Raw genomic sequence first — 72,089 nt, forward strand, 5'->3', positions numbered from 1 at the left:
TCTCCTCTACCCTCCCGTTCCCCTACCTATCCTGCCCCACCCGGGGCCGCCAAACCGTTTTGCAAGGGGTGGGTGGCTGTATCATGTCTCCCCTACTGTCACCCGGGGAGAGGACAAACAAGATCCACTCGGATATTATTATTATAGACAGATAGATTGAAACGCCTGCTGAATATTTCATACCCTGAAATTTCGTGGCATTTACATTTGCAACTAGAATATCTGATAGCCTAACAAGTCTTTCCTGGCCACATGGTTAAAAATAATGACTTTCTCCGGCAGTGGACAGACAAATCCTATGGAAACTAAAGATACCCTCAGGCCGTAGTGAGAGAACTAACAGTGGAAAAGACGAAACAAAGTTAACGGTGAGAAGCGTTACCTTTGAATGTCTCCTGTCGGCAATGAGGAGGGAAGCTCCCTGTGCATGAAGACATTCAGTTTACGAATGCACAACGCCAATGTAAAGCTTCAATAACTTGGATACTGAAAAGACGATTGCCTGAGAGGTACAAGACCTAATATCTTACGAGTCGGTTCGTCAGGGAGGATGACGTGGCATATCGACGATAAATCTGACGAAGTTTTAATGTGGTTGTACGCGATCTGTTTATCCTTCTATTTGAATATGCAAGTGTTATTGCTCTGATGAAAGTCTGTAATACTAAGGCAATCTATTTGGACGCAATTAGGTCATTAACATACTTATCATACGCTTCCGATTAACCATCGAGAGCAATGTCTACTTGTCATTATAAGTCACTTGAGAACCACAAGGTTTCTCTCAGGTCTCACAACTCCCAAAGAGCGAGGCGGTAAATCACTATGTAAGAGCGGTTTGGGAATTCGCACTCATTCCGGAATTTAAACTCTCTGAACAAGTCTTTACCCATTTGACATAATTCCTCAGAAACATTTTTCTGAAACGCTCTTTTCTTTAGTTTACATTCTATATTATCCACCAAAGAAGGACTAATGAAGATTCTTTTAGTTTTTTGTCTGTCCGTCCTCCTCAGATCTTGAAAGCCACTGAGGCTAGAGGGCGTCTGGCACTGCTATAGGTGCCAACAACACAGGCCACCATCAGGCCGTGGCTGAAAGTTTCATGGGCCGCGGCTGAGAGTTTCAAAGGCCGCGGCTGAGAGTTTCATACAGCATTACACGCGGTACAGAAAACTCGATTATGCCGAAGAAACTTCGGCGAATTTTCTACTTGTTTTTATTTGTAACTTAGCGAACAAAAAACTTAATAAGTTTTCATACAGACTCATATTTAGGCAAAGGAGGAAAAAAAACTCCTAATTAAGAGAGCGAGAAAGACCTAGAAAGTCAGTGACATGGAGTGGCGATCTCCCTGGCGAGAGGCTGACCTCGCAGAGAGTCTGACCTCGCAATGAAACACCTGGCCTAGCACGCAGTTCTATACTATATTGACGAAACACTAAGGCAGCATATTACGTGTTCCTTCTCTCGTTTAATGAAAGCGCTCATATATATATATATATATATATATATATATATATATATATATATATATATATATATATATATATATATATATATATATATATATATGAGATGCTCTAGGCATCTCCAATATTTCAGTTTCCCTTCATATAACTTTATATATATATATATATATATATATATATATATATATATATATATATATATATATATATATATATATATACATATACAGTATATATATAATAATATATATTCGGTTTAAAATTTATTCTAAGTACAATTTAATTCTGGATACATCAAATATCTCTATGGTAAAAGTTATCAATTCATCACACCAAAGAGAAACATAGCCTTTAAGAACGATTATAACAAAGAAAAAATCTTGCCCAGGAAAAGCTAGACCTAGCTTGCCAGTTTCTCCATTGACAGGTCCTTCTTTTTAAAACTGTGTCTTCCAAATAAGTCAAAATTGCTTTCTTATAGTAGTCTTCATTTAACAGTTCTCCCAAAGTATTTTTCCATAGAACAGAGAGACAAGATTGCTAACTTACGACGTCGTCGATTTGTTTGCGAGACGCTTAGCATGGCGGGCAAAAATCACATGCTGCTTAAATGTATTTTCGCTAAACAATGCTTCCAGAAATATCGGAGTAGCTAAACATGCTAAACAAAATGCAGTTTCCTGAAGAAACGTGACACCACCTTCACACTGATGCTATTTCCTGACTGTCATTAAAAATGCTTGGCGGTAGGTGTGCCTAGAAGCTATGGTTCATGGTAACATGTTTTTAAAATATATATTTTATATATATATATATATATATATATATATATATATATATATATATACTATTACCCTCATGTATCACTTTTATAGGTTTAAAAACATGTTGACGCGAACTATTGCCTATAGGCCTACCCACCGTCATGCGTTTTTTCATGGCAATCAGAAAATAGCTTCAGTGTGAAGGCGTTATCACATTTCTTCAGCAAATTGCATTTTGTTTAGCATGTTTAGCTACTCGAGTATTTGCGGAAGCAGTGTTTGGCGAAAATACATTTAAGCAATATATGGTTTTTTCTCGCCATGCTAAGCGTCTTGCAAAAAAACCTACGACACCGTAAGTTAGTAGTCATGCCTCTCTATTCTAAGGCTTTGGGATAATTTGAGACAACTGTTAAATGAGGACTACCATAAGAAAGTAATATTGACTTATTAGGAATAAAAAATTGTAAAAAGTAGGACCTGCCAATTAAGATACCTGGCGAAGCCATAGGCATAGGCCTAGCGTTTGCCTGGCCACGCATTTTCCTCTTTGTTATTACCATTCTTAAAGGCTATCTGTTTCTTTGGCATTATGAGTTGATAACTTTTACCATAGAGTAAGTTGATATATCCGAAATTAAGCTGTATTTGGAATAAAGTTTAAGCGATATAGCATTTTACAAAAGGAGCAGCTTGAGGGCGTAGGTCTACCCTAGGATGCCAAACTTCAGTGTTTATTACCAATCTGTGAGACGTACCGTTTGATGAAACTTGAATTGAACCGAGATTCGTTACTCATAAAGAAATACATGACTATTTTGACTTGAAATCGAATGACAGAAGCAGTTTTCTGCCGTTTGTTTATGCGACTTTTCGGAATCTCGTTGAGAAACCACATTTGATAAAATGCATTTTATTAAACAAAATTCTGACGCTGCCTTTAAATGTCTAAAACACAAAAACTGACGGGCACAGACAGCATCCTACGGGCCTACATACTGCAAGGAATCCTTAATGACAGACAAAATACAGGAAAATTCTTGCGCCTCACAGAAACAGGTCTGGAAGACGAGGCTAGTTGAAACGACCAAGAGATTATATACACCTGTTTACTGCTTAAGCCTTTTTCATAACGAGCACGACAATTACTACTCTAAATTATGTGGTCTACATAAAAATAAACGATGTTCTGATTCCAGAACTGGAATCCCCACTGCACCCACGTGCCACAGCAATATGCTGCGGATATAGAACATGCTAACGGAGAAAACGGTATCCACACCAAGACATCAACTGCCTAGCACAAGATTTAGAGTAACTTTTAAGTAAAAATGCTTTGCTTACCAGTGAAATGTTACTTTAATTTTCTCTAGAAGGATTCCCACAGATGCTCCTGTCATTATGAACAGCGCAGTCCACCGTTATAGAAGATAATGAACGAAAACAAGGTGGCGACTTCCGCGGTTCCCAGGCGCTCTTTAAACGCCATAAGTCACGCCAAATTAGCAGTGCCGGATAGATCACATCTCCAGTTATCATTTATTCTCTATGGGGACGACTCGTCCGTCCAAATTCAGGTTGGGCACTTTAAGAAAGACTCGTATTAAGACATCAGTCCTCGTTAATGCCACTATTATGGCTCCAACGAGCATTAGGGGCGAGAGCTACTGACGCGGTACTGCACTTCACTCCAGTCAAGGGAAAACTGACATTTTCCCGCCAAGAACACTTAAATTATACGACTCTAGAAAGCAACTATGTTAGCAGAGGGTTACAGCGTCAAGTAAAAAATTGTTTTAAAGGAGAAACCTTCACAATTTGATGTAAAATCACGTTTCCAACACTTACGAAGTATATTATCCGTAGAATAAGAATAAATTAGCCTTTTGAGTAAATATATAAGTGAGTCTTTGGAAGGGAGCCTGCTTGAAAGGCTCCCTTCCAACGAAGAAATGTCAGTTATCACTTGACAGGAGTGGATTGTGGTAGTGTACGAAAAAGCACGCGCCCTATGGGCATTGATGCTCGTAGGAGTCATAGCAGTAGTGGCATTATTGAGAAATGACGTCTATAAATACGAGCCTTTCTTAAAAGAATCGGTAATGACTGGAGATGTGATCTGCGATCTAATCTGGTGTGACTCGGAAGTTGAGCCGTTGCTAAGCTTGTAAGGTACCTTTTTTTGTTCATTATCTTCTTGCCGTTGCATTGCTTAGCTTATAATGGCAGAAATAGCTATAGAAATCCTTCTAGACAAAATGGAGTAACATTTCATAGGTAAGCAAAGCATGGTTACTCTCAGTTCCTCAAAATTTTGTGCTAGGCAGTTGATGTCTCGGTGTGGATACGCTTTCTCTGTTAGCTATTTCTATATCCTCAGCATATTACTGTGGCACGCAAATGCAAAATCAGAACATTATTATTAATATTAATTTTATGTAGACCACATAATTTAAAGTAACAATGATCTTCCTCGTTACTGAAAAGGCTATGCAGTAGATAGGCCCATAGGCCTAAGGTCTCTTGGTTGCTTCAACTAGCTTCGTCTTCCAAACATGTTTCTGTGATGCACAAAAGACACCTGCTTTATTTTGTCTGTCATTAAGGATTCTTTGCATTGGGTAGCCCTGTAGGATACAGTCTGTGACAGTTTTTGTGTTTTAGACACGTAAAGGCAGCGTTAGAATTGTTTAATAAAATGCATTTTATCAAACGTGGTTTCTCAACGAAATACCGAAACGTCGCTTAAATAAACCGTAGGAAACAACTTCTGTCATTCGATTTCAAGTCAAAATAGTCATATTTCTCTATGAGTGACAAATCCTGGTTTAATTTAGGTCTCATCAAACGATACGTCTCATAGATCGGTAACGGCAAGTGAAGTTTGGCAGCCCAGGCTAGACCTATACGCCCTCAAGCTGCTCATTTTGTAAAATGCCATATCGTTTAAACTTCATTCTAAATACAGCTTAATTTCGGATATATCAGATTTCTCCATGGTAAAAGTTATCAAGTCACCATATCAAAGAAACAGATAGCCATTAAGAATGGTAATAACGAAGGAAAAAAACTTGGCCAGGCAAACGCTAGGCCTATGCCTATGCCTATAGCTTCGTCAGGTGTCTTAATTGACTGGCCCTACTTTTTACGACTTTTTATTCCAAATAAGTCAAAATTACTTTCTTATGGTAGTCCTCATTTTTAACAGTTCTCTCAAAATATATTCCAAAGCCTTAGAATAGAGAGACATGACTGCCAACCTATGATGTCGTCGGTTTTGTGCATATGTTTGTGTGTTGGTAGATATGATTTAAGCATTTTAAATTACTAAGCGAATTTGTTTATTGATTTCCATATTAATATTGATATACTACTCATATTTTTTCTTTATAAAGCAAATGCGTCATGAAATTATGTACTAAATTCATCGCAAAAGTACTAATATTTCTTATCATTTAAATCATTATTGACAGAAATTCTGTCACCATTTACTTCTTATCTATAAAAATAATATCCGAGTGGATCTGATTTTGTTTTTTCTCCCCCGGGTAACAGTAGGGGAGACATGACACAGCCACCCATCCCTTGCAAACCGTTTTGTCGGCCCCGGGTGGGGGCGGGGTAGGTAGGGGATCGGGAAGGTAGGGGAGATTTAGCGGCTCGTAATGAAGTATTCAGCAACAGTTGTAGTTTGCTGTAAACGAAAACTATTGTGCTGGCTTTGTCTATCCCTCCGCACTTTATTCTGTCCGCACTTTTTCTGTCCTCACTTTTTCTGTCCGCCTTCAGATCTTAAAAACTACTGAGGCTAAAAGGCTGCAAATTGTTATGTTGATCATCCACCCTCCAATCATCAAACATACCAAATTGCAGCCCTCTAGCCTCAGTAGTTTTTATTTTATTTAAGGTTAAAGTTAGCCAAGATCGTGCCCCTGGCAACGATATAGGACAGGCCACCACCGGGCCGTGGTTGAAGTTTCATGGACAGCGGCTCATAGAGCATTATACCGAGACCACCGAAAGATAGATCTATTTACAGTGGCCTTGATTATTCGCCGTAGTGGCTGTACAGAAAACTCGATTACACCGAAGAAACTTCGGCGCATTTTCTACTTTTTTGCGAACCTCACTGGAACCTTAAATAAGAGAAAGTCTTTAATACAAGGAAATATCTTATTTGATATAAATTCCTCTGTCAATGGAATTTTTCAATAGAAATGTGGCGTTTTTCTGGATATTATAAAATATCAAAGCTAACAACTGAGTCTTCATTCATTGTACTAGCACGTCAAGAGGTAACTTAAATAAATATTTTAAATTCTCGGGATTACCGATGTATTCAAATATGTATGAGTGATCCTTTATAAGATCATTTCTCTCGTGGTCCCAAAATACTTTGGAAGCCAGTTGCTTCTCATTGTTCCAGTGTCAACACTTGATCGTCCTTTACTCAGGAAATATTTCGCCTTTTTTATCTGGATCACTGTTTGCTGGTAGCCACGCATTTCCAGGACAGCCACCAACATCTACCTGGAAACAGCAGTACCATTCTAAACTAACGAGAAAGACCCTGGGGGTATTTCGAGTCAATATTTCTATAGACTAACGAAAAAGACCTCAGGTGTCGAGTCAATATTTCTATAGATTAACGAAAAAGACCTCATGCGTTTCGAGTTAATATTTCCATAGCCTAACGAAAAAGACCTGAGGTATCTCGTGGCAGTATTTCTATAGACTAACGAAAAAGACCTCAGGTATTTCGAGTCAGTATTTCTATAGATTAAGGAAAAACACCTCAGGTATTTCGAGTCAATATTTCCATAGGCTAACGAAAAAGACCTCAAGTATTTCGGGTCAGTATGTCTATAGACTAACGGAAAAGACCTCGGGCATTTCGAGTCAATATTTACTCCAGTCACAAAATGTGTCCCTTCTAAGCGAACGTCTGAACTTACCGAACGTTTCGTATTATGAAACCTCAGGGACCTAACAACAGACCGGTGATGACCACTGGTGCTGTGACGTTGAATTGAACTGAATATAGAATTTAGGCCAAAGGCCAAGCACTAGGACTTATGAGGTCATTCAGTGCTGAAATGAAAATTGACAGTAAAAGGTCTGAAAGGTGTAACAGGAGGAAAACCTCAAAGCAGGTGATTCATTTTGCAACAGAGAGGTTTTCCTCCTGTTGCACCTTTCAGACCTTTCACTGTTAATTTTTACATTTCAGCTCTGAATGACCTCATAAGCCCCAGTGCTTGGCCTTTGGCCTAAATTCTACATTCGGCTCAACTCAATAAGGAAAAGAGAAATGACGAGTGATGACGTCACGGTGTGAGACATTTTTCTTTCGCCCTCGGCGTCTTTTCTGGTCAGCAGTTCGATCTTATTTATTTGTGCGTTGGATTTTCAAGAGTTCATAAATATCGTTGGAAAGTGAATTATTATAATTTACACAGCTTGATTTTGGTTCTTTGCGATGTAATACAGTTTCTTCAGTGTTATGCTCATTCGTCACCTGAGGATGAACGAAATTATTTTTTAGGCACTTAAGAGTTGAAGCGTACAATTAGAGATCACCAGAGTTTATACAGAACACTCGAGTGTACTGTATGTCTTACGCAAAGCCGTAACATTTGGTGAATGCTCATCGCGCTGCAAAATATCAACAAGTAAAAAATGCTCCGAAGTTTCTTAAGCGCAATCGAGTTTTCTTTGCAGCCGCTACAGCGTATAATCAAGGCCACCGAAAACAGATCTATCTTTCGGTGGTCTCGGTATAATGCTGTATGAGCCTCGGTCCATGAAACTTTAACCACGGCCCGGTAGCGACCTGTCCTAATATTCCTGCCAGAAGCGCGATTATGGGTAACTTTAACCTTAGATCAAATAAAAACTACTGAGGCTAGAGGGCTGCAATCTGGTATGCTTGGTGATTGGAAGGTGGATGATCAGCATACCAATTTGCAGCCCTCTAGCCTCAGCAGTTTTTAAGATCTGAGGGCGGAAAAAAAAAAAGTGCGGACGGACAGACAAAGCCAGCACAACCGTTTTCTTTCACAGAAAACTAAAACGAAAAAACCTCACCTGAGACCTTATTTTGCTTGCTATCATTTAGAAATATGTGACAAAGTCATCCCCTGAATTTTAAAGCCTCGAGCGCGATCGTCATATAGTGCATACATGTATTTAATGTGTCGGTATTTCACTTACGACCAGGGAATAAATGAATAAAGTTCTTGAGTTGCACGAGAGACGCCAAGGAAGCTTCATATCCCGTCTCCACTCTCGCAAATGTAAAAATCCATTAAAAATTAGCCGTGTGGATTCTCACGGCTATAAAAATTAAATTGAAAATTAGCATTCATTAAAAGAATGGTTTCATTTGCATCCCAAATTCTAATGGGGCGAATTAGCATAGCACCTGCCATGTGCGCAAGTGTTTCGGTATTGATCGTCACCTCAAAGTTGACTGATAGCGGTAGATAACAAGACGTACCCCGACGTTCTTCGTGGCATTCGCAACTGCTAACCGTTATCGATACGGCTGATAATCCTTTTCAGTTTTCTGTGAAAGAAGACTACTGAGGTGGCGTTTTGTTTGTCCGTCCACACCTTGTCTGTCCGCACTCAGATCTTAAAAACTACTGAGGCTAGAGGACTGCAGATTGATCATCCACCCTCCAATCATCAAACATATCAAATAGCAGCTCTCTAGCCTCAGTAGTTTTTATTTTATTTAAGGTTAAAGTTAGCCATGGTCGTGCGTCGGGTGCCGCTTTAGGTGCCAACAACACATGCCACCACCGGGCCATGGCTGAAAGTTTCATGGGCCACGGCTGAGAGTTTCATGGGCCGTGGCTGAGAGTTTCATGCAGCATTAAACGCTGTACAGAAAATCGCTTGAGCCGAAGAAACTTCGGTGCATTTTTTACTTGTTTAATTTTTATTTTTATTTTTGTTTTTTTGGGGGCCGGGGCCCTCCTTTCTCGAGTCCTTACATCAAAGACCCATTACTTAAGGTACTTGAGTGGGAACAAATAACTACGCACTTTTCTCGAAACTGGAAAATCTGGGTGACAATAACGAATGATTTCTTTCGAATGATAATCTGAAAATCGACAGTTGTTAAATGTGCCTTTCTTATTTACTCATTATATACATATATATACATATATATATACATATGTGTATATATACACATATGTTTTATATGTATTATATATATATATATATATATATATATATATATATATATATATATATATATATATATATATATAAAATAAAGAAGACCTTAAAAACACCAAAGGGTAGAAAGTTATAGCTATATTTCAGGGACACTGTCTGTCTCCGAAATATAGCTATAACTTTCTCCCTTTTTGGGTTTTTTTGTGGGCTCCTTTTATTAGGTGGATTTCTGTTTTAACAGAAAATATTGTGCGTGTGTGTGTGTGTATACATATACATATATAATGTGTGTGTATATGTATATTCATAGAGAGAGAGCTGAGTAGACGGATAGATAGCTATGCTTATGTGATAAAAGAGTACTCCGACCCAGGAATCAAAGCCCTGTCTTAATTTTCCATTTCCCTCGCCCTGGTTCGTTCATCAGTTAACATAATAGAATGATCTAACTGAAACAAAATCCATGCGACTTATTCTGAACTGGTTAATCCAGAGTTTCTCTCGTTTAATGTTATGAAATCTAGGTTGTCAAGCCAAGCGCTGGGAGACTTTCGGCTATTCAGCCCCTCAAGACAAGGAAAAAATGGAGTTGGAGTGGCTGGACAGCAAGATCAAGAACCCCAGAGAGTGCGAGGATCTGAAGGCGGAACTGGGAGAAACCTTCAAGGTTGCACTAAGCAGTAATAGTAGTTGGAGAGGATGGACAGCAAGGGGGGATGCGGGATGAAGAGCACTGCACTTGTATACAAGGAATAATTTACATTCAGGCTACACATCACCTTTCAGTTCTTTCCCGAGATTAGTTATACACGTTCTTGTCATGTTTTTATCTAACCATGCGTCCATATGCAAAAAGAAACATACCTTGGTCTTAGGTAGCCTGCCTTGTGGCATTTCCTGGATAAAAAGATTGTAATACAAGAAGGTTGTAATACATTGGTGTTTGTTGTGTTGCACCAGAGGTTGCTTTAAATCCCACTCCAATGCCAAACGAGATATATTTTGACAGATGACCAGCTGTAACGGAATCAGCCATGTACAAAATCTTAAAAACAATAGATAAGAGTCTTCTCGCTGGTCTATAAGCTTCAGAAAAACGCTACGCCCTGGAAATTTCGACGTGTGAGCTGAGCACAAATTTAGTGAGAAAGAATAAAAGAATTAAAAGTTGCGCTGAAGTTTCTTCGGCGCAATCGAGTTTTCTGTACAGGCCACCGAAAATTATCTATCTTTCGGTGGTCTCGGTATAATGCTGTATGAGCCGTGGCCCGTGAAACTTTAACCACGCCCCTGTGGTGGCCTATCAGATATCGTTGCCAGAAGCACGATTAAGGCTAACTTTAACCTTAAATAAAATAAAAACTGCTGAGGCTTGAGGGCTGCAATTTTGTATGTTTGATGACTGGAGAGTGAATGATCAACATACCAGTTTGCAGACCTCTAGCCTCAGTAGTTTTTAAGTTCTGCAGGCGGACAGAAAAGTGCTGACGAACGGACAAAGCCGGCGCAATAGTTTCCTTTTACAGAAATCTAAAACAACTCAGATTAAACTTGTTCTCTGCTACTATCGTAACCTTGCGGACAGTTTTTCTGTAAGGCACTTAAAACCAAAAGAAAGGAGAAGAAGATATATCTTTGCATAATTTACCAAAACATATACAATGGAAAAACAAATAAATTTACAAGTACGCAACCATATACAATTGCGGCGAGAGAATCATTTTCCAAAGCTAGGGCGGAACGGCAAAGAGTAACTCAGATCTCTTGCCATAATTGGGTGGGCTCATTAGTACATGTTAACTAGCTGATTACCCCGATTGCGGATGGTGATCTATGCGTCGGGGGAAGGATAAGCACGGGAGATAAAGCATAATGAGAGAGAGAGAGAAGGAGAGAGAGAGAGATGGCATAATCCTCGGGTGCTCACCATTGATCCTCATTTATGGTAATACTTACTTTCTTATTTCTCAGCTCTCACTTTACCTGTATGTTCCGGGACTGCCCAGGTGAAATAAACCTTGATTATTGCTGTCAGGTGTGTACCCAGCTTTCGCAGCGGCGGACCGGCAGCGGTAAGCCGCTTTCTAAAAACATTGGTGTGAGGGAGGCAGGCCAGGCAGGGCCAGCCTGCTGCAGGCCAGCCAGCCAGCCCGTATACCTCCAACCCAGCCGATGGATGCTGGCACAAGAGCTTCATCGTACATCACCGCGGAGAAAATCATAAATAACATCTTGGGCGGTACTTCTCAGTCCTTTAAGTATGCAGTATCCGTGGAGCTGCGGGTTTAGTGAATTACTGCAAGTAAAAGTTGTACGGAACAATCAACCACCAACGTTGGCCGAGAGAGAGAGAGAGAGAGAGAGAGAGAGGAAGAGAATGAGTAACAGCCTGGGCGGTACAGTACAGCTATCGTGTGACAAGATCAGCCATTTTGACGGCTGAGTTGTGGAGCTCTCGAGGAATCTGGTTCTTTACCTGTGTACTGAGAAGCGGGAAATACATCTCTGTTTATATCTCTCTCTCTCTCTCTCTCTCTCTCTCTCTCTCTCTCTCTGTGAAATGCTCATAACTTCGTCGTTAAAATAACGGAACTTATGTGATAGCCAAAGTGAATTAGCCTCACTCACAAATCTTGCCTTTTGTCAGGAGATAACATCGCTGCGCGGAAAAATTACGAAATAAAAGAAAATCCTTCCAGATGCTGCCATAAAGTATGAAGGGTATCCATAATACGGAAATGGTATATTCTTATGATATGCAGTGATTCGTCCATGAAAGCATATACTCAGAATTCAGTTGCAACTTTTTGTGACTAAATCCTCTTTTATTTCAAATATAAGTTGAAACGAAAATAAACAAGTAAAAAATGCGCTGAAGTTTCCTCGGCTCAATCGAGTTTTCTGTACAACCGCCACAGCGTGTAATCAAGCCACCGAAAATAGGTCTATCTTTCGGTGGTCTCGGTATAATGCTGTATGAGCCTCTGCCCATGAATCTTGAACAACCACGTCCCGGTAGTGGCCTGTCCGATATCATTGCAAGATGCACGATTATGGCTATCTTTAACCTCAAATCAAATAAAAACTACTGAGGCTAGAGGGCTGGAATTTGGTATGTTTGATGACTGGAGGGTGGATGATCAACATACCAATTTGTAGACCTCTAGCCTCAGTAGTTTTTAAGATCTGAGGGGGGACGGACAGACAAAAAGCCAGCTCAATAGTTTTCTGTTACAGAAAACTAAAACTCATCTCTTATTCAATGGACACTGAAGTAGATGGAAGAGGAGGAAGAGAAACAGGTGATGAAGGAAAGAAGAGGCTTCTGGAAGAAGGTCGAGAAATTGGAGTTAAAGAAAGCAGTGCAGTCAGAGAGCAGTTAAGGCCTGCATGCACTTGGCGCACTGCAGGCATTACTTAAGGGTCTCTGCAGCATCCTTTCGGCCCCTAACTGCAGCCTCTTTCATTCCTTTTACTCCACCTCCATTCATAGTTCCTTTCTTCTATCTGCCTTTCCACCCTCCCCAACAGTTGTTTCAAAGTGCATCTGAGAGGTTTGCCTCCTGTTACACCTTTCGAACTTTCTTACTGTCAATTTCCCGTTCAGCGCTGAATGACCCCATTGGTCCGAGTGCTCGGCCCTTGGCCTAAATCCTATACTCCATTCTATTCTACTTCAATTGACAGCGAGGAACATGTAGGGTCATTCTAGGACAGCAGTGGCCTTGCTTCGCAAAAAAAAAAAAAAAAAAAAAAAACTGAACTAACCAGTTTAAGATTCAAGGAACAACTCCACATAGCTCCAATAATCCCCTTCGTGCCTGCAAATGCCCAGAGGTCTATCTTTCAAGAGAGAATTCCAACTGGATGATAACGAACAGAATACGATGGAGTTTTACCGGGCTTTGAAATGTCGCTCTTGTATTCAGCTATCATAAGATTTTAAAAAAAGATGAGAAACACCGAAAGCTAACACACTGTCGTAAAGCATGACTGAGATTGCTTACATAAAGGCACAGTCTTGCATTAACATGTTGCTGGGCGCTTTTCCAGACGTGCCGCATTTTCACGTTTTCAGTGACAGGCCCGTGTAATGAACCATCTGCTACTCAGTAGCCAAAGAATGCAAACAGTTCTCGTCGTTTGCCGTCTGGTGCCATCTGGCGCCACGGTGACTCGGAAAGGTTCAGTCAACTTCCACGAACTGATTGTGGAAAACTGCCGCAGGATATCAGGAGTTCGCTGGTTCCCCCGAACCTTTGGCCGCTGATTATTGCAAGTTTACGAAAAAGACCGAAAATTTACAAAAGAATTTCTGAGCGAATTTCTCCGCGATGCTAAATCCTTTTCTCGTATTGAAGGGAACTTTAATAGGCCTACTTGGATTTAATGATAAGGTGAGAAGCGAATTGATAAAATTGATGGGGGTTCCTGACAGTAAATCCAATGTATATATATACAGTATATATATACATATATGTACATATATATATATATATATATATATATATATATATATATATATATATATATATATATATATATATATATATATATATATACAGTATATATGCATGTATGTATGTATGTATGTATGTATGCGTGTATATCTGCTCTGTTAAGTTTATAAATAAATTCACCGAGCGTTATGTTTATAGCTCAGGAAATGCTTATCTTTTTGTGGTGGCATAATGAGATAGGCATTATCGCCATTGCTAACCAGCATGGATTCGAATCCCACCTGGAAAGTAGAGTGTTCTCATTTTTTTCCATTCAGAACCCAAGGCTTTCAGCTCTTAGTGTATCCGAAAATATTATGAAAAGTAAGCGGTTTATATATAATATATATATATATATATATATATATATATATATATATATATGTGTGTGTGTGTGTGTGTGTGTGTGTGTGTGTATGTGTATGTATGTATATGTATATTTATATGTAATAAACATTCAGCATTCGCCTATTTCTCAAGAAGAAAGCCTCAAAAGCTTTCAGCCTTCCGGTTTTATGGGTTTTATGGGATGGGGTTGCTAGGCCTTATGAATTTCTGAACCCTGGAAGTGACTCCACAAGGTTGTCTAACTATAGTGTGGCCCACTCGCTTATTAGGAGAAAAAAGAAGCAATTGGATTTGACTTCCATTTTGCTTGGAATTCGAACCAAAGATTCAATACTGGGAAGGCGAACGTCACAACCAATGGGCAGTTTATCAATTTATCAGTTTATCATGTCTGCATGTGTAACATGTCCGAATGTTTATCAGTATAAGAATGTGATCTAAGCTTGATGTTTTTTGGCAGCGCGTTTGTACTGCCCTAAAATGGAAGACTGTAGTATCTGCAAAAATACAAAACTGAGAAAAAATGGAAGATACTGCAATTTTCCCTTGCCTTACTACTGATTTTGTAGATACTGCAAATGGGACCCCCAAAATACTCGTTGAAAGCATTGAAGAATCATTCTGAAGCTGCAGTAACTTGTGTATTTTGTGTTTCACAAGCCCAGTAGGTGGCATATCTCAGCTACGGAAATTTTGCAGACACTGCAGTTTTCCATCTTAGGGCAGCGTACATCTACGAACGCACTCTTGGAAATATGCCTGTCTTGATAGTATTAGTGCACAGCTGCTTTCTTCAGATACTAACCTCAGATTTCAATAGGCAACATTATTAACACAATTTAAGATTTTGTAGTGTTTTTATTGCAGGCTGATACATAGGACAATTAGTTATACATATACATACATTTAGCACCTCCCTGTTAACTATACAGCAAAATTCCTTTATACAAATAATTGCTTAAACTCAACAGGAAGAACAACTGGCATATGAAAGAGAGAGAGAGAGAGAGAGAGAGAGAGAGAGAGAGAGAGAGAGAGAGAGAGAGAGAGAGAGAGAGAGAGAAGGTATTTAAAAAGTGGTAGAAAGAATAAACATAACAAAAGTAGTCTTTTCTCTTGGATATTTTCCAACAAAGATTAAAAAGTGGGAGAAAAATGAATGATGCAAAATTCAAAGATCACCTGAGTTATAATTTTATCATACATGCACTCACATACAGCATTATGCACACTACCACGCACATCTCGAATACTTACATTCGTGAAATACTTACAAAGAAATGCCCAGAACTTTGTGATAGTAATATAGTAACTGTTACATTCATTTGTTTCACACTCACTGTACACAATAAAACAAAATCAACAAACCTGAGCTTGATTTACAACGGAACGGAAAAAACTAAACGATATCTGTGGGTTGAAACTTTGCCATTTCACCGTAACCCAACAGGTTGGAAGATCCATACATGACTTCGAATGAAATTTGTTCCTGTAAACGATCCTCTTGACCTGTTGCGCACATCGGCACCCAGCGCCCACGAAAAAGAGCAGATTACTTCCTCTGCCCTGTTCGAGGAGAGGGTATGAATGAAGTGGCATGTTGGGGCGGGGGGAGGGGGGGGGGAATCAAATGGAATGTTCACATGGGAGGTGTCTGTAAACTTACGAAAAGAGATTACTACACAAACATCAACAACAACAACGATAACAAAAAAAGAGATTATAAATTACACTGAGGTATTGGAACGTGTTTTATTAATATTGCTGATGAGTTGGCTTCAAACCAGGGTTTCATTTTGCTCGAAAGCTAAGAAAGCGAGAACATCTTTTGTGAATGGAGAAGCCAAAGAATATTTTATTTTGGCGTTCTCTACTAACGCGATTTTCATCTTACCATCTACCCAATTAAAATTCTTCGATGGTGATCTGCCACTTAGCCTCTTTCATCAGACCCTCTGCATTTCATAAGCTTCGAGACAGAAAGATCCCGGAGAACGTAGCAGAATCTCCTCGAGATTTATTGGTTACTCGTCATGAAACCTTCATTTCCGCTTTGGAGAAACAACTGGTTAGAATCAAACAAAAGAAAAATCTGGAAGAGAACAACAAGAGTCTTAATATCTTGTAAGACATCTTTTGTACCACCGGAGCGTCACTGGGACATCAGAATTCAAAATAACCACCTACACTAGAATTATTAGACTTGATCCACATCGTAAAGGATTTCATTTCCTCACTAAGTGTCAAGGAATTACATGAAGAAACTATATATAAACAAAAGCCCCCCAAAATCATCAAGTAGCTCCAACAGATCACTGATAATTTTACAGCAACGGGATAGGTAGATCCCTCCTGTCATCGCCTTTGGTATAGTGAACATCAGTGTTCTTGCCCGGGCAAAAGTGTTCATTGACATTTTCGGGGTTACGTTACGCTCCGATTCACCCCCAACCCGTAGCGATGAATGCGCCACTGCACCTCGTAAGTGTTCACGGGGTGGACGACGATAAATTGTCCTTTCGGGTTCTAGAACAACTGGCCCTAGCGCGACTTCTTACGACAATGATCGCTTCTTGCGATCTTTGTTACACCTTCTGAGCGATATAAACCTTGTTCCTTAACATTTTTGTTGCAATCTTGGGGTAACTATATGAGCCCTCTCTGGGTCTCATGCAGAATCAAACACCACTATACTGGTTAAGTCTTTTCAACAAACAGGTGCTATACTTTCTCCACTGCTTACAAGTAGTTACTTTACATCACTGTGAGCACACCAACATAAAAGCGCACATATACATTCTAAAAGTCTAAAGCCTTGTTTCTCTACACAATTTACAACAGAACCTGAAGTGAATATTAGTCTTTCTGTCAGTTAGACTACCCTCTTCCGATTATGTCACCAACGCCGAGTAAACGCTGCGGGCGGGCGGGGGAGGGCCTTCGTTTTCAACCTTCTTTGCTCAAGACTGAAACTCTTCGAAGCAATTCCGAGAAAGTGTTTACACGTTGTCTTCAAGGCCGCGCATGCGCTCTAGAGATAAGGAATACAAAGAACCTTTCCCGCCTTATTTTTAGACTGGTCCATGACTAGACGACCTAACACCTCCACTCTCTTCATCTACTAGACCGGGGAAGCAGCTGTTCCTTCTTGAATTCCGAGAGGAGACCTCTGAAAGACTTCCCGAAATCTTCTGTGATTCCTTGTCCGGCGATTAAACCCAGGAAGGAGCTGCATGCTGGACTCGGGATTATCCTCAGCATCCGTGACAACTTAGCATATAAAGCACGCCCGTTGATCTGAAAATGATTTCTGCGTAGCATCATCTCACACAATGTCTTTTATTCGAAATGAGTCTTTGTACCATAGGAACTCATTGCATCGGCCTAAGTCTCCTCACTGGAAATGCTACCATTCCTTCGCCTTTCTACAATCGTTCTCACTCTTCGCTTCCGCGTCTCATCTCTCGAATTGATTCACAGTGCTTCTGAATTCGCTTCCCAACGACGTCATAGCTCATCATTCAGCGCCGCCCATGATGGAAGCAATGCTGAATGAGGCGAGGGAGGCGGTGGAGCTGGAAGCGCCTAAATTCAACGCCTCTTTCTGCGCCTGGGACCGGAACCTGCCCAAAAGGGTCGGCGGACTCGAGTGGTTGCTGTCGTCATCGTCGTCATCGTCGTCGTCGTCGTCGAGGTCATCTTTCGTGAAGTCGTCTTCATCGTCGTCATCGAAATCGACGCTGCTTATGGGGTCGTCAATGTCCCCTAAAGACTGTTCAGTCTGCAAAACAAACAAAGACAGAAATTAGATCAGGAATAAACAAAAAAAAAATTAGGTCAGGAATAAACAAAGACAGGAATTAGATTAGGAATAAACAAAAACAGAAATTAGGTCAGGAATAAACAAAAACAGAAATTAAGTCAGGAATAAACAAAGAAAGAAATTGGGTCAGGAATAAACAGACAAAAATTAGTCCAGGAATAAACAAAGAAAGAAATTAGGTCAGGAATAAACAAAGAAAGAAATTAGGTCAGGAATAAACAGAGACAGAAAATAAGTTAGGAATAAACAAAGACAGAAATTAGGTCAGGAATAAACAAAGACAGAAATTAGGTCAGAAATAAACAAAGACAGAAGTTGGGTCAGGAATAAGCAAGGACAGAAATTAGGTTAGGAATAAAGAAGGACAGAAGTAATGTTAGGATAAATTGCATTGGCGATATACACACTTAACATATATCAAATACGCCGTATTGAAAAAGTTATATTTATGTTTTGATTTGATGAAACTGGATCTTCACGAACACAGTGAGTGATGTCAATTGCAATACTGAGAGATAAAATCAGCCTAGTACCTTGTTATACACTGTAGCATTAGGAAAGAAGTTTGAACTACTTCACTTAACGGTGACTGGATAAAAGAAATTCGAACAAATTTATCTGTCTGTAATAATAAAATCCGAGAGGATCTTGTCTGTCCTCCCCCGGGTGACAGGAAGGGGGACATAACACAGCCACCCACCCACTGCAAACCGGTTTGTCCGCCCCAGGGGGATAGATAGGGGAACGGGAGGGTAGAAGAGACATCCATCCTCCTCATACAAAACTGTTTGTCCGCCCCGGGTGGGGGCGGGGTTGGTTGGTAGGGGATCGGGAGGGTAGGGGAGACATGACACATCCACCCTCCTACTGCAAACCTGTTTGTCCACCCCTGGTGGGGCTGGGGTAGGTAGGGGATCGGGAGGGTAGGGGAGACAGTAGCGCCGGGTTCCAGCGCGCGTAGCGAGCACCAACACGCTCGTATGAAAATGTTTTGCATCTATTTCCTGTCAGACAGACAAAACAAAGCAAATTCAAGAGGATTGTTAAACAAAAGAGAGGAAACTTGTTTGTTGTTTGTCCCTTGAGGTAATAATTAAAGACCCAGTAACCGAAGGTGGATAAGTAAGCCTCGGGAGGATAAAATGAAAAAGTGCGAGAGCAGCGTGTTAGACCGCATACCATGCGCACACCATGAACAGCAAAGCTCGATGGAGCCAGAGTACTAGTGACCCAAGAGGGTTTTAATAACGCCAATTAGTTTTTCCGATCTCTCACAGTCCAGAGAAGACTGGTAACCACTGGGCTACATGGGTCATATATATATATATATAAGTGTATATATATATATATTTCCTAGAAGCGCTGACATAAAGATAAGAAAAAATATATAAAATAACGCTCATGACAAAACAACGCAGAAGAATAAAACCTCGCCACTCTCACCAAAAGGAGACCCTCGTTCGTCTGAACGGTGCCTCTTGGGTGGAGACACAAGTGTTCCATATAAAAACATCATCGCGTGTCAGCTAGAAATCTAAGCAGAATACGGAAATGTCTGCCCTCCCCTGCACACAGTGACGCGCTCTAAACACATTGCAAGTCCCCGTTGGACCTTTGCGATAAGCTGGAGTGATTCCCGGTCTGATAATGACTTCTTCTTCTTCTGCTTCACTGGGATAACGGTTGTTTGGTGTTTAACAATAGAATTATCACTCCGTTACAACGGATTTTTATACTAATAAAACACTCACAGGGACGTACAAATTAATTCGTTACATACCCGATTTCGTAACAAATAATTCGTTACAGACCTACTATTTTGAGTTCATTTATTTGAATTGGGACCGGGGAATTCACCTTCATTCGTTACAAGCCTGTACGTTACAGACGAACTGTGCTATATGAAGATGTTACTCTAAATTGAATATGATTCAAGTCCACAAGAGAGAAAGCCAAGGTAAGGATCTTCGAGATCTATATGTTACAGTAAAACTGTGAAACCGGGGATTTCGTGAAATCCCTGGTTTCACAGTCTTACTGTAATATAGTACATACATACATACATACATACATACACACACACACATATATATATACATATACATATATATATATATATATATATATATATATATATATATATATATATATATATATATATATATATATATATATATATATAGAAAAACGCTTCTTGAACGAAAGTATTTACTGATCAAATCTTTAAACTCTAGACATGGGGGTGATTATTGCCACTGAGAGAGAGAGAAAGAGAGAGAGAGAGAGAGAGAGAGAGAGAGAGATGGGGAAGGGGAGAGAGGACCTGCTGTCGAAGACACAATCAAAACGAATTAGACGCAGCACGAAGATCTCAACAGTCGATCCACAGCAACTTACTTTGGACCTCTTGCCTGCCCTTGCCGCCTCCTCCTCGTCGCTGCTGTAGGACCTGGCGCTGTGGAGGGCCGCGGAATTCCTCTCGATGTCGTCGTCATCGCCTCCCGCTGGTCCTGGAACGCCGCCGGTGGGCGAGAGGGTCGTAGGCCGATGGTGAAGGGTCGCTGCCGGCGAGGGCAGATCGAGGGGGTGCAGAGGTGAGTCCGACGACGACGTGGGAAGAGAACTGAGGTCAAGTTCCAGCGGCGAGGTCAGGTTGTGCGTCAGAGCGTGGCGTCTCAGGTCACAGTTTCGGCGGAAGACCTGGTGCGAGAGAGAGAGAAGGAGGCGTCTGTGAATGATGAGCATCAGTTTCAAAGCCGCCATTGACTAGTACTACTCCAGTGCAACCAAATATACAAATGCTTCAGACTGAGTCGGGAAAGTGTTGTTATGAACAAGACTAAAAAAAAAATTAAAGGAATTTGCATATTGATTCGAGAATATAAAACTACAATTTTCACTCTAACTAATCCCCAGCGCTTGAAAACAGATAATGCATTCGGCATTAAAACTGAAGTGGTTGCAGAAACAAAAGCATTTCTTGAATATAGATTTGGGAGAATATTATGATCTGGAATTCCTGCTACCTGAAGATAAGCGGAATGGTTAACACCTTCCTATAAGAGAAAGGAAGATTCTTAAGCATTCATCATCATCATCACCATCATCCATTGCACTCTGTAAAATTGCTTTCACTTCCATCAGTATCCACTCATCTCCCGCCTCCCGTCTCATCATAGCTCACACCCAGGTAGGTCAGGACTCCATCCCTGACACTACTGAAAATTAGGTATTACTCTTTCACCTATCCTTCCCTTTTACTCAAGCTTTCAGGCTTGAAGTCCCCGTAGGAGGCCAGTCCTTCCGTTCCTTTTACTGTACCTCCTTTCATATTCTCTTTCTTCCACCTTACTTTCCAGCCTCTCCTAACAAATTGATTCACAGTGCAACTGCTTTGAGTTTTCCTCCTGTTACACCTTTCAAACCTTCTACTGTCAATTTCCCCTACAGTGTTGAATGACCTCATAGATCCTAATGCGTGGCCTATGGCCTAAATTCTATATTCAGTTCAATTCGGGCTTGAAGTGGGTACTAGATTAGACGTTTCATCAGACTTTGTTTAATCAAAGAAAATTAAGATGGCTTTACCAATAGCCTTACCAGAGGGCGACTTGCTTCACTGAGGGAAATTTGCCAACAAACTCAAGAAAGATATCAGCAGGGAGTAGGTATGGTGTTTGAATGAAATAAGTTATAGTGTTTAAATGAAATAAGGTACAGCATTCAAATGAAGTAAGGTACAGTGTTTAAATGAAATAAGGTATAGTGTTTAAATGAAGAAGGGATAGTGTATAAATGAAGTGAGGTATAGTGTTTAAATGAAATAAGGTACAGTGTTTAAATGAAATAAGGTTTAGTGTTTAAATAAAATAAGGTATAGTGTTTAAATGGAATAAGGTACAGTGTTCAAATGATATAAGGTATAGTGTTTAAATGAAATAAGTTACAGTGTTTAAATGAAATAAGGTGTAGTGTTTAAATGAAATAAGTTATAGTGTATAAATGAAATAAGGCATAGTGTTTAAATGAAATATGGTACAGTGTTTAAATGAAATAAGGTACAGTGTTTAAATGAAATAAGTTATAGTGTTTAAATGAAATAAGGTGTAGTGTATAAATGAAATAAGGCATAGTGTTTAAGTGAAATAAGGTACAGTGTTTAAATGAAATAAGGTATAGTGTTTAAATGAAATAAGTTATAGTGTTTAAATGAAATAAGGTACAGTGTTTAAATGAAATAAGGTATAGTGTTTAAATGAAATAAATGCTTAAATGAAATAAGTTATTGAAATAAGTTATAGTTTTTAAACGAAATAAGGATAGTGTTTAAATTAAATAAGTTATGGTGTTGAAATGAAATAAGGTTTGGTTTTTAATGAAAACATAATTAAATCATATGAAAAAAAAACAGGTAATCTGCGTCACAATGTTTTGACTTTTATGATGATATGAATTTTGACAGAGTGCTGACCGTTCAGGCTCGTTACTTTTATCTCTCTCTCTCTCTCTCTCTCTCTCTCTCTCTCTCTCTCTCTCTCTCTCTCTCTTTCCCTCATTCCCGAAGTGAAAAAGTGTACTCGGATACTGAGTCGGAAGCGCTACTATTTGTTCCACGAGAAGAGAGAGAGAGAGAGAGAGAGAGAGAGAGAGAGAGAGAGAGAGAGAGAGAGAGACGCAAAGCAAACCTAGCACACCAAGGCGAAATATCCAGTGCGCCTCTCACCTTATCGCACTGCATACACGTATAAGGCTTGATGTCGGTGTGCGTCAGGAGGTGAGTCTTCAGGTTGCTCCTCTGGTTGAAGCTCCTGCCGCAGGTGGGGCACTTGTGGGGGGATTCTTCCATGTGAAGGATCCTGTGCACGGCCAGGGTACGGCTCTGACAAAAGCCCTTGCCGCAGTCCGTACATTTGAAGGGTTTCTCTTTGCTGTGGATGTACCTTCAGGGGGAGAGACATAAAGAGATTGATTCATGTGAAAGGAGGAATTATTTCCTATGTTTTTTTTTTCTCTTTTCTTTAAAAAGTGTCTTTTCTTAACTGGCTGTCGTTGACCCTATTTGCTTAGTCAGAAGTTAAACCTTACTTCTATACTTGGATGCCTTAACCAAATAGTCCCGGGACAAAATAATAAGCTGTGTTTAGCCAAGAAAATTAAATCATTATGATATTCAAACGGTCAAGACCTTCAACAGAAAATTACGAAATGAAGTGGACGCAATTTTTCAAAGACGATTCAAAATAGAAAACTACCTGAAGAGGCAAAAGCTCTATTAAAAAAGAACAATGAACAAGACTCAATAAAGCATTCCTAAAGTTTGATAACCAGTTCATGGGTTAGTACTTGAGTAAACAAAATAAGATCGCCCATTAAATCCGAGTTGCGTACTTCATCGGTGGAGTAAATATATATATATAATTTTTTCTCTCTAATCTGGGGTGCTAATCGTATCTTGCCTCAAGGATAGTGAGGGTCAATCGCATTTGCATTTCAAATCACGAATGACTCATTAAGTGGGTGAATTGCTGCTCTCGGGAAATATTCACGGCGCCAGGTGGATGACGGTTAGTGGCATGTGTTGTATAATGAAGGATTGCTAAAGGTATAATTTGTCTTTAGAATTAGACGCACTATCTGACCATTTAAGCTTCTACAAGGATTTCAATTTAATATATATATATTTATATATACACACATATATATGTATATTTGTGTGTATATACTGTTATTTATGTGTGTGTATGTGAATTCACCATCAGACATACAAAAATAGACACATGCTATATATTTATATGGGAATCGGTAGCTCTCTCCGTTTGTAACAGAAACCAAAAGATTGAGTGCTAATTGAAATGCTGGCTTAAAGGACCGCACAGAATTGAAATGAACCGGTCGAGGGTCATAAAATCCTTCTATATATAAATGATATTAGGAAGAATACTCAAAGGGGTCGCGTAACTAAAGGGGTAACTGAAAGCAGATCACTAATTTTATATATATATATATATATATATATATATATATATATATATATATATATATATATATATATATATGTATAAATACATATCAAAAGCAAGGGTAGGCGACGGCCAGTAGTGCATATTAGCGTGAAAGTGGACCCAGGTAAACGTAATAAATCTAGCATAATTCTTAATTTCTCTGTAATGTATTTGATGAATTTTATTGATTTTTACAGTAATTTTTAGAGTAATTTATTCATTATTCAACAGATTCCCTGAAGATGTAATATCGAGTTATTACGAAACGTTGGCAATAGAAAATTATGCCGAACTTAGGATTTTCCCTGGTCGACTTTCATGCTGATATATATATATATATATATATATATATATATATATATATATATATATATATATATATATATATATATATATATATATATATATATATATATATATATATACAGTATGCCACCAAAAAAATCTTGTGTGAAAGGGTTAAGCGAGAGAAAGGAGTTTGTGACGCACATGTATCTCTACACGGGATCCCTGATTGGTGCCTCTGAAAATATTAATCCTAAATTACTTGCATGCATAATCTATCTGAACCCACTCGCTGCGTGCTTGATGACACTGATTCATTCCAGACCTCTCTCCGCTTTGAAAAATTCGCAACGAAAATTTTTCCATCCATCTCCGCTACATACAAAGTCAACATCAGAATCGATGCATCACTGTGCTTCAGCAGCAGCAACCCTACAGATTGTATGGAATGGAATGGAATATAGCGTTTAGGACAAAGGCCAAGCACGGCGACCTGTGAGGTCATTCAGCGCTGTTAGGAAAATTGAGAGTAAAAGTTTAGAATGGTGTCACAGGAGGAAAACTTTGCAGTTGCACTATGAAACAATTTGTTAGGAGGCAGTATGACTGGAGGTACAATAAAAGGAACGAAAAGGGTTGCAGCCAGGGGCCGAAGGCACGCTGCAAAGGACCTTTAGCAATGCTTAAACGATGACTAATCTCATCCACTACTCTAGGATTACTTCTTATATGAGTTATTTGGTGCACAGTTGAGATTTGGAGGGTGAAGCCTGTCGATTTATTCAGTGAATTACTGATAAAAGGTTCTGTTTGCATGATAGTAATTGTCCTCTGGTGGCAAAGTGCATTTCAATATATATGTATATATACACTATATATATATATATACTGTATATGTATATGTATATATATATATATATATTATACACTAGCTGAAGCAAACTCTCAGTCGAAAATCATGGTTTTCTAGTATTTTTTTTTTCTCATATTCATAAATTCATAGAAACTTTGTCAATTCACATGAAGATTATATATATATATATATATATATATATATATATATATATATATATATATATATATATATATATATCGTAGACACTGGCTGATATATTTCCGCCTCAAAATACTTTATCTTCGTGAGCGCTTGAACAATTATAGTCAGCCCTTTCACATATAATGTACAGGTGATGCCTGAAGATAAACTACTTTCATAAGAGAGTATTTAATTAACTCTTCATTTGAGGCCTTAACTCACCAACCGCTGTCCGCTTCAAACGGAATACAGCTATGGAATAAAGTCAACGTCAAAATCCACCGTCAAAGGCAGGAAATAACATGGCTGCTGGAAAAAAAAATAGAGAGAAATGAGAATAATAAGAAATTACGCTCTGTGTCACCAAATAACACAGTCATTTAGTCATTATCTTCAAGTTTGATTGCCCTCAGAACCAATTACGTTTGTTCGCTGGTCACTTACGTCAAAACAATCCTCGTAATTAATTGTTGGGTCAGGTAGTTAACTGCCATTGTTCCGAGGCGCCGACAATCAAAACTATTAACCCCACCCCTCGCCTCTCCCGCCGGCTCACCCCAACACCACCCCACCACTCACTCCACCGTTCCTCCCCCTCTACCATCGCCTCCCCGCCACCACCTACGCCCATCCAGGAAGGCTCCAAGGTTGTCGTTTCATGGACTCTTCTATTTGCTATAAATTTATAGTGTTATGGGTGAAACAGGTTTACGTTCTGCTTGCCTACAAGTCCGGTCGGATGGGTTTTTGCCGTATGAGAAGTTATCGTAAGTTTGATTGGTAGAAACAGACTCATAATTCCTGCCGTTAAGGGGATAAGCGTTAGGAAGTCATATAATGTCGCTGCTATATTTAAGTCCTCAGATGGAGGGTTAACTAAATACTCGCTTATAAAAGTAGTTTATCTTCAGGTATCAACTGTACATTATACGTGAAAAGGGTTGACTGAAATATTGTTCAAGCGCCTCCGAGATAAATATTTTCGTAATATGCTACTTTGAGGTGGAAATTATATTAGCCCGTGTCTACGATATATATATATATATATATATATATATATATATATATATATATATATATATATATATATATATATATAATATCGTGGGCAGCGCCCTTGCCTTTCAATTGAAAGACGTGGGTTCGATCCTGATGTGAGTCAGAAATTTATTTCTGTTCCACAAGTGATTTGTGTGTTATAAATATATATATATATATATATATATATATATATATATATATATATATATATATATATATATATATATATATTTATATATATATATATATACCCAGTGTGACGAACAAAGGGTAATCCGAAAATCAGATCATTGCTTATTTTACTGCGGTCACTCTTCAGCCTTCGTTTCTTATCGGCGACAGAGATCGCCGTTGCCAGGTCTCTTCTTGAAAGGAGAACGGAACACGAATAAACTCTGCTACATCAAGTCACGAGTACCAGCGTAAACACCCGCCGGGTGGCAAGGCTTATGCCCAGGGGTATTTGCCAATGTCCACAGATCTTTGCCCTCTTTTCCTGTTCCCTTTCACTTTAGAAATGTGAGTAGAGAGATGAGGAAAAGGAAAGCACTCTACTCCGTGTCATTCCTAGGCAAATGAAACCTCTTTTTCCCGGTACTTCAGCGTACATCGATACCTACTATCTGCATATATCTATATGTGCGAGACTTTCGCAAAAAACATTATATGTTTATATCATATACACGTAATAAAATATATCTTTGTGTATACATATATATTTATATATACGTGTGTAGATGTATACACGCATACATATATATACATGTGTATATGTATATATATACATATATATATATATATATTTAATATATCTATTTATATATGTGTATGTATGTGTGTGTGCGTGTGTAGGGAGACTTGAAAACAAGTACCACGTACTTCCAATATGCACAACGGAACTGACGCGAACGAACGAAAGAAAAACCTATAGACATCACCGCCTGAAATGTGCACATTTTCCGTCGCCCGGTTAATATCTGTGTGAGTCTGAAGATCTAAATTATAGGTGGCACGGTGTTACTCCTTCCTCGACTCAATGCTTGTCCTTTTTTAAGCCAGAACTTTTTTCTTTTCATGACTACACCCTCCCACGAGAGCTTTCCGCTACGCCCTCTGACACGAGGCATTGACCCAAAGCAAAAAGAACAAAGAGGGAATCGTTCTGACGAAACTTTTGTAGGAAAAATATCGGAAACTCCCAGAGAGAAAATAGACAGAACTTGGGCCAAAGGTCAAGCGCTGGGACCTACGAGGTCATTCAGCGCTGGAAAGGAAATTGACAGTAAAAGGTTTGAAATGTTTCCCAGGAGGAAAACCTCATAGCAGGGTGGAAACTCAGGTGGAAGAAAGAGAATATGAAAGGAGGTACAGTAAAAGGAAAGAAAGGGGTTGCGGCTAGGGGCCGAGGGGACGCCGCAAAGAACCTTCAGTAACGCCTACAGTGCACCGCGCCTGTGTCTATCGCCGTTCAGGCATGTGTATATTTAATGGTCGGGCATCAGTGTGCTTTAAAGTATGCAACATTTTTCTTGTATGCAAATTTTTGTTTATTGGCTGTACTGTGGCCTATAAAGCATTTACATCTGTTTGTTTATTAGTGATGCTCAACCCTAAAAACAGTTTCTGACTATAAAAAGAACAGTTATTTTGATTAATGTAAACAAAATCTAAACAGCGCTAAGATTAGTGCAATAGCGATATCATCAATTCTAATCTTGAAAATCATCTCGCTGAAATCTCGTCAAATCTAATTTTAAGTGTTATCTCTCTCTCTCTCTCTCTCTCTCTCTCTCTCTCTCTCTCTCTCTCTCTCTCTCTCTCTCTCTCCCTTTTACCAGTGTATCATTACTCAGTACGAATTCGTTCTTCGTGTTCCACAGATCCGAGAAATAATGCGAGTTTAAACTTCGAGAAATAAAAAGCTATAAAAGATCGCAATGTGATGCTAAGAGCCTTCGTCCGTCATCTTCGGGAATAATCAATAGCCCTTATAATCAGGTAATATAAAGCTTTTTATGCAGTGATTAGGGAATATTCCGCGCTCGCCTTCGCTGGCAACCTAGTATGCCCTCTATGAAAGCGGTAGGTTAAGGCTATAATAGCCTGACGGGAGGAAGTACATTCATTATTCCCCGATAAACGCCGCGACCATACTTATGACCTGGATAAGTAAAATTAACCACGGTGCATCACGGATATATTTTCTTTTTTTTTATCTTTCCTTTTCTCTTTCTTCTTTGGTTTCATCGTTGTCTTTTGGAGCCACTCTTTCTTTGTTTTTATCTTTTTTTTTTCTTGTATTGGACATTAAGGAGATGTCCATTTTTGGTTTATAAGCTTGAACGAAAGGGACTCTCTTTGTCTAAAATAACGCTGACCTACATACGAAGCAGAGCGCAAGCAGATCATTTTAAAAAGATTACGCTGAATGAAGCAAAAAGAGAACGAAAGAAAAAGATAGAAAGATAATAAAGTCAGTATTTTGAAAGACGTGCATGTAGTAAGCGCGCCGTGCAGATCGAACTTTAAAGAAATGTCCTAAATTAATCGAAAAAAAAAAAAATGCGCGGAAAAGCGATTTTATAGAAGATTGCAATGAATGGAAAGATAACGAAGTCAGTATCTTGATAGACACGCATAGTACTGAGCACTCTACCGCCCTAAAATGGAAGACTATCTGCAAAAATACAAAACGGAGAAAAATGGTAGATACTGCAGTTTTCCCTTGCCTCACTTCTGATTTTGCAGATTCTGCAAAATGGGACCCCCTAAATGAAGCATTGAAGAATCATTCTGAAACTGCAGTAACTTGTGTATTAGTGTCTCACGAGCCCAATAGGTGGCATATATCTCAATTTCGAAAATTTTGCAGATACTGCAGTTTTCCATTTTGAAGCGGTGTACGGATCGAATTAAAAAAAAAAAAAGCGCCTCTAATGAAAAATAATACACGGAAAAGAGATAAAAAATATACAAAAGTGAATCGACATTGAACTTTTTTTCCTTTTCCGTTCCAGAATTATTGAGAAAGTGTATCGCAACGGCAGCACGAGGTATAGGCCACCACACTAAGGATCAATAACTTAAGGAGATAATGACTATGTTCCGTTAACCGTAGACCGGCGATCCTCTCTCTCTCTCTCTCTCTCTCTCTCTCTCTCTCTCTCTCTCTCTCTCTCTCTCTCTCTCTCTCTTTTTAAGAAGTATGATACATTCAGACGCAGAGTTGGTGGAAGGACGTTGTCACATCTATTCCTTTTGATAACGTTATGCCTTACATACAATTAAATTTCCAGTCTCATACTACATAATTGAGGAGTTGGAGCGCAGCTCTCTCTCTCTCTCTCTCTCTCTCTCTCTCTCTCTCTCTCTCTCTCTCTCTCTATATATATATATATATATATATATATATATATATATATATATATATATATATATATATATATATATATATATATATATATATATATATATATATATCTGTATGTTTACATACGTATATGTATGTATATATACGTATATATACTGCATATATACACGTGTGTTTATTTACAGTGTGACCGCACTTTCCTTACCAGGTTGAAAAAAAAAACACACACAAAAAAAAAAAGCGAATTAAAATCGTATCGCTAAGCACTTCGAGAGGACGTCGACCCATATGCTGAACAGTAACTTGATTTCAAAACAAAAGTTTTCTCTCCGTGTGGCGGCTTTGTCTTACCTTGCCCAAGATCACCCCCGTTCAGGCAGGAGTCGGGCAGGACCAGGTTCGGGGGGTAAAAACTGACCAAAGCATTTCCGGTCAGTTTCTGAAGTGCCTCTCACGTGGTCAGTCCAAGGACGGTGGTCAGTTCATGAAATGTAGAACAAAAGGCTTACAGTGACTGTGAGTGCGTGTGTGTGTGTGTGTGTGCGTGTGCGTGGGCTCGTGAGTGTATAAACAAGAGAGAGAGAGAGAGAGAAATAATAGGAAAACAATTCCATCATGGCACTAACTAAGTGAAAACGGACCAGTCAAATAAAAAATGCGCCGAAGTATCTTCGGCGCAATCGAGTTTTCTGTACAGCGTATAATCAAGGCCACCGAAAATAGATCTATCTTTAGGTGGTCTCAGTATAATGCTGTATGGGCCGCGGCCCACGAAACTTTAACCACGGCCCGGTGGTAGCCTGTCCTATATCGTTGCCAGACCCACGATTATGGGTAACTTTAACCATAAATAAAATAAAAACTACTGAGGCTAGGGGGCTGCAATTTGATATGTTTGATGATTGGAGGGTGGATGATCAACATACCAATTTGCAGCCCTCTAGCCTCAGTAGTTTTTAAGATCTGAGGGCGGACAGAAAAAGTGCGGACAGAATAAAGTGCGGACGGACAGACAAAGCTGACACAGTAGTTTTCTTTTACAGAAAACTAAAACCAGTGTTTTAATACACTGAATTATGTATGAAAGTGATGACTCCTTTCCCGATAAACACATCGTCGGATTCATGTACTATTTCACTTATTAAAATAGTTTTGTAAAAAGCTAAGCCCCTTGACTCAGCTTTTAAGACGGGAAATTTTACACAAAACCCGCCATTACATTTCGTCTTTGCCAAATACATTATACCTTTTTAAATATGGAATATGAAGCGGCATCATGCTTTGCTATAACTACTTCCGATACTGGGTCTAAAAATTCGTTGAACTGAATAAAGAATTTAGGCCAGAGGCCAAGCACTGGGACCTATGAGGTCACTCGGCGCTGAAACGGAAATTGACAGTAAAAGGTTTGAAAGGTGTAACAGGAGGAAAACCTCAAAGCAGTTGCACTAAGAATCAATTGTTAGGCTAGAGGGTGGAAAGTAAGATGGAAGAAAGAGAATATGAAAGGAGGGACAGTAAAAGGAACGAAAGGGGTTGTAGCAAGGGGCCGAAGGCACGCTGCAAGGAACCTTAAGTAGTGCTTACAGTTCACCGCATGGGGCGCACTGACAGCACTACCCACCCCTATACGGGGACCAGTAAGATCGCCTGGTTTGATGTTCTGATTCTGTCAAGCCGATGTTTTGTTTGTTCGTTTGTTTGTTTATAGTGTTTACTTCAAAGGGGAAGAACGGGGAGGGTGTTGACCGATTCTTCGATAATAATTCAATGCCTTATTCTCTTGATAATCGTAAAATATCTTAAGCGGCGTCTTGGGAGTTTTGAATATTAGTTATTTTTCAATCCAACCTTCGTTACCTTTTGATATTGTATATTTTCTCTTTGTTATTCCTATGACTGACTTGCTTACTGTTTTCCATGTATGTATGATTTTCCTGCGATGTAACCCACTGACACCAATCTGACTGCTTATACAAATGACCGGGAACCATGACTCGGTAGGACAGGATGACATAAATTTGATGTTTTCTTAGAAGATTAAGTCAAGATATTCTAAACCAGGTTCACTCCTACGAAAAATACAATTGTTTAGATGATGATCGCTGGATATCTTATATGCCGGATAACGTCTGTGTGTGTGTGTGTGTGTGTGTGAGAGAGAGAGAGAGAGAGAGAGAGAGAGAGAGAGAGAGAGGTTGGGGAGGGGGGGACAAGGGTGATTACGTATGGTTTTTAAACTGAGAATAAAAACAAAATTTCAAAATATTCATTTTACCAGTAAGAGTCTCATCATCAGTCATCATCATCATCATCATCATCATCATCATCATCATCATTAGTATATATATATATATATATATATATATATATATATATATATATATATATATATATATGAGTACATTAATCACTGGTTTCCTTTACCATTTCTCCTCAGTATCATCATCGTATTTGTAACTTCGACTGTTCGACTGGTATAGTTAATAGCCATTGGACTGGGTTGTATTGTAGAATTTAGGCCAAAGGCCAAACGCTGGAACCTGTGAGATCATTCAGCGCTGAAAGGGAAATTGCCAGTAAGAAGGTTTGAAAGGTGTAACAAGAGGAAAACCTCGCAGTTGCACTGTTGAAACAATTGTTAGAGAGGGTGGTAAGTCAGGTGGAAGGGAAAGAATATGAACGAGTTACAGAAAAAGGAATGAATGGGGTTGTAGCCAGGGGCCGAAGGCACGCTGCAAAGAACCTTAAGCAATGCCTACGGTGCGCCACGTGAGGTGCACTGACGGCGCTACCTCCCTACGGGATAGCCATAAACATGAGTGCATACATACAAGTGTAAGACACTAAAACTTGGTATGTGAATTGTTCATTCATCGCTTTGACTTATTTTTCTTGTATTGATATAACTTTTCCTTTCATACAGGGTGTAAGAAACGTCTTTTAAGCCAGAAAAATAATCCAGATTCTCATCTATCCCAGACTTTTTGGATACCCTGTATATAAATGACCAATGTTGACATGAAATGATTGATTACATATCACAGGAGTGCTATAAAACAAGACTGTTCAACATTGGCTACACGAAATAGAATTATTTTATTATATAACTTCATTTCTCTTTTATATCTGTGTCACTACAAATCCCAGATTGTGTTCTGACAGCCACCGAAATTCCTATCGGAGCTCGTAAATAAGAGAATTAGAATACAAAGGCCTTGTTGAAGAGCAACCAAAAGACCCGGAGATAAGGACGAAGTGAGAGTGGGCGTTAAAAGTTGTTATGCGGCTGGGGCTGACCCATAGCGCACGCCGCACGCCCGTCACTTGTCATTAATTATCCCGCTGGCCGCCAGGGGCTCGTGCTATGAGGTTGCCAACTCGCACGATAACCTACAACTTTCGCGTGCTATTTCCCCCGGAGTGCGAGTCAACTTTCCGTTTCTGATGTGACTGGGAGCATTACCGCGATATTATAATTCAATTATCAACATATCTCGCAAGAAGTGCAGGTGTTTGAGGTTGTTTTTTTCGATTCTATGGCTGCCCGCGCAGAGGACCTTAACCTCCGCGTCCGCTGGACCTGACATTCCCCATATTTCCTTGACACCTGTAAAGGGCCGATTAGCTGTTGTAATCCGGTTTAAGGAGTTCCTTAGTTACACTACACGTACTCTGGTTCTCGAAAGGATATCGGTGCTAGTGCGTTCAATTAGGTTGCCGGGCAAACATCGTTACATCGATAAAACAGATGAAGTAGTTGAATACGTACGTTTAAATCTTAATGAACGCATGTGCATACAAATATTTTCCTGTCTAAATGAAGGTCCTGAAAATACATCCTCTCTTCTCGATCCTTCTCCGCGCCACCGGAAAATCGAGGAAGAATAATAAAAAGAGACAGAAATTGTGACGGTTGCGGAAAGCAACGCCGTTTGAATGAATAAACAGTCGGTTTCGTTCAATGGCAAGGCATGCCGGTTGCAGCCAACAACATTGCCTTGTCAGTTTTTAAATGTATAAACTTCGGCAAGATATAAACATACAGAACAGATTATCATTCTCCAAATAGCATTCAGTAAACTGAGTTTGCTCTGTCAGCAGTGACCAAATCTCGCTAGCATTCCAGTGAACCTATCGCAAGGAGAATTATGAAGACATATGGAAAGAATGATTTTGAAATACTTCAGTGATCGCTATAGAAACAGTTTTGAGTATTGAAACTATGCCACAGCGTCCAAAATATACAAACGGGCGTTCTGGAAACCAACGTGAAATGGTGGATTGTCTCAATAGAGTGTATACCTCGACCGCGCGCGGAAACTGTTACGCGCTGACTTGGGGGAGCGACTGAACTCGACCCCAGATCAGCACGTTAGCAATATGCAAAGTGATGAGGGTTGAAGTAGAGAGGATAGGACGTCGAACTGTGCTGAAGTACCTTCGACGCGGTCGGACGGCAGACGTGAGCATGCTCAAGACCGTATACGTTAATTTCTGAGATCTGTAAGTAATTGGCAAGTGCTGATATTCTGGTATGGTTTGAATATTTTCAATTGAACGTCTTTTTTCGCCTTCGAAAGGGTGCTCCTAAGGGTGTTCTCAGCAAGTTTAAGGAGATCGTTGGGATATGCATGAAAAGGATATATACATACTGTACATACACACACACACACACACATATATGTATGTAATATATATAACATTATATGAACATAATTCTTATATATATACATATATATATATATATATATATATATATATATATATATATATATATATATATATATATATATATATATAAGGCATCAATACAGTATGGTACTCTGGTAAATAGAGCGGTATTCCACAAGGATATAAATTGTGTAGGAAAATATTTAAGCAGCAGTGGCTACCAGAACATTTTTGTCTGAATTTGTTTTTTTGCTAAACAATTCATATTACTGTGTAATTTTCTTATATAGATATATATATATATATATATATTTATACATGTATTTATATAAATGTATATATATATTATATATATAAATATATATACAGATATGCAAAATTGGCCAGAGCGCCCAGACTATAACCGTGGTTATGTTTCGGGGTGAGAATGTACCTTCTTTCATATTATGTACAGCATATACTGTATATTATTTTGTCTTGCCCATTGTTGGAAATTTCCTTGGCTAAGTCAAATCATATATACTGTATATTATATTATAAATTATTTCATTGTCCTTCCACCTGTAGAAAATTTCCCTTGGTGACCCTAAGGAAAACTAAAATTCCCATCAAAATCTGCAGCACTGAAGAACCAGCACTGTGAACCCTTTTCAGCGGCGGGGCATCAGTTTCTCGTTGCGCGTGGGCGTCCGGGCAGGCGGATGGGTTCAGCAGGTAGCTTTGGTACACCCATGAATTGATACCTGACCTTGTTCTACAGTTTCTTTACGATTGGCTGGCTCCTCTTTGGAAATCAGGACAAAAACGAGGTTAAACCGGATGATGCGGGATTTTTAGCTTTCTGTAAAAGAAGACTAATGAGGTGGCTTTGTCTGTCCGCCCGCACTTTTTCTGTGCGCCCCCTGATCTTAAAACCTACTGAGGCTAGAGGGCTGCAATTTGGTATGTTGATCATCCACCCTCCAATCATCAAACGTACCAAATTGTAGCCCTCTGGCCTCAGTATCTTTTATTTTATTTAAAGTTCAAGTTAGCCATGATCCTGCGTCTGTCAACGCTGTAGGACATGCCACCACCGGGCCGTAGCTGAAAGTTTCATGGGCTGCGGCTCATTTAGCATTATACGCTGTACAGAAAACTCGATTTACGGTCATCCCCAACGGGCTTGCACTAAACACGCCGCGAAGGTGGATACGCACCGGGTTAAAACCTTTTGGGGGGTCACTATCTAGTAAAGATCCGAAAAATCCTGTCATAGATTTTAGGAACCACTTGAAGTCAAGCTGTTATTTACAGGGTATGGTAGAGCATTGCTATTCCCAATAAATATGATTTTATTAATAACGCTGAATGTTAGATCATCTCAAAATACTCCCGTTTTATCTAAAGAGCGCACCTGAAGTCAGCCGTAGAAATTCTGGTATACCACAATAGATATTCTGCTACCGGGAAATCCGCGTAATCGACACCCTATATTTTTTAATCAGGGGAAATAGGAATAGGCTGCTTTCAAAATACGTCCTTGGCACATCAGGAATGTCCCATGACCCAGGTATTCAGTGTCAGCTCTTTCATTGCATTATGATATATTTACTGACCTAGTTTATGTGGTATGATTATTATTATTATTATTATTATTATTATTATTATTATTATTATTATTATTATTATTTTTTTTTTTTCGTGCTGTCTCCATGATGTCATTCTCCCCCTCCATCATCTTTTGTAAATTTAGAGCAAAGCTCGCTGCCTATTTTTCACTGTATTGTCTCCTTAAGCATTCATTTCAGATTTTGAATGATCATCTTTCCAGTGAAATCACGTAGTTTTATCTCGTATCACGACAAATCACTCCACCAAGTAATTGCTTTACCAAATCACGAGTTCAAAAGGGCAGACTAATCTGAAAATATGTCATTTTTCATCGAATTAAACCTCACACTCCACAGCTTGCGCCACTTACAAACCCTTTCCACCTCGTTGTTCAAGAACAACAACAGCTGCTCCAGTTCGCATTATGAAAGAGCAAACAACTGCAACAAACTATCATTGTGTGCGAGTTATTTTCAAGCCAGGTATCTCGTCATTGGTAGAGGCCAAACATAATGTGAGGGGTTAAAACAACACCTTTAGGAACAACAGGTGTGAGGGATCAAGTTCTGCCCATGTCAGTGTTAGCTCTCCACTGGCTTTCGCTTAAAGGTTGTGAAGATGAGGTGCAAAATCTCTAACACCTAAGTTGTAAGTTTCACAAGTTGTTAACTAAGCCAATGGCATCATTAACATGATTTAAACAACCTATATTTATTTTTAAGGCTGTCTTAATGTAATTGCTTCGATATAATAAGACAACACCATTTTCTAACTGCCTCCTGCAATCAGCTGTTTGATAACACTGGCGAACGCTGGCATCACGAAGACCCGTAATTATTGCACTCTCAACATGTACTGGGAAAAAATACAATATGACTTCATTTCTGATCTTGGAAAAGAGGTTTTTTCCTCAAAGACAAGCAATAAAAGACACCACGTTCAAAACAAAGCATCACAAACAACTTCCGAAAACAACGGCGTGCAGCAGCTTGGGATGACAAGCAAAGTCAACCGGACGATGTATTCGTTCAAACGCTCCCTAAAGTCGCCTTAGTTACGTCATTATAGTTTTCCTTCGTTATCCGGCGAGCGAGGGATATTAAATGTAACGAACTGACGCCATACACCTTTAAAGGCTACATTATAGTTGCATGAATCTGGGGACTTGACGTAATGAGTCAGTACGATTACAGAAAACGACTAGGAAATGGTACCGCACTTTCAGAATCTTTCCTAGACAGTGACCCCCAAGGGAAAATATTAACCCGGTATGCATCCACCTTTGCGGCGTGTTTAGCACAAGCCCGTTGGGGATTTTTGCACGAACATAAACAAAACACCGTAAATATCATGAGATACTGTTGGGGGTCACTGTCTAGGAAAGATCCCACCTTCAGATCGAAGTCGAAATGAGTATTGGAGCCGTAATAGAAGCAGTTGTACTGAATCCAGCGATGGATGAGCTTTCGTTGGCCATATGATGAGAATATGTGGCATTTCTTAATTGAGGTCCAAGGCTGATCCTCTTTTCCTTCACTATTCACAAATTCAAACAAGGAGATGTGTTTCAATCAATACTTATGACGTAGGTTATGCTCTCCGCACATATTAGTGTTAACTGTCATCGTATCTTGATAACCTGGCATCAGATACTCATAATGAGATGAGTCCAGAGGGAGTAAAGAGGCTTCACTGAACTATCTTGAGGACGTGCCCGCCATATGGGGTAGCGACACTGTGGGCATTACTTGAGATTCTCCGCAGCGTCCCTTCGGCCCCTAGCTGCAACCCCTTTCGTTCGTTTTACCGTACCTCCGTTCGTGTTCTCTTTCTACCATCTTGCTTTCCACCCTCTCTGACAATTGATTCATGGTGCAACTGCTTTGAGGTTTTCCTTTTGCTACACCTTTCAAACCTTTTATTCCCAGTTTCCCTTTCAGCGCTGAATGACCTCATACGTCCCAGTGCTTGGCCTCTTGGCCTAAATTCTATATTCCATTCCATTTATATTCCTTGGACATTTTATCCTTACTACAGTTCTCGGTGAGGATTGTAATACAGCACAGTTTTATGTCTTTGTTAAAGAGGCGGGCCATCCAAAAAAATTTCAAATCATATAGATATGCAGTATGTATGTATACGTATAGTATAACTGAATACACAGATATCGTAATATTTATGTGTATAAGTAAAAAGCTATAGTATATGAGCGATTGTATTTCAGAATTACAAAAAAAAAAAAAAGTTGGAAATACAATCGCTCATATACATTATTGTGGCTTTTTACTTATTAATTCCGGGCGCATTATAGTGATGCACCATAGATTTATGTATATCCTTAGATATTTCTCATGTGAAACTTTAAAAGATTCTTTTTGTAGTTTTCCTATTTAATCTTATTACGGCGTCAGTAACCTAGATGTTGCGACGCCAGTTTAGGCAACCATAATCAATCAATCAATCAGTTTGGCCTACCATCTGAGCCAACAAACGGGAGTTGAATTAAAATTCTTTATGAATGACCATCAGCAAAAACCGTAGAGATACAACATCCGCAGCAAATTAAACACAAAAAGTATTAAGTTCGTATTTGGTCCAAGACAAAAAAAACGGCATCGTAAAAGCGTAGACACAATTTCCTTGCCTCTCGGAAGAAGAAGAAGAAGAAGAAGAAGAAGAAGAAAAACCAAGATTCCATCTACCTGGGATCCGATTCGTTCCGCCTCTCAATTGTACCTCTTGGTGAGAGCCTGGAGGCTTGAATCTTATTATTCAACTATGTCGTGTTATGTGTCGCCTCCCCTCTTTGATAGGCTTTCCTTCTTTAAGCTATCGTCAATTAACAGAGGTATGCTGTAGCTTTGTTGTGGGATTTTATATATATATATATATATATATATATATATATATATATATATATATATATATATATATATATATATATATTTATATATATACAGAGTATATATATATACATATATCCTTGTATTCGAACGCATGCACTGATTAACACCACGTTGCTAAAAATCAGCAATGCTTGAACATTAGTGAAATTAGAACAAGTCCTTGGGACACTATAGCTTTCAGCGACCCAATGCAGAAGGCCACCAGGCCACAATATTCCGTCAGTGGTGTAGGAGCCTACAAGTACGAGTATAGGGATTAGTTTATTGTCTTCGTAGGTCGAGAAAATTCAAGGTCAAAACACGCTAGCATTCAGTAATACCTTGTCTTTCTCTATATCACGGGAGGTCCCTTTCCCACTGACGTAAATGGTACAGAGGAACAAATAAAGAGTTTCTGAATTTTAAAAACGAATGGTTTGGTTACAAAAGAGCGAATGGATATGCTAATATAACAAGGAAAAATGCGCCGGAGTTTTCTCGGCGCAGTCGAGTTTTCTGTACAGCGTATAATGAAGGCCACCGAAAATGGATCTATCTTTCGGCGGTCTCGGTATAATGCTTTATGAGCCGCGACCCATGAAGCTTTAACTACTGCCCAGTGGTGGCCTGGCCTTTATCGTTGCCAGATGCACGATTGTGGCTAACTTTAACCTTAAATAAAATAAAAACTACTATGGCTAGAGGGCTGCAATTTGGTATGTTTGATGATTGGAGGCTGGATGATCAACACAGCAATCTGCAGCCCTCTAGCCTCAGTAGTTTTTAAGATCTGAGGGCGGAGAGAAAAAATTAAAAATGCACAATCGAGGAGGTTCGACACGCCACTGATGAGAATTCTATGCAACTCGTGCTTTACCAAGTGTAAATGGAGAATTAAACCTGTTATTCGACCCTGCAGGAAAGATCTCGCATGAACAAATGAGCATCGGGCGAGAGAACGGTTCGATCCTTTTCTTCTGGCGCGCATTTCATCCTGGAAGAGAATAAGTCGGGAGGGAGGGAGAGAGGGAGGGAGGCTGGGGAAATCATAAGGTCGACCTTCATCATTAGTGGCTAATGAGTCGTTGACCCTCATTGCTGATGTTCGTCGGTGCAAAATAGCTCCTTGGCCAATTCGTTGCATCCAGCTGGAGCGAGTGAAGAAATGGTCGTGGCAGAAAATTCGTATAACCCATTAATAAATAAAGAAATCATGAAGATATAACTTGATAAAGAAATAATCATCACCGACCAATGGTTTATGAAGATATAACTTTATAAAGAAATTATCATTATGTAAATACTATCGAAAGCAAAGCTGCAAACAGATGAACGACGAAAATAACAGAAAATAGCTACAACACTAAACTTAATATTAAACAGCATAGGTTAACGAACAGTTCATTTTGATCATTAATAAGGAACGAGTAACGGAGAATGATAAGGTACAAGGTAAAATAAAGTTCCGCCTCTTAGTAAATCCACAAACGACCCACGATAGGACAAAATATAAGGATGAATATAGAGCACTGCAATGCAGGCATTTACCTACAAACAAACATTCAGCATAGACGTGTGTAAATGTCCACGAAATTTTCTATCATGTATTTAATCATTCAAGACCTGAGAGAGAGAGAGAGAGAGAGAGAGAGAGAGAGAGAGAGATCCTCTTATACCCACCTAAAAGGGTTTTCCAAACATAGCTTCAAAGGGAAAGAATTAAGAGGTGTTGACTGTACTTTGTATTCACGCCTCGCGCCGGAGATTACAGACCCTCGAATTCACCGAGTGATAGGCCCATTCACAGGGTCAACAGTGTCCTTGACAGTGGGCGGCGGAAGTTGGCATGTGGGTGTGGGGGCAAGTAGGGATTTCTTCGACTTATCTCTCTCTCTCTCTCTCTCTCTCTCTCTCTCTCTCTCTCTCTCTCTCTCTCTACCAGAATAAATTTACTGTTACGTTACAGTCAATAAAAACCTTAATATAATTTGACGTGTCTGATAGTAGAAAAATAAACATTTTCTTATCCTAATACCTTTCAAGTTTCTCTCTCTCTCTCTCTCTCTCTCTCTCTCTCTCTCTCTCTCTCTCTACCAGAATAAATTTGCTGTTACGTCACAGCTGTTAAAAAACCCTAACATAAGTTGACGTGTCTGATAGCAAAAAAATAAACATTTCCTTATCCTAATACCCTTCAAGTTGATGCTGTTACGTCACACTGTTAAAAAATTTACATTGACGTGTCTGATAGTTCCTAATACCCTTCAAGTTGACCTTAAATCAAGGGACCCGTTTATTTTCAAATCAATTCAACGCCACGTATTCAAAAGGAAGTTATGTCTTTCTTTACCAGTACACTATAAATTTGGAATTTTGTTTTACACATGGAAGTTTAAAGATTCTTTGGTTTGTTATATTTTATAATAATAATAATAATAATAATATAATTCTTACATTTTCATCCATTCATTTATCAATTTCTTAATTCATATTTTCTTTTCTAATAATTGATCTCTTCTTTCTGTATTTAATGTTACCTTCCGTTACTTCTTTCAAATGAACACCATATTCTTTGGAAGCTTGAATTTCAAGTCAGTGGCCCCCTTGGGCTTGTACCATGTGAATAGGGTTTAAACTTCTGAATAATAATTATCAATAGTAATAAAATTTGGGTGGATCTGATCTCGTTTGTCCTCCCCTGGGGAACAGTAGGGGAGACATGACACAGCAACCCACCCACTCAAGGCAAACCGGTTTGTCCGCCCCGGGTGGGAGCGGGGTAGGTAGGGGAACGGGAATGTAGGGGAGACATCCACCCTCCTCCTGCAAACCAGTTTGTCCGCCTGGGTTGGGGCGGGGTAGGTAGGGGATCGGGATTGTAGGGGAGACAGCAGCCCCGGGTTCCAGCGCGTGTAGCGCGCTCCAGCAAGCTCATAATAATAATATTATAAATTATATTTGTTGCCTTAAAATTCCTGAAATTTCCTTCAAAACTGAAGGACCGGCACAGGGACACGTCATATCCGAAGGATCTCGCTATAATGTGACGTAGAAGCCCTCTCCCACGTTCTAGCATTTTGGCCGGAAATCGTGAAATTCAGGAAACCCTTGACTGGCCCCTCCACCCTCTTGCACGTCAAAACACCTATGAGAAATATTTCCCTTCGCCTTATCAGGCGCCATCTGTTAGGAAACTAAAAGCATTTTTCAATTTTTTATCACGATTTTGTGGTAGATTTGCAGGTAGGTTAATCTTTGTGCCAATGGGAAAAAAAGATCATTTTAACTGTTGCTTCGTTTCATTTTTCTTTGTTTCTTGCGTGTGCATTTGCAAACAAACAAACTCAAGCTTTAGATCCGTGAATAATCGTGTTCTAAGACGCCCCGATCCGAAAAAAACAATTGGTACTTTTAGACATTTGGAAAAATCATTACCTTTTATTTAAAAAATTATCTTCCCAAAATAGTTTGTAGATAAAACGAGTAAAAAATGCCCCGAAGTTTCTTCGGCGCAATCGAGTTTTCTGTACGGCGTATAATGCTGTATGAAACTCTCAGCCACAGCCCATGAAAATCTCAGCCGCGTCCCATGAAACTTTCAGCCACGGCCCGGTGGTGGCCTGTGTTGTTCTATAGCGGAGCCAGACGCGTGATTATGGCTAACTTTAACCTTAAATGACACAAAATAAAACTACTGAGGCTAGAGGGCTGCAACTTGGTACGTTTGGTGATTGGAGGTTGGATGATCAACGTATCAATTTGCAGTCCTCTAGCCTCTGTAGTAGTTTTTAAGATCTGAGGACGGACAGTAAAAGTGCGGACGGACAGACAAAGCCGTCACAATAATTTTCTTTGACAGTTTCATACATCATTATACGCTGTACAGAAAACTCGATTGCGCCGAAGAAAGTTCGGCGCATTTTTTACTCGTTTTATCTACAAACTATTTTGGGAAGATAATTGCCCTAAATAAAAGGTACACGGGGAAGAGAGAGAAAAGCAGGAAAGATTAGGACGGTCAGCCTCAGTGAACTTATCGATGGGGTTTCCATCATCATGTCATCGAGGACACTCTCTCTCTCTCTCTCTCTCTCTCTCTCTCTCTCTCTCTCTCTCTCTCTGGGTCTCTCATTCTTCCTCTGTCATCGTTGTCAACTTTACACTTTAAGATTAATTTAAAGCCCCAATTGAATAAAAAAACGAGAAGACATGAAACATCGAGGTTTACTTCTCTCTCTCTCTCTCTCTCTCTCTCTCTCTCTCTCTCTCTCTCTCTCTCTCTCTCTCTCCCAAAGGTCTCGTGCAGTCCAAGATGAATGATCCGACAGTAGCGCAGGTAGCTACCTGGTCCTATAATTACCTGGCTGTGAAAGACCCTAAACCCTGTTATACAACCTGTCAAGTAATTGTTAGTGAACCCAAGACTAACCTCGCTTAAAAAGCACAAGTGGAAAAAAGTGGACAAAAATTAGCACGTATGGTAATGAAACGGCGTGTCTTCGCGGTACAAACAACCAATAGAGTTAGTGGTTATCGTTTGGTCAAAAGGAGAAAATGAGGATCTTTCCTAAATAGTGACCTCCAGCAAATTTTGGGGGTCGTTATCTAGGACTAATATTTTTTAAGGGGGGTCATTATCTTTATGATACTTGCAGCCTTTTTTGTTTATGTTTTTACGGTCATCCCCAACGGGCTTGTACTAAACACGCCGCAAAGGTCGATACATACCGGGTTAAAACCTTTTTGTCGGGGGGTCACTATCTAGGAAAGATCCGAAAATGAAATACAAAGGAGATTGTTAAACTTGGGTTACTTTGCAGTGAATAATAATGTTATACATTTCTACATTTTACACTTTTTTCCTGGCATTGCGCCTTCGGTACTTCTTCAGTCTCTTAGGCGACGAGAAGGTTATCTTGAAATTTTACGATCTGCGATGTTTAAGGTCATAGAATTTGGGCCAAAGGCCAAGCACTGGGACCTATGAGGTCATTCAGCGTTGAAGGGGAAATTGACAGTAAGAAGGTTTGAAAGATGTAACGGGAGGAAAACCTCAAAGCAGTTGCACTACGAGATAATTGTTAGAGAGGGTGGAGAGTCAGATGGAAGAAAGAGAATATGAACGGAGGTGCAGTAAAAGGAATGAAAGAGGTTCAATGTTTACTCACTCAACAAAATCATCTTCCCGTTTTCACTTGATATTGTAGATAATTCGCTTGACGGACTTTTAAATAAGCTTGTTTCATAATTTTCCATGTTACATTCTCTAGATATTGCATTCTGAGTATAAAAGTATAATTATTCTCTTCCTTAAGAAATTTAAAATGGAATCAGTTAACAGTTAAATATTTCGAGAGTTTCAACTGTAACAATGAACTAGGATTCATGGTTTTCTCCCTTGAAGTATTCAGCATCTCTAGTTGCTGGGACCTTGTGTCATCCTTACGCAAAACGTTAGTATCTAAATCAGCATATCGCATTCCTAACCCCAGACTCTACAGAAGGGATAAAAAAAATAAATTATCAAAAGGTAGTTGTGATATTAAGCCTTTTCACGTTTGATGACGTAAAATACACCATCTGGAACTTTCTGGACGTTATAAATTGCAAAAACTCACTTGTTATGAATCAGCTAACACTGGGGTTCCCAACCTGGGGTACATGTACACCCAGTGGTACATTTGTACTCTTCAGGGGGTATTATTGGGTCTGAGAGAATAGCCAGTACTGCGCAATGCATGTAATCTGTATTGAGATTGCGCAATGTCGTGTCTTTTTTTTTTATTTCCTCATTTTAATAAGCAAAGCTTTACTCTACACAAACAGACTTCAAATAAAATCATATCAGGGCATCAATTTCATTGTCTTTCTTTTTCACCCCCCGTTTTTAAGGGTACGCAGGAATCTATAAAAATGCCCAACGGGTACAGAAGGACAAAAAGGTCGGAAGCCCCTGATCTAACGCGTTCTTGGCTGTGACATCCGCATCCCCTAAAATGTAAAAGTTTCTCCGCGGAAATAGCAGAAAAAAATAGCTTTCCCATATGCAAAGGTGTCGTAAAACAAAAGGTTTGTTTACATTGCCAACATGAGTCATGTTGACATTGTTGCAGCGGGAAGTACCACCTGAAATGACTTCCCTTCACACGTTTCATGTCGCAGCTTCGGATCTCGTGAGAAAATCCGTCGATTTTGTACAGAAATGATTTTGCGAGTGTTGCAAGACCTAGTTAACTTTCGACTGGATAAAGTCCTTATTTGAAATTATATAAAAAAATTTGCTCGTCAACACTGAGGAAAGATGCCAATTCTATTTATTTATTTGATTACAGAAAATGATTTTGCATGTAGGTATAGCTATATACAAGTTTATCTGAGCATATAGTTAGACAGACAGATAGATAGATAGATATTTCCACCATACGAACAGTTTCAAGCAGTCAAGTCATTTTCAGAAAAATAACTCTTGAAAAAATGCTCTCCGCCAACTGAAGGCCAATGTTTACCATTTATCAACGGCTCACCTTAGCAAGTTTCTCATTTGCTGTACAGCGAGCATCTGGATATTCATCATCATATATCTTACTTTCAGTGAGGTAAAGCCACCAGCTTTCCATCAGTTAAACTGACTAACAAATGGATAATGCAAATAACCTTTGGCGAAATCAATCAGCTGACTCGGGACTGATCTGCAAACGCACGAGTAATGGCATTTAATGACCGTCCACTCGGAGTGCGCGCCAAAACCAACAGACAAAGCCAGTCCCGAAATCTGCCGCGCAGGCCCCCATCATGTGCAGCGAAACGTAAGGGGAAGGACAACTCGTAATTACAGTTAAAGTCGTCATGATTTCCCCCCATTGAGTATACCTTTCTTTAATGGGAATTCCTGGTTCACGCTCTCGCGTCGCGGGAACTGTAATCAGACGGAACGTCGCAAAAACAGCCCCGCTGGATTAGAGATTCTTCCCTCGGTTCCATTTGTTGCGCTTCAGGACGATTTAGAGGAAATCGAGGGAGAATTGTTTTCATGTTTTGCTTGCTTGTAAAAGTAAATAGTTTGTGGATAAACGTGTTTGTCTGCATAAACGCTGTTTGTCTAAGAGTGGTATATATATATATATATATATATATATATATATATATATATATATATATATAGAGAGAGAGAGAGAGAGAGAGAGAGAGAGAGAGAGAGAGAGAACTGAAATTCTTTTGGGATGAGTTTGTTAGGCCCTCGCCCTTGTACACCTTAGTTGCATTCCACCACAACTGACTAACTATCAGGGTTTATAATTCACTGCTTGAGTCAGGGTGGGCAAAAGGCATTCCGGCTCGCTTGGGAATCGAACCAAAATCCTTTGATTGGTGAGACGAACTCCTAACAATTCGACCTTCATATATATATATATATATATATATATATATATATATATATATATATATATATATATATATATATATATATATATATATATATATATATAATTATTCAGCTACAAGTTTCCTTCAATATCCATTTTCTCTATACCTCGAGAATAACTTTCACCCAAGGGGAATTATAAGTGATAAGTGCTAAGTCACCAATGGGATTCGTAGATGGCTCAGCGGTCACAGTCACTGTACTTTCGTTGTTTCCCAAACAGGTGGCAGTACGAATCTCACTGTGACGGAGCTTATAATTTATGATTCCCTTGATTGTAAGGTATCCCGAGGCATACAGAATTAGATGTTAATCGAAGTTTGTGGATTAGTATTTGTGAATGTAAACAATGTCCGGTGTATGTGACAATTAATATATGTATATATATATATATATATATATATATATATATATATATATATATATATATATATATATATATATATATATATATACATGTATATATATATATATATATATACATACATATATATATACACATACACATAAAAGTAACTTCAAAAGGTACTACATTTCCGATGATCATTAATAATTTGTTTTTTTTTATTCAGCTAACTGTCACGTAACTATTCATTTAGCGCCTCGATATTGCAGTCCTGAACAGACGCATAACTCTTCCGATTAAGCAAACTTTGCTGAACATAGCGCAGAGAAATTGCTTAACAGAGATTTAATTTCTAGATGTGAGCATTTAAGGCCAACCATTCTCTAGAAAAGAAAACTACGAAGAAATGTTACTGTGATTTAGTTATGGAGAGAGAGAGAGAGAGAGAGAGAGAGAGAGAGAGAGAGAGAGAGAGAGAGAGAGAGAGAGAGAGAGAGAGAGAGAGAACGGGGAAGCTAAATCTTCAGACTAAATTATTACAGGGAATTTGACTTACAGATCCCTTAACCGAATGAACTTCGTACAAAAATAAAAGAACCGACTTTGATTACATTGTTAACAAAAATGAAAACATGAGCATCTGAACAATAACCCAAAATGGAAAATGTTACCACTGTTTACCAATTCGCCAACAGTCAACCAAATGGTCACTCGAAAACATTCTTCTTAATGTAAATATCGTGCTTACATTTGAAATGGTTTCCCCCTGATCTAAAACATTCAGGTAATCTCCCCCATCTCGGCGGACTGTGGTCATTCTTCTCCAGAGGCCTGAAATCGTTTGTGGTCTCCCCAAATTCTTTTGAGACTGAGCCTTTACCTTAGCCCCTGAAGACAAATATTTTGTTTAATAAGGAAGAATCTCCCAGACTTTGCATTGTCACGCGCACAGAAATTATTGCTTGCTGACTGATACCATTGGGTTTAATATCACTTTTCGTTTTTAACACCCACAAATTTTATCAATGATTCTCGGAATTCTCGCCGCAGGTAGGCAGACGCAAGGTGATACCAGGTGACATCAGCTCATTGGTCATAAAATGACCTGGGGCCCTAAGTTGATATCAGGTGATATCAGTTCATTTGTCATAAGATTACCTTGGACCCTAAGGTGATATCAAGTGATATCAGTTCATTTGTCATAAGATTACTTGGGACCCTAAGGTGATATCTGTTCATTTGTCATAAGATTACCTGGGACCCTAAGGTGATATCAGGTGATATCAGTTCATTTGTCATAAGATTACTTGGGACCCTAAGGTGATATCTGTTCATTTGTCATAAGATTACCTGGGACCCTAAGGTGATATCAGGTGATATCAGTTCATTTGTCATAAGATTGCCTGGGACCTAAGGTGATATCAGGTGATATCAGTTCATTTGTCATAAGATTGCCTGGGACCCTAAGGTGATATCAGGTGATATCAGTTCATTTGTCATAAGATTGCCTGGGACCCTAAGGTGATATCAGGTGATATCAGTTCATTTGTCATAAGATTGCCTTGGACCCTAAGGTGATATCAGGTGATATCAGTTCATTTGTCATAAGATTACCTGGGACCCTAAGGTGATATCAGGTGATATCAGTTCATTTGTTATAAGATTACCTGGGACCCTAAGTTGATATCAGGTGATATCAGTTCATTTGTCATAAGATTACCTGGGACCCTAAGGTGATATCAGGTGATATCAGTTCATTTGTCATAAGAATACCTGGGACCCTAAGGTGATATCGGGTGATATCAGTTCATTTGTCATAAAATTACCTTGGACCCTAAGGTGAAATCAGGTGATATTAGTCCATTTGTCATAAGATTACCTAGGACCCTAAGTTGATATCAGGTGATATCAGTTCATTTGTCATAAGATTACCTGGGACCCTAAGTTGATATCAGGTGATATCAATTCATTTGTCATAAGATTACCTGGGACCCTAAGTTGATATCAGGTGATATCAGTTCATTTGTCATAAGATTACCTGGGACCCTAAGGTGATATTAGGTGATATCAGTTCATTTGTCATAAGATTACCTGGGACCCTAAGTTGATATCAGTTCATTTGTCATAAGATTACCTGGGACTCTAAGGTGATATCAGGTGATATCAGTTCATTTGTCATAAGATTACCTTTCAAAGTTGATATCAGGTGATATCAGTTCATTTGTCATAAGATTACCTGGGACCCTAAGGTGATATCAGGTGATATCAGTTCATTTGTCATAAGATTACCTGGGACCCTAAGGTGATATCAGTTCATTGTTCATAAAATGACCTGGGACCCTAAGTTGATATTAGGTGACATCAGTTCATTTGTCATAAAATTACCTGGAACCCTGAGGTGATATCAGGTGATATCTGTTCATTGGTCATAAAATTACCTGGAACCCTGAGGTGATATCAGATGACATCAGTTCATTTGTCATAAGATTACCTGGGACCCTAAGGTGATATCAGTTCATTTGTTATAAGATTATCAGGTGATATCAGATGATATCAGTTCATTTGTCATAAAATTAACTGGACCCCTAAGGTGATATCAGGTGATATCAGTTCACTGGTCACAAAATGACCTGGGACTCTAAGGTGATATGAGGTGATATCAGTCCATGATCTAGAAACAGATAAGGGATATAATAAAGGTTTTCCACTCGTTTCTTGATTTTTGCCACCCTGAGAAAAAGTAGCAGGGTTAGTGAATGATCTTCCTCACTGGTTAATTCCTCTTCACTGAACTGAATTGAATATAGAATTTAGGCCAAATGCCAAGCTCCCGGACCAATGAGGTCATTCAGCGCTGAAATGGGAGTTGACAGTAAAAGCAAAGCGGGAAATTGAAGAGCGATTCCACTGCTCTGTGGTGTACTGTTTCAGAACCATAACCAAACGTCTTTGAATATGACAATAAAAGCCGTCGTGACAGGCTATAATTATGCGCGTGCATGTTCTTGAAGTTTCCTAAAAACATATCATGACGAAGGTGTTCACAAGTACAGACCATAGATGATATGTTGGTCAAATGATTCTTTACAGTTGGCAGGAATAAGAAAAACGGGATCATTTTTACAGAGTGACCCCCAACAAAGTGCGGGGGTCCTTATCTAGGACTAAGACTAATATTTCTTGGGTTTCATTATCTTTATGATATTTAAAGTCTTTTGTTTATGTTTTTACTGTCATCCGCAAAGGTGGATACATACTGAGTTAAAACCTTTGGGGGTCACTATCTACGAAAGATCCGAAAAATCCTGTCATAGATTTTCGGAACCACTTGAAGTCAAGATGTTATTTAGAGGGCCTGGTAGATCATTCACTATCACGGGACACAAATTAGCCAGAATCTGGTCTGAACAAGTAAACTGAACGATATAATATCTATGACGAGACAGAAACCTTGACATGTATAAGGGCGTACAAACATTACGATAAACATGATACGCATTATGAATCAATAATAATAATATTAACGATACATCACGCAACCAGGATCTTATGCAGACGAACACATTCATCAGGATATATTGTCCTGATCGATCTAAAATTGGTAAAATTCTGATGATTATACACAGATTAATGAACAAAGTATTATCACAGATATACTGACTGATAAACACATTACAAAGGTGAGAGGAGTTGTTTCCTTGAGACGTCTTCATGGTAAGAAAGAGAATAAGTGGAAAATGACCTTACGCCAATAAAAAGAATAGTTAATTTTAAAGTGCAAATTTACAGTTTAACCGCAAGCAAACAGAATGATGAGCGACCTTGCAATGAGCACTGTGAAGACTTGATGACATAAAAAGAAAAGGCTGCTATTTATATGTATATGTATATACATATATATATATATATATATATAATTTATATAGTCTCACCTTTATGAATTTAAGGGTCCTTGAAATAACATGCACATATTGTATATATATATATATATATATATATATATATATATATATATATATATATATATATATATATATATATATATAATTATATATATATAATGTGTGTGTTTATATATATATTTATATATATATATATATATATATATATATATATATATATATATATATATATATATAGAGATATAGAGAGATAGAGAGAGAGAGAGAGAGAGAGAGAGAGAGAGTGAGAGAGAGAGAGTCGCAATAGATAAATAGAGCGTTATTTTTTTTTATAAAATTCACAAAAGATTAGAAAGAAGATAAATATTTCTGCTTCTTTCAAAGTATATCGATGTTATAAGTATTTCACAACAGCAAAAAAAAAAAATACCACTGAAAATTCCACAACTCAACTAGAACTCACTTTTGTGGAGGAGGTTGTTATTAACTTGAAATGAATCTACAACTGCGTTTGGTCAACATTTATAAAAAACAATCCCACAACGACAATCGATTAATATTATTAACATGACTCTCAAACATGTAATTTTTATAATATTTTTTTCTATGGCTCCATCACTCAGGATTAAGGAACTGAGCTCTTTGGTAATAATAATAATAATAATAATAATAATAATAATAATAATAATAATAATAATTGAAATATATTTCTGTTGTAGTGTTGCTAATAACAAATATATTTCAACACCTGTATGAAACGTCTGGAATAATAATAATAATAATAATAATAATAATAATAATAATAATAATAATAATTATTATTATTATTAGTAGTAGTATTAGTATTATTATTATTATTATTATTATTATTATTATTAATATTATTATTATTAAAGAACTCATTTTCTTAATCCCGAGTAATGAAGCCATAGAATATATCATAAAACTTATTTGCATGAGATACATGTCAATTATATTATTAATCGATTGTAGTTTTAGCATTATTATTATTATTATTATTATTATTATTATTAAAGAACTCATTTTCTTAATCCCGAGTAATGAAGCCATAGAATATATCATAAAACTTATTTGCATGAGATACATGTCAATTATATTATTAATCGATTGTAGTTTTAGCATTATTATTATTATTATTATTATTATTATTATTATTATTATTATTATTATTATTATTATTATTATTATTATTATTATGACTAATGTGATACAAATAAACTGAAGGGAAAGAAATTGAATCGAAAAGACCCACTTTATGTTTCCTAAAATGTCTAAAGAAATGTTGTTCATCATTCTTGTCAGTGAAATACCTGCTCAGATTTCTCCAACAGACAGGAAACCTTGCCTTCATTTTTTGGGGTTGGAGGAGGGTGGGGTGGGAGGGCGAGGGGAGGGGAGGAGGGGCAGTTGAGGAGGTATATAAGATATTAAATCCAAAGCCAAAAAAAAAAAAATGTAAAGATTTAAACAACGAAAATGTTGAGCCATGAAGTGATGTATTTCACACACACACACACACTATATATATATATATATATATATATATATATATATATATATATATATATATATATATATATATATATATATATATGTATATATATATATATATATATATATATATATATATATATATATACATACATACATATACTACACACACACACATCATAGGAGTGCTGTGACAGAAACAAGTGAACGAAATATGCAACAGAGGACTGCGTACGTATAATACAGATATGCCACAGGGACCGACCCGATATGTGCTTTTACTTATAGAGTTTTTGTGTATTTATATAATTTTTCCTATAGAGCCTATAACTTAACCTACTTTACGTATGTGTACGTATACTATATGCATAAATCCTCTCTCTCTCTCTCTCTTCTTCCTCTCTCTCGATATATGTGTGTACATATGTATATATATGTATATATATATATATATATATATCATATATATATATATATAAATATTTATATATATATATATATATATATATATATATATATATATATATATATATATATACAGTATACATATATATAAATATTTATATATATATATATATATATATACATATATATATATATTTATATATATATATATATATATATATATATATATATATATATATATATATATTACTTATTTGTGTATGTATGTAAGCACGTATGTACCAAATAAATACATTCAAGAATCCTAGCAGTCAAGCAGTCTTTCTTTTTCTTAAAAAAAAGCGCTCCCATAACGCAAAGTTTTCTTTGAAATTAATATTCTTCGTAAAACGATAACAAAAAATATACTAAAAACGTCACGCTATCAATTCATTTTCTTTCAACGTCATAAATGTCATCGCTATCACCCACCACCGTAGTTACCAAAATTATTATTAATCAGTTTTTGTCAGCAGATATTATTCTTAGTTATTGTGGGATGTCATTCGCGTGATTTTATATTAACTTTCCTAGTGCGCGAATCTTTCCCTCGCTGAAGAATGAATAATTTCCGTTGTAAGAACGAAATTCGTTAGCCTTTTTACGTCTCCGCTGCTCTTCTAAAAAATCTTTTTCTTCCTCTTCTTCTTACAAGAGATGGAATGATTTCATACTTCAGTAACGTATAGGAAAATGTGTATATAAGATATTAAGTTATTTAAAACTTCATTACTCAGCTACCGGATGCACAGAACACCTCAGGTACAACTTCGATTTCTGTCGCCGTTAAAAATTAATCTTGCCTGAAATCATTATTGAATGATGGATTGCCTTTTATCTTTGTGTGTATGTATATATGTGTATTATATATATATATATATATATATATATATATATATATATATATATATATATATATATATATATATATATATATATATATATATATATATATATATATATATATATATATATATATATATATATATATTATATATATATATGTATATATATACATATTATGTATGTGTATATGTTTGTGCATGTATGTATGTATAAAACGCGCATGTGTAATCAAAAACAACATACAGAGCAAAGGCACAAACGAATCAATCAGCGGGAACGAAACCCCGGGAGAGGAAGACGCCGCGAGTAAGTCAATCCTCCTCCTCCTCCTTCCTCCTCCTCCTCCGCCGCGTGAATCTCACCTGTGGTCCCTGAGGTGGTCCTGCCTCCTGAAGGCCTTCCCGCAGATGTCGCAAGTGTAGGGCCTCTCGTCCGTGTGGGTCCTCTCGTGGATGAGGAGGTTGTAGCTCTTGGTGAAGTGCCTGTTGCAGTATTTGCAGATGAACTGCTTCTTGGGGCGAGGGGCGCGGCCTCTCCCGGTCGCCGATCTCCTGTAGCCGAGAGTCGGGTGCGGCGGCGCCTGGTGCTGCTGTTGTTGATGGTGGTGCTGTTGCTGTTGCTGCTGCTGCTGCTGTTGCTGCTGTTGATGCTGTGCCAGCATGGACTGGTAGAGGGGGCTCAGCAGCAAAGGGTAAGTGTCGGCGAGGAGAGGCAGCGACCTCACCGAGGACATCAAAGGCGCCACCGCCGCGGCCGCGGCAGCGGCGGCTGTGGTGGACGAAGGAGGCGCGGGCGGCGGCGGACTCCCCGCGACTCTCTTCTCGCCCTCGGAGACGCTCTCGGCCAGACGGGAGAAGTCGAACTTCTTGGCGGCGCTGGAGGAGAGCGCGTCGGAGGGGCGCGAGTGCGTCGTGAGGCGGGAGAGCCCCGACAGGGCGAGATAGGACTCGAAGGCCGCCAGGTTGAGCGCCGTCAGGTCGGGCAGGTAGTTCCGGCCGACGGAGGGAAAGACCGCTGTGAAAGCCGACGACCGAGGCACCATGGAGAGGGCCGAGGCGGATGCCAAGGACGAGACCGGAAGTGTGGGCGGCGGCGGCGGCGGCGGGCGAGACGGCGGAGGGGACAAGGAAGGGGGAGGGCGAGGCGTCGGGTCCATACCCGATATGGAGGAGGTGGAGGAAGAGGAAGAGGAGGAGGAGGAGGAGGAGGAGGGTGACGTGGGCACTACTCGGGGCCGGGGGTCGAGCGTCATGGCGGGTGCGTGCACCACGGTGGCCGGACAGTGACTGGGGCGGCGGTGGCCAGCCCTTGCCAGCTCCCGCCACCACCGTCGCCCTATTGGCCAGAGCAACCGACAGAGCCACGCCCCGAAACTGCGGTAGCACCCAACACCCAGAAACCGAGCGACCCGCGCGCCGCTCCCGCTGCCGCCGACATGACACACGCACAACCCGACAACACCAGCCGAAGTTATTCCGGCGACCCCGGGCCCACACTGACCGCCCCCTCCCCCCCACTACAAAAAGGCGCCCGACCAATCACCAAGGCTGAGGATGCCTCAGTTTCTAAAAGGATGTTGGCTTCTGCGAAAAAAATAAATAAGTGCAGCACACTGACAAATAAAAAAAAACTATCAATTAAAAGGTAAAAATTAAGATACCTGAAAAGAAGAATTAACCTTGATGTTATTGCTTCCACGTCACCTCCTGCTGCCTCTCTCTCTTCCCTCGGGCAATCAACTACAATACCAGAACGGGCAAAAGGGAGTGATCGCGTTTCCTTTGTTTTTCTTTTCGGGTCGAGTCGACTTCTCCTCGAACGAGATTTGACTAGCAATTAATTAGAACAGTATATTTCTTTAGATCTGACTTCCTTCATTTTATTGATAAGTGCATTCTACTATTCCTCGGAGCTGCTATTTTATTCTGCTCTTTTTTCTACCATTCGGTAATAAAGTTAAACCTAACGATAAAGTTTCCAGAGGAGAGGAATTCAGAGTAATGGAATCTTGATTTTACATCGAGGGCATCATCTACTGAACATTGAAATTGGTTTTAAATTTTAAATTTAAAAGTGATTTTATATTATTTTCATCAAAAAACAAATTGAAAATTCACCGAAGTTTCTTCGGTGCAATCGAGTTTTCTGTATAGCATATGATCAGGGCTACCGAAAATAGAGCTATCTGTCGGTGGTCTCGGTATAATGCTGTATGAGCCGCGACCCATGAAACTTCCAGCCACGGCCCGGTGGTGGCATATCCTGTATCGTTACCGGAAGTACGATTATTGCTAACTTTAACCTTAAATAGAATAAAAACTACTGAGGCTAGAGGGCTGCAATTTAGTATGTTTGTTGACTGGAGGGTGGATGATTAATATACCAATTTGCAGCCCTCCAGCCTCAGTAGTTTTCAAGATCTGAGGGCGCACAGGAAAAGTCCGGACGGACAGAAAAATAGCCATCTCAAGAGTTTTCCTTTACAGAAAAGTAAAACTACTGAGAAACCTAATGTAAATTGTTTACCATCAGCTGACGAAATGTAAACGCGAGGCGGAAAGCCGGTGATTCATCAAAACACCTAAAGAGCCTACCATAAAAACTGCTTCGCCAAGCGACATATTAGGCAAATGCGGCTAGCATGACTCAGACGCTCCAAAAATTGCTGAAATATTGAAAACAGAATTTCCTAACTTCAAAACGGGGGAAGCCGAATGGTAATCATGTGTAAAATAATATTAACAAGTAAAAATGCGCGATAGAATTTTCTCTACAGCGTATAACGCTGTACGAAACTCTCAGCTACGGCCTATGAAACTCTCAAGCGCGGCCCATGAGACTTTCAAGCATGGCCCGTTAATTGGCGGCCTGTGTTGACACCTATATAGTGCCAAATGCACGATCATGGCTGACTTTAACCTTAAATAAAGTAAAAACTACTGAGGCTAGAGGGCTGCAATTTGGTATGTTTGATGATTGGGGAGTGGATGATCAACATACCAATTTGCAGCCCTCTAGCCTCAGTAGTTTTCAAGATCTGAGTGCAGACGGAAAACTAAAAACCAAAGATGCAGAGACAGTGCAGGAGGAGCTAAAACCATATTTTGGCCAACGAGCACTCTTTGTGATGGCATGACTTTAAAAGCAACAACGCCTTATTAATTTGGTTATTAACCCCTTCAACTGGACGACATAAGTGCGCGTCTCCTCTTTTATATGATATTACACCTAAAGAAGCTATTTGTATCGCAGAGTTTCAAAAACTCAGGAAGTAACCTCACAAATATCATTTTTTACAGCTTCTTTCGATCGTATGACAGGAATTTCACCGGGCAGCATTAATCTGCGGCCATCTTGAAAGTGACGGCCATATTGGATTTTCGTTTGCGTAACGTTAATGTCTCCATAAGCATCTTAAATGTGAACCTCGTGAAAAATTTCATGCCAGCAGTATTACCTGAATGCTTTGGTACTTGGCCGCGCTATCAAAAATGATATTAGAACAAGGATGGTAATAATAATAATAATAATAATAATAATAATAATAATAATAATACAGTCCAAGTGGATCTTTCTTGTTTGTCTTCCCTGGGCGACAGTAGAGAAGACATGACACAGCCACCCTCCCCTGCAAACCGGCTTGCCCACCCCGCGTGGGGGCGAGGTAGGTAGGGGAACAGGAGGGTAGGGGAGACATCCACCCTCCTCCTGCAAACCTGTTTGTTCGCCCCGGGTGGAGACGGGGTTGGTAGGGAAACGGGAGGGTAGGGAGACATGACGGGCAGCGCCGGGTTCCAGCGCAGCATAATAATAATTACCTAAACCGTTCATTCCCTCGTCTTGGTTCGTGATCTGTTTCGAGTTCCGCTCAGCCGCCCTTCCAAGAGGAACTTCGGGGACATAAATGTTAATTTTAGCCCTTGTTAATTACGTGAGCTGTTAACATACGCACAAGTGTCTCTGATATGGAAATCTAAACCCATAAATACAAAATTGTTAATTACGGAAGAATCTTAGTGATGGATGGACAGGTTATGAAAATGCTTCATGAGTACTTCGGTGGGTGAGTAATGTCAGCTCTTGAATCAGTCATGTCACGCTAATCAGATAAACCGCCTTTGAAATCTACTTTGTTTCTTCTGGTCCGTCAGACTTCTAAGGAAATAAATAACCTTCTCTCATTATTCTACTAGTCACTTTTTATTTGTTTTCTCTAAAACTATTGATTTGGATATTTGTCTGTCCGTCATCACGTTTTCTCTCCGACCTCAGATCTTAAAAACTACTGAGGCTAGAGGCCTGCAAATTGGTATGTCGATCATCCACCCTCCAATCATCAAACATACCAAATTGTAGCCCTCTAACCTCGGTAGTTTGTATTTTATTTAAGGTTAAAGACAGTCATGATCGTGCGATGCCATCCACCGACGCATCTTCGCTTGACCGCATCTGGGGAGCAACTGAGCGCAGTCCGGTCGTGGCTCAGAGTTTCATACTGTAGCACATCGAGAGTTTCATACAGCGTATAACGCTGTACAGAAAGCTCTATTGCGTCGGAGAAACTTCGGCGCATTTGTTACTCGTTTACTATTCTTATCATCGGAGGCAAGGCCCTGAGAAAATCTTCAACCGCAGAAAGAATTAAGCAGCAACTCAACAAATTAAAAGTAATGGTTATTGTCAGCTTCTTACATACTCTCTCTCTCTCTCTCTCTCTCTCTCTCTCTCTCTCTCTCTCTCTCTCTCTCTCTCTCTCAATGTGAATGGAAGAGTATCTTCGAATAGTGTAAATTCCTGCAAGCCTTTCAGAGCTTTTCTGTGAAACGTCGGCATGTAATTCTTTCGCAAGTGTATGCTACTTTGATCCTGGTCATGTCATTAAAATATGTCCTTCTTCGTGTTATTAATAATATAAAGAGTATTTTTAATGACTAATAGTATTTAGAGAAAAATTGACTTGGCGTTGAAGTTCATGACAGCAGGGATAACCAGTGTTAGAATCAAGCAGAATTTACGGCCCATGAAAAAAATAGATGCAGAGCCATTGACGTTCTTGAATATGAAGTAAGAATCCTGATGCTTACATTACTGGTGTAAGTGCGTCTATGTACTTAAGTTGCAGCTTCGTGAAGACCTATACTGCAATCTAAAAGTTTGAAGCAAACAAGCAGTTCTATTTTTGAGACAATTTGCACCAAAATGCAATCTGATGCAAAGGCATTAATGATATATATATATATATATATATATATATATATATATATATATATATATATATATATATATATATATATATATATATATATGAAGCCTATGAAGCCTATCCTGCTCAAGAATGAATCTGGCGAAAAGCAAGATGGCTGAATGGCTATTGTGGCCCGTGAACTGCTGAATGCTTCCTCACAGATTCTACAGCATTTCCAACACCTTTCTCTTGCCAAGTCATTCACCTCCGTCTTTGCAGGTGTAATTGCACGTCTGTTGATGAAGGCCCTTGTGTCCGATGACTGACTTTCTTCTACCGTTGCACTCTCTTTTTTCGCAAAGTTCCCCATTTACTCAAACCTCTGAATCAGGCGCGCTTCTGATACATCTATCTTTGCTGAATAGCCGGTTCTATAGCAATCATCTTCACCGATCTATTTACCTGTGACTTTTAATTACTTTATTTTGACTTTTGTATAGTATAATGGTAATTCATCTGAACAGCTGCCACCTTCTAGTCTTCTGTAAAATAAAAAGTTTTCTGTCAGACCTCAGATCTTGAAAGCTACTGAGGCTAGAGGGCTGCAGATTGGTATGTTGATCATCCACCCTCCAATCATCAAACATACCAAATTGCAGCCCTCTGGCATCAGTAGTTTTTACTTTATTTAAGGTTAAAGTTAGCCATGATCGTGCGTCTGGCTGAAAGTTTCATGGGCTGCGCCTCATACAGCATTATACCGAGACCACCGAAAGGTAGATCTGTTTTCGGTGGCCTTGATTATACGCTGTACAGAAAACTCGATTTTGCCGAAGAAACTTCGTCGCATTTTTTACTTGTTTCTGTACCTTTACAGTTCTCGCTAACCTCTTTTATATCCCCCATGTAAGGATATGTCCTCCAGTGGTGAATCAGTCATCCTCCTGCTAAGTAAACACGCCTTGTACAGACTTTAATGACGGGGCAATGGGAAAACATCAGAAGCAGCTACTTTCTGACCGATGCAACCAGCAGTATCCCATTTCAAATAGACCAGATCATCATTAAAAAGAGACAGACACACGACATTCGTCAGAAGTGGTAAATGGGGTAAATCATTCTCACTCGTTTACGTTTAATTACCTAAATGCGATTGGCCATTAGCAGCCGTGAACAGGTGAGGAGAGAGAGAGAGAGAGAGAGAGAGAGAGAGAGAGAGAGAGAGAGAGATCTGACGGCCACCTGAGTTCATTAATATCCCTAATTACGTTCCCTGCCCCCTGAGTGGCAGGTAAACGTCTCATTTGCATATCGAGAACAGGTGTTCTTTGATTCACGTGTCCGCACCTGGATGCTTGTCTCTTTTCCCCAACCGAAGCTCAGGTCGATTCAGTCCGGCGTCCATTTGCCGTTTTGCTTCCTATACCTTACAAATGTCGGTGAGATGAATGTAAGATAAAGGGCAGTGTCTTCACAACTCGCGGTTATGGTCTAAAATGGGGAATAAAAGCTAAGAAATGCTGATTATTATTGTTCTTCTTGACTTTTGAAGTTTGACATTTCGTCAGCATTGGGGCGCAAAGCGGCTGCTTCATACCTGTCCATATCATGTACAGGTTCAAAAGGGATGAACAATAAGTGTTCCCCTGTACCGTCCGTGACAGAATGTGCGTATCTTTCTAATGAAGCTCTGGCGGTACAGTAAATGAAACCTTTCACATACTCTTATAAATAATATCTGCTTGAATTTTTATGTATGTAAAGATAATCGAACCGGGTCCTGGTTACACTGATTTCGTCCGCTGCGGCACGGAAAGTGCCGTCACTCTTGGTGGCAACATTTTCTCCGAAAATTATTTTCATTAACATTTGGAGGTAATTAGCCTAGATGTAGATACGTTTGAAAATGTGTAAGTGAATTTTTTATCTTCCAGTTTTTATGTTCCTAGCATCGCTTCACATTTCTTTCCTTTATTTGTCTTGCTCATTTCTCTCCATATCCTATACCTTCTCCTCGTAATCTTTTAGCTGTTGCTGGTTCTCCCATTTACTCACTCATCCATTCATATATCATTACTCCTCCAATTCTGTTTCTCCTTTTTCTTTACCTATTCCATCTGAATCGTTTCCCCTCCTTGATTATCCTCTCTCTTTGTGCTCCATAATATTCCTCCATTTTTCATCCTGACTTCTCGTTCTCCTCCAACTTTTCATTCATCCATTTGGTCATTCACTGTTGTTTTACTTGCTGTTCCAAGTCTTAATTCCCTTTTTTATTTCATTGTCAAGCTCAACTCCTTTAGCATTCATCCATCTAATCAGTCATTGCTATTTCATTTGTTCTTCCAAGTCTTGATTCCATTATTCATTTCATTATCAAGCTCAACTCTTTTAGCATTCATCCATCTAATCATTCACTGTTGTTTTGTTTGCTATTTCATGTCTTAATTCCCTTTTTTATTTCATTGTCAAGCTCAGCTCTTTTATCATTAACCCATTTCATCATTCACTGTTGTTTTAGTTGATGTTCTAAGTCTTAATTGCCTTACTTATTTCATTATCAAGTTCAACTCCTTTATCATTTTGGTCCCTTTATCCCCCGTCATCAATCCGCACAATTTCTCAAGTTTAATAAGTTGAAGCTAGAATAAAGTGTCAGTCATAAGCGAGGTTTAGGAGAAGTCCGTAGGCAGAGATCAGTGCGTTTTGTCAACGTTGTTTTGTAGTCTCCCGGTACCCTGACCGAAAAACTCTTATTCAGGAGTAGACTGCTAACAAGTGATAAGTGCTGCTACGCACCACTCTGTTCCGGAGCTCACTTTGGCTGCAAGCACCTGTCGAAGTTGGGGGATGGGTTAGTTATTATTATTATTATTATTATTATTAACCAAACAAAAACTTCTTTCAGTTTTCTTCTGAAGATGAAAGAGAAACCACAAGATTCTTGTGTATAACTTGTTTACTGGTAAATATTTACATATTACTTTGATCTCGAGCACTCTCAGGTCCTAACTGTGACCCTTTTTCAAGAGATGAGGTAGTCAGGCTGAAGATCATTTACCAGTAAACAAGTTATACACAAGAATCTTGTGGGTTTCTCTTTCCATTATTATTATTATTATTATTATTATTATTATTATTATTATATTATTATTATTATTATTATTATTATTATTATTATTATAGAAATATATCATTGAAAATGCTTGTCAGTCGCCACAGTACTACCTGGAATAAAAGGACGGTCACCACAGTAATACCCGGATAAGAGGGACGGTCACCACAGTAATACCCAGAACGAGATCATTCCAAGATGGTCACTTCCAGTAACGAAATCTTTCCAAGATGATCACCTCCAGTAACGAAATCATTCCAGGATAATCACTTCCAGTGACGAAATCTTTCCAAGGTATCCACTTCCAGCAACGAAATCATTCCAGGATAATCACTTCCAGTAACGAAATCATTCCAAGATGAGCACTTCCAGCAACAAAATCATTCCGGGATAATCACTAACGAAATCATTCCAAGATCGTCACTTCCAGTAACAAAATCATTCCAAGATCATCACTTCCAGTAACAAAATAATTCCAAGATAACCACTTCCAGTAACGAAATCATTCCAAGATAACCACTTCCAGTAACGAAATCATTCCAAGATACCCACTTCCAGCAACGAAATCATTCCAAGATATCCACTTCCAGCAACGAAATCATTCCAAGATAACCACTTCCAGCAACGAAATCATTCCAAGATATCCACTTCCCGCAACGAAATCATTCCAAGATATCCACTTCCAGCAACGAAATCATTCCAAGATATTCACTTCCCGCAACGAAATCATTCCAAGATATTCACTTCCAGCAACGAAATCATTCCAAGATATCACTTCCCGCAACGAAATCATTCCAAGATATTCACTTCCAGCAACGAAATCATTCACTTCCAGTAATGGAGTCATTCCAAGATGATCACTTCCAGTAACGGTATCATTCCAAGATCATCACTTCCAGCAACGAAATCATTCCAAGATAATTTCTTCCGGCAACGAAATCGTTCAAACAAACAACGGCATCGCTGATAACGAAAAGCCTCACCGGTCTAATGAAATGAATCGTGACCTTGAACCCATACAGTAATCCCAGTGGAGAAACAAATCCACAGTTATGAATATTTACGTAGATTTAAAGATAAATCAATATAGATAGCTTTCGGGAAACTGTTAGACTGAAAAGGGGAATCGAACAGGTACCCGGGAGCTTTCTATACAGATTCATCTTTGAATGTACATATACATAGCTGTGGATTTATTTCTCCATCTTAAAGCTCATGCTACTAAAAGTATTTTTTAATAACCACGATACTAACGAGAACCTCATCGGTCTATCGGACGGAAGCGGGTCCTTACGAAAGAATAAGAGATTCTTCCTAGGCACAGAATTACTCCAGGAGTGAAGTTTCCTCTCCCTGTAATCATTCTGAATGAGGTATGGGTCTCGGGATGGGGTTATTGTGTGGGCGTATAGATATGGTGGGCGCGGTCTCAAGCTAAGCCCGTCAGCACCATGCTTAGCGGAATAAGAGAGAGAGAGAGAGAGAGAGAGAGAGAGAGAGAGAGAGAGAGAGAGAGATAAATGAAAAGTTTCACACTTCACGGCTATGAGATAAATACATATAGCGTATATACATATATATATATATATATATATATATATGTATGTATGTATATATATATATATATATATATATATATATATATATATATATATATATATATTCGTGTGCTTATATGTGTGCATATATATCTATATTTATTTATGTACATACATATGCTGTAATATATATATATTATATAGATAGATAGATAGATAGACAGATATGTATGCATATATATATATATATATATATATATATATATATATATATATATATATATATATATATATATATATATATATATATATGAATGTATATATGCATCCGTTCCTTGTTTTATTCATCAAATTAAAGTCTACCTATAACTTCAAGTATCGGAAATTATTTTACAGCTTCCGGAACATTCCTTTCCCTCTTTCAGATCCTAAACGGCCTGAAGAGCACACGTCAATACAGGAAGATATATTAGAGCCAAAGAATAATAATAAAAGTCAGTTGGAGGTGAATAATCCAAAGCTGAAAAATAAAGTGCAATAAAGGTTGTTCGTCAACAAATAATTACTGAAAGATCAGTTCGTTTTTTAAATGTTGTACAATTATGTACAATCATGTCTCAACCAGTGAACTATAATTAAAAACAAAACATTAAATGAAATCGTGAATATATAAAACTAATATAGTATGGGGGTTTGTTTATTTTTCTTAACAATATTTGTATTTTAAGTGAGACTTCATTAAAACACTAACAAGTCCATTCAAATTAAAGTGACGTTCTGGAATTTTGAGAAGTGATGGCCTCCTCTAGTTTCCCTTTCTCAGTATAAGTGACGGTAGGCACCACGTTCCTTTCACTGAAACTGACGCCATTACTCTTTGTTTGAATATACTGCAACAGTGCTTTGCTATATTTTTCTGGTCTTTCCCGGAAATAGAGCCAACAGAATTGCCATTAATATATGGCTAAAAGTCTCTTCCAGTTCCAAAGAATGGGATCCCCATGATAATGTTGTACTAGATCCTTTTAGTGTTACCTTTTCTGACAGAATCTATACCGGGGTTTCTCTTCTTTTTAAGTCACTGGTCTCTCTTATATAGGATTTGCTGCAGTAAATACAGGTTTAAACATCCCCTAACGTTACAGTCTCATCAGACACTTTGTTAGCAATGTTTTCATCACCGGTTTAAGGTAGGACTAAAAAATTGCATCTTCTTACATAAAAGAATCGTCGTCATCAGAGCTTTTTTTTCTTGCTTTTGATAGGCCCTTATTGATGAACTGAGCGCCATATCCTAGTTTTCTTAAAAGGATTCTCAGTGATGTTTATTTCTTCATCTTCAGATTCCAAATCACATACTTTAAAAGTTGAAATTTAAAACTAAGAAGGTTTGTCTTTCTCAGACGTCTTGGTGATTCGTTCAGTAATTAATTACGGCAAATTTAAAGTATATAGAAAACCAACACATTTCAGTTCCTAGATTCTTGCTCTTTCAAATCATTACCACTGATGTAAAACTAGTGTCATTTCAAACTTATCTTTATGTGCATATAAAGTTTGTGACTTGGAATACTGAGATGGGGAAATAAATATTACTCAGAAAGCTTTCCAGAAACTAGGATATGGCACCCTGTTCATCAATATCGACTATTCTTTTGTGCGAGAAAATTAAAATTTTTTAGTTCTGCCTCAAACCAGTGATGAAACCAAATTGCTAACAAGGTGCCTGAGTGACTTCAATATTGGGGGAGCTTGTAAAAATACTAACACGGTAAAAAAAGTTTACAAGCATCCAAAGATCTCTGATGTTTAACCCTGTAACTCTGTAGTTACAGTATGCCATGCTAAAACTGCAACAAATCCTGTATAGGAGAGACCAATGACTTAGAAAGAAGCGAAAACATCATACAGATTCTGTCAGAAAAGGCGAAACTAAAAGGATCATGTTTATAGTACAACATTATTCTGGAGATCCCATTCTTTGGAACTGGAAGCGACTTTTAGCTATACTACCCTAAAATGGAACACTGCAGTATCTGCAAAAATACGAAATTGAGAAAAATGGTATATACTGCAGTTCTCCCTGGCCTTACTACTGATTTTGCAGATACTGCAAATGGGACCCCTAAATAAAGCATAGAAGGATCATTCTGAAACTGAGAAAAATGGTAGATACTGCAGTTTTCCCTTACCTTACTACTGATTTTGTAGATACTGCAAATGGGACCCCCTAAATACCCGTGGAAAGCATCGAAGAATCATTCTAAAACTGCAGTAATTTGTATGTTAGTGTTTCAACGACCCCCAATAGGTGGTATATCTCAATATCTTTACCTGTACATTCCTAGGTGAAACTTTGGAATTTTGTTGTTAGTCTGGTATATATGTTAAAGTTCTTTGTACTGGATATCCCCTGCTATCATTATTCACAATGTTTACGTAACGAAGAATAGCTAAAAAAAAAACGACATAAAAAACGCTTTCCATCACCAAGCACATTCAAATCCTAGTGATATGCCACAGACAGCTCCCTCATCGTGACACCGCTCCTCCCGTCATTTCCCATTTCCTTCTTTTCTCCGATTCCTGGATCCTCTCTCTCTCTCTCTCTCTCTCTCTCTCTCTCTCTCTCTCTCTCTCTCTCTCTCTCCTCGGCTACCTAAAAGCTACGAGGCTGTTGCCAAGAGCTTATAAACACAGCCTTGTTAACAATGGTTCTGACACAAGAGTACAAGCCCTCGAGGGTTGTGTATCCTTGTTCGCCGGCCCTCCCTTCCTCCCTCCCTCCCTCCCTCCCTCCCTCCCTCTCTCCGGGTGTCCTCCCTTACCTCCGTTTTGATCTGCCCCTGACATTCAGGCCCTGTCAGGATCCCCCATGGGGCGATGGAGAGATTTTCACCTGTTGGCCGGGAATTACAAGGATATGGGTGTATTCATTATTACGTAGGTAGAAGGAAGGAATCGCTCGGTGAGGTAACATCAGGGGAGGAAAACTGCTGGATCACAACGTTTTCCCGTCATGCAACAATCGACCAAGAATCCTTGCTCAAAGACCCAACAAAGTTATCTCGAAGATTCGTTCGCGTTATAATTTGATGATGCAGTGAATATAAATCGCATAATGTTCTCAACAACATTTAGAAAAAGAGTTCTTTTGCTATTTGAATCGCCAGCTGCTGCGCAAACGTCCCAAAGTTCATCTCTTTGTGCTTCCAAAACAACGGATGGGATTTTATTAGAAGAAGGTTTGCCTTTTCCGAAGAAGTATGTCAAGAAAACCAAAAAATTTCTACTGATAATAATAATAATAAGTAAAACGTTCAAGCGGAACTTGAGTTAATCTGAAGAAGGGATTTCAAAATCCCACTTCGTTGCGTTGTTACTCGTTTAAGTTTTCTGTAAAAGAAAACTATTGAGATACGTATTTGTCGTCCGTCCGCCCTCAGATCTTAAAAACTACTGCGGTTAGAGGACTGCAAATTGGTATGTTGATCATCCACCCTCCAATCATCAAACATACCAAATTGCAGCCCTTTAGCCTCGGTATAGTTTTTATTTTATTTAAGGTTAAAGTTAGCCATGCTCGTGCGTCTGGCATCGCTACAGGTGCCCACCGGGGAGTGGCTGAGAGTTTCACGGGCCGTGGCTGAGAGTTTCATACAGCATTATACGCTGTACAGAAAACTTCGGCGCATCTTTTATTTATTTCGTTAAGATTTCAAATGATCGACTCCTCAAGTTGTTATTGTCAATACACCGAAAATACAGATTTTGGAAAAGCGTCATCTGAACACTAGACCAAATATATCGACATTACAAAACTCTGAAGCATCGAATTAAGGGTTGGAAAATCTCAAGAAAGGAATTGTGCTCATTTCTCAAAGTGTAACATTATAGGAACATTGAAATCCTCAGTCACAATAACAATGACGAAGAAAAGAATCAACAAAAAACAACATTATATGAGGTACGGCACATTGAAAACAATAAAATCTCAGTGGCCAGTCTCCTTCAGTACAGGTCAAAGCGCACAGTTCATTTTCTGGGCGCAACAACAGTAGGAACAACTAATTCAATCACATCCTTCTTTGTTTTTCCACTCAGAGCTACAGACACTACAGCCTCATCGATTATAGTGCTTATCTTTTAAGTGAACAATATTTTTCACCATCTTGCATCTCCCTTCATTCCGTTTCACCAGAACTTTCTTACACAACAGTGATTCGTAGCTTTTATCACAAGACATTTATTGGCCCCCAATCAATATATTAATTCAAATTCTGCTTCCGTCAAAATACTTCGGACCAAATAAATTCCAGAATTGTATTTTGACATGCAGTGCATTTAGTATTTTCTAATCATTTTCCGCAAAACCGAGGTCCAGACAGCATAATACAGAAAAATTCTGAAGTGTATCTCAAAGCTTCGTCATCCTAGGCGTCCAAAGTACCGTAACTTAACCAGAATTTTAAGCGCGAAGTCAGGGAGATTCATTTTATTATCATCTTTTCTTTTACTTGCGTTCTTATCCCCCGTTACCTCTTATTCTCAGTGTGATCGGTAACTTTCATAACAAAAAAATTTTTAAAGTGTGTCGAAGTTTCTTGGGCGCAATCGAGTTTTCCGTACAGCGTTTAATGCTGTCTGAAACTTTCACCCACGGCCAGTGAAACTCTTAGCCGCGGCCCATAACACTTTTAGCCACGGCCTGGTGGTGTGGCCTGTGTTGTTGAAACCTATAGCGGTGCCAGAAGCACGATCATGGCTAACTTTACCCTTTAATAAAATGAAAACTACTGAGGCTAGAGGGCTGCAATTTGGTATGTTTGATGATTGGAGGGTGGATGATGAACATACACTTTCCAAACAAATTTTAGATAAAAGATTTTGATGAAAGTCTTTAAGAATTAGCAATATGCCTTCGAAGTTAACGCTGCAAAAGGCTTACAGATAAATGATTATCTAGTCCACATGCGGAAGGGCTCATGTTTCTGTTGTTCTTTACGTGAACTAATTCTTTTACAGCTAATTATCTTTGAAATGATTAGATTTTCTACAATCACCAACTTGTAGTACCCATGTAACTATTGACTCCTCCCAATACAATTTCAGTATTATTTAGTTCAATCATTTTTTCTCGGCATCATCCGTCCTTCCAACACCCATCGCGGATACTTCCCCGTCAAATTATTTATACGATCTTCACCTACATCATCGCTATCTCTCCGCCCATCGCCACTTCTGTCATGCTGTCGATCACCGAGTCTAACAAGAGTGAGAGAAATTCTCGACGCTATCGCTTGGTTTTTTTTTTCTCGTTTTGCTTCGTGGGATGGTAGTAAATGGGATGAGTATCCCTAGTGGCTTCTTTGCTGAAATGCTTTTCTTTTCGACTGTTTATTACTTGTTTAATTTCTTGTCGAATTCGTGAGCTGTTTTACCATTGATACACACAATCTCACGTACAGTATGTGGCTGTGTGTACATATGCATATATATATATATATATGTGATTGTGCATGTATGTGTATATATATACATATATAGATAGATAGATAGATAGATATATATATATATATATATATATATATATGTATATATGTAGAGAGAGAGAGAGAGAGAGAGAGAGAGAGAGAGAGAGAGTGAAGGACCCCTCAGTGGCATCAACTCTTTCACTCCTGTGAAATATCGTAAAAATTATGCCATTCTAGACTTCGGGCTTGTGCAGAAATTTAAATCTCTAGACACACTCACTATTAGAGTTTTTCTCCTATTACGTATATAATCTCACATTATTACACCTATACTCTTCCGTCCATCACTACGCCCTTTCCAACATTCCAGTCGCTATACCCGCTTCCGTAGCCTTGTAGGCTACCTCTCAGCTAGCAAGACAAATTCACTCTTCGCCCATCCCAGTCCTGCACGCGCTGCCCTCTCACTTTTGTTTCACCCCTTGCCAGAACATCCAGCTTTCTATTCTTGAAATGAATGACCATTGTACATGGCTTCCCTTCTGCACTCTTTCCAAGCCCATTCAAAACTCTACCACTATTTTATTTTCTCCTTTCTGCTCTTTGTAATATCGATAGCGATGTAACGCTACAAGCCCCTAATGCCTGCTCATCTGGCGTCTTTAACACCACGTGAAGTAGCAAGAATCATATTATTTTCTTTTCCTGACGCCCATCGAAAGTAGAAGTGCGGCTACCACAAGATTCAGAGGAGGCTTATCAGCAGTTTAGGAGATATTTCCTCCTACTGAAGGGCTCAGCAATCCTTTATTGGGTGCATCTCTGCTTGGGTACATTCTATCCATACCCAAGAACAATGAGAATTCCGGGGGCAGCAATGTCCAGTTTGTGCCGCTTACTACAGGCCAGCCTGACGCAGTCTGTGTGGTTGCCACTGGCTTTATAAGTCAGAGGCTTATCCGGCTCTGATGAGAGATTTCCTCTCCCAAGGGCCTCGCAAGAGCCCACGGGTCATGTAAAATTCTAATTACCTGTTATAAGCAACCTAATTTTGAGCTACGAAGGTGGATGAATGAAAGAGGAAGTGCAAAGATTTCCATGCACTTCATTCCACCTTTTCACACATCACCAGCCTCAAACGTTTGTAAGGTCTGTGTAGATAAGGCGGTCTTCGCAGTCAACCAGAAGGTACAAGGAGGAACGAAAACGGAGGTACCTTGTAAAGGCTGCCGACAATCAGTTTTTATGACGTCCTTATTCTCACTTCGAGACAGATAGATAGAAGAATTCCAAGGCCGTGGAGAAGAGTCCAGAACCAATATTTATATATATATGTATATACATGTATATATATATGTATGTATATATATATATATTGATTTCTCTAATGAACTGGTGAACTGCTGACTTAAAACAGTTCGTTCGTTAGCCTCATGACATTATAGCGGATAGCTCTGACCACTTTTTTTCGTGTGAATAACGCTGCGCATGCGCAAGCAACAAACATTCCCTTGTTCTTGCAGAATATTTATCTAAGTTTAACCTTGTTTTGGTTTCTTTTTCGTTTTAGCTGATAATTTGTTTTCACTCTACATCTACAGAGCAACATAAACAACCTGTAAAACTTGGAACAAAGATTTTGGGCACGGTTAAAGCGTTAAAAATTATTCACTCGTTATGTATGGTACATTCCTATTTATTGTTTATTGTATTTCATTTTGAAAAACATTTCACTTCATCCGATCTTTTATTACCTTCGCATCTTCCTATAGGTCTCAAGTGTACGTGAAATGAAACGAGGACAAACAGTTTCCCAACAGTAGGACTTTATTCAAATTCTTAAGATAGGCCAATCAAGTGACCTCATTCTGTAGACATGTAATAGATATCAAGTAAAAAATGCGCCGAAGTTTTTTTTCTGTATGACGTATAATCAAGACCACCGAAAATAGAGATATCTTTCGGGGGTCTCGGTATAATGTTGTATGAGCCGCGACCCACGAAACTTCCAGCCACGGCCAGTTTGTGGCCTGTCCTATAGCGTTGCCAGATGCACGATCATGGCTAACTTTAACCTTAAGTGAATAAGAACTGCTGAGGCTAGAGGGCCGCAATTTGGTATGTTTTTAAGATCTGAGGGAGGACAGAAAAAAGTGCGAACGGAAAAAGTGTAAGTCATCTCAATAGTTTTCTTTTACAGAAAACTAAAAAGATCTACAATTTAAAATTTCAAAAACAAAAGCAAGGTTGAAAAATGAGAAAGGGAAAACGATAATAACATGGCTGGTAGAAAAACGCTTGATTGAACTAGGTTTAAGAGCGTGCGGGTGCGCGCGCGCGCGCGCGTGCGCGCATGCGAGTATTGTTTAGGAGAGGCCTTAAATAGCTCTCCGATCTTGTAGGTTTTAGGGTCTTGCCCCTCTAATTGACGGTAGAGTCAGTGCGGGCCGCCTGCGGTCCGCCTTCAACCTTTATGGCTTAATAAAAATTATCCCCCTGCGAGCTGGTAATTTGATTAAAGCTTTATGGGTTACGGCGGCCCAGCTATTCCAAGACACAGGGCGATGATACTGGGTCTGAAGAATAGAGCGAAAGGGGGAGAGAGAGAGAGAGAGAGAGAGAGTTTTCACTTTGCTCAACATCTTTCACCCTTTCTGTCTCTCTTTGTCTTGACTTATTCAACTGTCAGCGGCTCTCTTCTAATGGCGATTCATTCCCTTGACTGGATTTCGGAAGGTTTCGATAAGCTGTAGGAGATGTAACTCTTCCTTCGTCTAAAATATGGAACTACATTCAGAACCAGTGGAGCTGGACGAGTATTAAGTGTGGATATGTCTAGTTGGACTGATGATTGAGGATGCATCAGTATGGCCGGGTCTTAAAATCTTGTCACTGAAAATCATGTATTTCTCTGCGGAGAGGAAGAAAAGTTTACAGCCTTTATCCATCACCTTATTCTTCACTTTAAGCATCCTCTCTCTCTCTCTCTCTCTCTCTCTCTCTCTCTCTCTCTCTCTCTCTCACACACACACACTAACAGGCCAACATACGGATGTTTCAAAGTTCTGCGTCCATCGCTTTTTCTTGGCAAAATAAGTAAAAAATGCGCCGAAGAGTTTTCTGTACAGCCGCTACAGTGTATAATCAAGGCCACCGAAAATAAATCTATCTTTCAGTGGTCTCGGTGTAATGCTGTATGAGCCGCGGTCCACGAAACTTAACCGGTGGTGGCCTATCGTATATCGTTGCCAGAAGCACGATCAAGGCTACATTTGACCTTAAACTAAATAAAAATTACTGAGGCTAGAGGGCTGCAATTTG

The 72,089-nt window shown here is 39.0% G+C and overlaps 2 protein-coding genes across 2 annotated transcripts in view; both read right to left on the reverse strand.

The window, feature by feature from the left end:
- The window catches only part of LOC136855697 (caspase Dronc-like), a 429,110-nt gene extending 425,191 nt beyond the window's left edge, over window positions 1–3,919 (reverse strand). Inside the window, exon 1 of the mRNA XM_067133013.1 lies at window positions 3,581–3,919. The gene's annotated coding sequence lies outside the window, so the exon portion shown is untranslated. The remainder of the gene's footprint in view (window positions 1–3,580) is intronic.
- An 11,199-nt stretch (window positions 3,920–15,118) lies between these two features.
- On the reverse strand, window positions 15,119–54,965 carry LOC136855703 (uncharacterized). The gene is made up of 4 exons (XM_067133019.1): window positions 53,819–54,965; window positions 22,821–23,037; window positions 20,495–20,797; window positions 15,119–18,055 (listed from the first exon to the last, which is right to left on the reverse strand). The coding sequence occupies exons 1-4, from the start codon at window positions 54,706–54,708 to the stop codon at window positions 17,792–17,794; spliced, it is 1,674 nt and encodes a 557-aa protein (XP_066989120.1). The 5' UTR covers window positions 54,709–54,965; the 3' UTR covers window positions 15,119–17,791.
- Between the last annotated feature and the right edge of the window lie 17,124 nt (window positions 54,966–72,089).

The sequence above is a fragment of the Macrobrachium rosenbergii genome, chromosome 32 (genome assembly GCF_040412425.1).
Source record: "Macrobrachium rosenbergii isolate ZJJX-2024 chromosome 32, ASM4041242v1, whole genome shotgun sequence".
In the NCBI taxonomy this organism is placed as follows: domain Eukaryota; kingdom Metazoa; phylum Arthropoda; class Malacostraca; order Decapoda; family Palaemonidae; genus Macrobrachium; species Macrobrachium rosenbergii.

What these genes read in the sequence shown, in the direction of transcription:
- LOC136855703 (XM_067133019.1), bottom strand. Translation starts at nt 54,708, where the DNA reads ATGACGCTCGACCCCCGGCCCCGAGTAGTGCCCACGTCACCCTCCTCC. An exon ending in GACCACCTCAGGGACCACAG is followed by an intron (nt 23,038 to 53,818) that starts GTGAGATTCACG and finishes CTCCCCCTGAAG; the next exon opens with GTACATCCACAGCAAAGAGA. An exon ending in GGGCAGGCAAGAGGTCCAAA is followed by an intron (nt 18,056 to 20,494) that starts GTAAGTTGCTGT and finishes TTTGTTTTGCAG; the next exon opens with ACTGAACAGTCTTTAGGGGA.